Source organism: Glycine max, chromosome 4 (assembly GCF_000004515.6).
Source record: "Glycine max cultivar Williams 82 chromosome 4, Glycine_max_v4.0, whole genome shotgun sequence".
Classification (NCBI taxonomy): Eukaryota; Viridiplantae; Streptophyta; class Magnoliopsida; order Fabales; family Fabaceae; genus Glycine; species Glycine max.
The window spans coordinates 43,656,176-43,728,264 of NC_016091.4; the positions used below are offsets into that span (position 1 = coordinate 43,656,176).

The 72,089-nt window shown below is 30.0% G+C and overlaps 2 protein-coding genes and 1 pseudogene across 2 annotated transcripts; 2 read left to right on the forward strand and 1 right to left on the reverse strand.

Moving 5' to 3' along the window:
- Positions 1–12,537: 12,537 nt before the first annotated feature.
- On the forward strand, positions 12,538–15,026 carry LOC100787394 (polygalacturonase-1 non-catalytic subunit beta). The gene is made up of 2 exons (XM_006578561.4): positions 12,538–12,839; positions 12,979–15,026. The coding sequence occupies exons 1-2, from the start codon at positions 12,792–12,794 to the stop codon at positions 14,824–14,826; spliced, it is 1,896 nt and encodes a 631-aa protein (XP_006578624.1). The 5' UTR covers positions 12,538–12,791; the 3' UTR covers positions 14,827–15,026.
- A 7,938-nt stretch (positions 15,027–22,964) lies between these two features.
- Positions 22,965–30,933, reverse strand: LOC113001490 (ATP-dependent DNA helicase PIF1-like; annotated as a pseudogene).
- A 9,231-nt stretch (positions 30,934–40,164) lies between these two features.
- LOC100790403 (transcription factor bHLH162) lies at positions 40,165–42,088 on the forward strand. Its single transcript, XM_003523028.4, has 3 exons — positions 40,165–40,471; positions 41,036–41,365; positions 41,767–42,088. Exons 1-3 carry the CDS (start codon positions 40,325–40,327, stop codon positions 41,860–41,862), a joined length of 573 nt encoding a protein of 190 aa, XP_003523076.1. The 5' UTR covers positions 40,165–40,324; the 3' UTR covers positions 41,863–42,088.
- Positions 42,089–72,089: the final 30,001 nt, after the last annotated feature.

The following is a 72,089-nucleotide window of genomic DNA, read 5'->3' on the forward strand; positions in this document are numbered from 1 at the left end:
ATTGTCGTTGTTCTGCCTTAATGGCACAATGTGGAAAAATATGGATCTTTGTGTTGCATTCGCTACCTATTTTTATCTTTTTTGTGTTCCATGTTCGGGTTCCTTTCTTTACCGTGTTCATCTATGTATTACTTGCAAAAAATAACGTTTATTACTATGATTAACTTTGAGGTTCACGAGTGATCTTCAATCTTCTCCAATTTTGTTCTTATCATGGTAACGTATCAACGCGTACAAAATCTCTGTTGTAGATATTATTGACATTTGTGCTTATACAGGTTAAAAATAAAAACAATTTACTTTTAATGCTCCTACGTTTTGTTTCCTTCAATTTCGCACTATTTTATGTCTTCCACGTTTTTGCTGCTTCAATGTCAATCAACATTTATTATTTTTGTCAATGTCAATCAGCATTTATTATTTCCAATGAATTAATATTTCCAAAAAAAAAAGCGCCGTTGTAGTTACTTTTGAACATTCAATCTCATTTTGAATTCAAATGTGTGACTGTTAGAGTGAAAGCCTTACATCTAATAACAATAATAAAAACAATTTTTTTTAATTAATAATAATAATTTATAATAATATATTATTATAATAATAAAAATAATTAGACTAATATTGTCAATTCATGATTGGAGACAAAAACAAAGCCTTCTAGACCGTGGTTCAACATTTATAATTAATGATAATAATTTATAATAACAATCATATATAATAATTTATTATTGTAATAATAAAAATGGGTTATATTATTTTAGATACAATTGTAGATTAATACAATTTTATAACCATTCGATATTAATACGGTTATATTATCTCACTTACGAGTACTTGATATGTTTCCAGATTTATTGAAATTAATTTGAATGAAAAGTTATACTAAAATAAAGTTAATTTAAATATATTGCAGTGTTTGATGTACGTAGATTTTAGTGGTTATGAAAATAGTGATAAATTTACATCTAAAGATGAAATGCAATCATGCATCCATCTTTTTTTTTAAAACAAATCTGTTTGAGTCAGTTAATTTAAATAAGTTTATAATGTTTGCAGTAAGCGAATTTTAATAATTATAAAAATACAGATAAATTTCCATGTAAAGATGAAGTGTAATCATATATCCTACAAATTCTATTTTTTTTCTTTCTAAATTATATGTATCTTTTATAGAAGAGAAAACTTTCCTTTTAAATATTAAATGTTACATATTTTATTGACGTTTAATTAATAAGCATATTTTATTCGTATTTTTGTTAATTTTCATTTCGAATTAATAGGTACTTAACAATCAATTTTAAATATTACAGTATCAATTTTAATATATTATTAAAACAGCTTCAATTTTGTATTTTTTTTTTGCCGTAATCATTGTTAATTTATTGATGTTTAATTAATAAGCATATTTTATTCTTATTTTTGTTAATTTTCATTTCAAATTAATAGATACTTAACAATCAATTTTAAATATTATGTTAGGATATAGAAATAATCATAATTTTCAAATTAATAACCATATTCTGTTAGGATATGAAAATAATCACAATTTAGTTGATGATTTATTCCTAATTAGTAGGTACTTAATAGTTAATTTTAAATATTACAGTATCAATTTTAACATATTATTAAAACAACTTCAATTTTTTATTTGTTTTTGCCTAATCATTGTCAATTTATTAACGTTTAATTAATAAGTATATTTTATTCATATTTTTATTAATTTTGATTTCAAATTAATAGATACTTAACAATCAAGCATATTTTTTTTTTTTTGAGAAAATTAGAGTGATGATGATCCCATTTTGATTGATGGAGAAATTTTTATGTTACTTTGTTTTAACAATTTAAAGTTGTAATTTAATAATTATGATTTCTAGGCAATGCATTTTATTGTTTACAATTTGCTAAAAAACATAAATTGAAAACACGTTTTTAAATATATACATCAATAAATAATTAATAAATATAATTTAATGTCAATCATCATTAAAATAAATCAAATTCATCAATGTCAATCAACATTTATTGCCAATAATGAGTATGTCTCTTTTTGATTCTCCATGACCATTCAAATTAATTGGAACGATTTCATTTGAAATACAATTAACAAGTCTACACTTTGACGCATGTTTCAAATTCATATTTTATTTAATGTATTTTTTCTGTCAATACTTAAACATTATTATTATCCAAATAAACTAAATTTTCAGTCATTCCATAATGAATTTTAACATTATTGATGAATATACAACAATATTTTCATAATAAAAGTCTAGCACGGGAAGTGAAAAAAATTATCATTGTGATACAGTGATCAGCAATAAATATGGATTATGCACAGTAAAAGTCTAGCGCTTAATATACTAAGTACATTATTAACTATTCATTATAGTTGTTCACCTCCCCAACTATTGAACAATATTTGAGGAATTTTAAGTTTTTCTACTCGGGTGTTGTACTATTTTGACATGCTTTCATTTTTGTTCATTATATATGTTTATGAAACTTCTCCATCATTGTATTTGTTCATGAATATGCTGAGATCTCCATTATTTTTATTTTTATTAATAGTAACTGTAAGTATTTTTAAACATTTTTCTTTGTGTGAAAATATTTATTATTTAATAAAATAAATATACATTACTAAGAATAATTTAATTGTGGTGGTACATATTATAAAGTAATATGTCATTAAGATTTATGATTTTTTCGCTTATGGTATATGTTATTACAAGATTTATTGACTTTCGTATTTTTTATGTTTATCTTTTTAATCTTTCAAATGCTTTTTTACATAGCCTCTAATAAAGAAAATAAATATTAACGATTACTGGAAGTGTAATAGCCTCACAATAAATATACAATCGTATTCATGATATTTCTTCTAGCACGAGAAGTGAAAAAGATTATCATTATACTGATCAGCAATAAATATGGATGACGCACCGAAACGATAAAAGGTTAGCGCTTAATATACTAAGTACATTATTAGAGTATATATATGGATTAATAGACTAAATGTTTGTTGAGGTACAAAAAATTATCATGGGAAGTGAAAAAGATGATCATTATATGACCAACAATAAATATGGATAACGCATGGAATAAACATTACTATTTTTCAGGTTGACGTCATGAGACCTCTCATACATTTTTTTTGTAATTGTTTGTTCGTGAATATATTATATGTCTGTCATAGTACTTTGAATTGTAATTCCATTAACTAGTCTTATCAGACAAAGTTCCATTTTTGTAATCTGAACCATATTACTAGACTATATGGTTATTTGTTATTTACTTAAATATAGAAGTTAATTTTTTTATATATTCTTAAATATTAGTAATATTTAACATTTAAAAAATCTCAAATATTACTATAAACGATTTCTTTATGTTGCAATATCACATAACCAAGACAACTATTAGATGTTTGTTATTATATCACCTCCACTAAAGTATATTGATTTTAAATGTCTACTTTTCAGGTGAATATTGATGTATATATTTATTTATCTCTCTTTATTGTGCAACCTCTCTTTCATTACTAGAACAACACCATCCAACAATCTACAATAGCATTGGGTTTGTTTGTATTCTTACTTTATGTTACTTTTTCTAAACATAGCTTAACATTATGATCATACAAATAAGCATCCTTATTAAACTTTGCTTATGTGTTGGTAATATTTAAATAGGAGTATGAGCTCGGGGGTCGGCACGGACAAAAGACTAGTTTGAAGTTCAAAAAAGATAGAACTTTAAAGCTTGGGAGTTTGCAAATCATACCTAGACTATAGGGGAAGTTATCAGCTACCACCACATGGAAGACCCCACCATGGCTTATCGAGCTAAGCATAATCAGTCAAATTTTGCCCTTCGTTAGCCTAATTTGATTAGCAAATATGGCCTAAAGTCATGTTTATATAGTTACGAGGCGCAAAACATGGCTAAGTTATAATTAAGAACAAATATGCCTTGTACTTAATTTTGAAAAACACAATCAACCAAATTCAAATCCAGATATCTTGCAATTTACCTTTACTAACAACTTTTTATCATAGCTTATTTATATCATTTATCTATTATTTTTTTCATATAATCTAAATTATTTTTCTACTACTACTTTTACATACACGAAGCACTTACTAAAGTAGGTTGGAAACCTATTACTAAGAGACAGATTTCCCCTCTCGGTACCAATTACTTGGCATGATTTTGGATTTGTGTTGGAGCAATTTAGTTGATCCATTCAACTAAGTTAAATTCACACGACAACAGAAGCAAAGCAGGAGACATTGTTGTTGCCTTGTTGGGAACTTGGGTTAATGGAGAGGTGGAAAAATAATTTGGGCTACTTTAAACTCCTTTAATAAAAGAGTGTTGCTAGATGCACCAATCATATTGTTTGTGCACTCAACAATAAATTGGTATTCCAAAAACACTCCTAGGTGTTTTCTTCTTCCTTTTACCTTTTTGTTTAATGTTTTTAACATTCATTCATTCATTGTGTAGGTTTTTTTCTTGATTTTTCATTAAAAAATAATCTATTTTTAATTAGAAAAACAATAACTATTTAAAAACAAAATTGAAAATAATATATTTATAATTAAAAAAATAACTATTTAAAAGCAAAAATCAAAATAATATTTTTATAAATAAAAAAATATATTAACTATTTAAAAACAAAAATCAAATTAATATATTTATAATTAAAAAAAACATTAACTATTTAAAAAAAATCAAATTAATATATTTATAATTAAAAAATAAAAACATTAACTATTTAAAAACATAAATCAAAATAATATATTTATAATTAAATAAAAAACAATAACGATTTAAATGCAAAAATCAAATTAATATATTTATAATTAAAAGAAAATTAAAACATACAGATTAGGTAATCCATATGAGTTATACGGATTAATCAATCCATATAACTCATATGGATTACTCAATCCATATAACTCATACGGATTACTCAATCTGTATGCATTATACGAATTTTAAACGCATACCAAAGACCAATGGCAACGTCAAACACTTGCCTCAATGGCGAAAATGGCATGATTGTGGTGGACACGGCCTAAACGGTGCCAATGGAAGTTGTGGACGGCAACAGCGTGGCGAAGAGCACACCAAGAAGGAAGATGAAGAAGTTAGCAACTTGTAATATCGTGAGGACTGAACTAGGGAGGGAGGCTGGTTTTTAAAATTTAAGTGAAGGACATTTTTGACACTTCACTTAAATTGTTGGGAGCACAAGTAATGGTGTTGGTTGCACCTACCAACACCCTTAATAAAATGTAGAACTTAAATTCTAAATTTTGATCCCAAATCAAATGAAAGTCAATAACCCAATTCAATGAAACATGTGTCATAATTAAACTTAGGTTAATCCAATTGGGTTTGGGTTGTCCAATCCTTTTTAAATTTTGTTCAAAGAGAATGAGACTAAGAGAAGTTTAGGAGACTAAAAATAATCATTAGTTCATTGTTTAAAACTTTCATTTGTTTGACTATATTTTGCATTTGTTTGACTATATTTTGATATAAAGTTATATTACATGGTTCCAAAGTATATTTTGTCTTTTTTTGCTATGTATATTTAAAATGTTAAATTTTTTTAAGAAACAGCTGTATTCAATTAGGATTTTAAAAAATCTTTTTAATGAAAAAAGTCTTATGGTATTTAATCAATTTTTTTTAAGGGATAACAAAATTTAGTGGTACTCAATTAAGATTTTTTATAGTTTTAAAAAATATATGATATTTAAAATCATATCAATTTCGATGAATTATCTTGTGATCGGATTTTGATGAATTTTGAGTTTTATCTCTAAATACCAAATCCGTCAAACAATATAGTCCGACATCCTTGAGACTTTTCATTTTTCATCCCAGACTTTTTTTTGTTCTCATTCTCTCTTTCTTGAAGGTGGTATAACATTGATAGAGTAATTTCTTTATTCCAATTCTACACGTTTTTTTCTTTCTGTTTTTAGCTTATAACAAATATTTCTATTTTTATTTTTCTGGGTTATTGCTGTTAGGTTAACTGTTGATATTATTATATGTGATTTGTTCAATGGCAATAAGTTTCGGATCTCTCTTTTACATGTAATTGGTATTAAATATCATTTCAATCGGAATACCTTGTACACATGAGTAATATATATATATATATATATATATATAATCGCGATTATATATAACTGTTGTTACATGAGTCAAAAATATATATAGTCGCCGTTAACATATAATCGTTGCTTCATGAGAAAAAAAATATAGTTTTGTCACTATAGGTTGTGCACTCTCTAGGTAGCTTATGCAAGGAACGTCAATAATGTATGCTCGGGTAATGAGATTTGAAATATGAACTATGTATAATTCACGGCTTGGGGTGTCATTAGTAGTTGGGATGTACTTAATAACAGGTTGTGCACTGTTACATGGTTGTATTCATGCAACCTCTTTTGGACATCTCTCACGCACCTCCTTGATTGAATGTTTATTTTTTATTTTTTAACAAATAATTGAATGTTTATTAATGATATTTTCTTTGTTTCTAAAAAAATGTTGAGAAAGTTAGTTGTATGTTAGAGAAAGTTAGTTGTGTGCCGTGGTGGCATATTCATAATTTTTTTAATGGAGACAAAATAGTACATGATATTTTTACTGAACAAAAAATATTCAAACTTTTACAAAATTCACAATTTCATAATAAAAAAAATCAAAATATCTAAGTTTTTATAAATTTAAAAGAATAAAATGGATAAAATCAGTACCAATTTGTTTTCTCCTTTGTTTTTTACATTCTTATATTTAAAAAATTATTTTATGGAAATAATATTTATTTTTTATGGGGAAAAATATTCAAGTAAAAAAATTTAGTTAAGGGGAACAATTACCCCATAATTATTAACGTGCATTTGTCCCAGGTTATGTGAATTACCATTTTTTGTTAGTTTTAGTAATTGATTTTCTTATTTTTCTGTTAATTTTCCTATTAGTTTGGTATAATCGCTAGTCAAAAAATAAAATGGAAGATTCATAACAATAAAATAACTAAATAAAAGGCAAAGAGAAAGAAAGCTATGACTCCTGAACCACGGATGATATCAATGAGTTGTTAATGGGTTGGTTAGTAGACAAAATGTAGAAAGAATTATATTTCTTCATCTGAATCCTAAAATTATAAGAGGACAAAAAAAATAATTTATCCACAAAATTCAAATTTAAAATCTTATTTAAAAAAATTAAATTTAATATCATTCAATCTTAATAATTTATTGATAAAATGTTTTAAGATAAATAGTCATTTTTGTCTCTGAATATGTAATTTGCTGACAAATGCGTTCTTGAAAGATAAAAATACAAAATTTAGTCTCCAAAAATATAACAAGTGTGACAAATATATCCGACAGTTAACTTTCATTCGTCACCGTTAATAAAATAGTCTAGGTGACACTAAGAGACAAATTTGTCATTGAAATGATTATTAACGAGGCCATATCGAATTGTCATAGGGACATATTTGTCATATAATTTTTTTTACTTTCCGTCTTCCCAACCTGCTCACAAATGTGTCTCTGACAAATGAAAATACAAAATTTAGTCTCTGACAGTATAAAAAGTGTGACAAATATATCCGGATGGTAATAGTAGATTCTGACTAATTATTATAATTTGAAAAAATTTATATAGATTACGACAAATTTATTTTTAACAAACTCATAAATTAAATTGAGTCTAAAAGAAAAAAGAATATTAGTTTTATGAACTCGTAAATAACTTTTTTATACTCTAATGCTTGATGAAAGGTTTAAGTAAAAAAAAAATTATTGTAAAGCATTATATTTAAATTAGATCCATGAATAATTTTTAGGAAAAATTGCAATGAAACTTTTAATTTGTAAAAAATACTTACCTCCTTGAAATGATTTTTTTAGGTTATGATTTTTTAAATGATCAGTTAATAAAAAATAATTGTGTATGATATAAAAAAATAATTTAAAAATCAACAAACTTTTATTATAATTTGTAATTTGATGTCATTGCATATACTAATAGACATTCATATTTTATTATGAAAAATTTATAAAAAAAACAATTAAATAAATAGTTTTTACTAAACAAAAAAATGATTTTCTTATTTTTTTATAATAATTTTTTTTTTATGTTGATAACATTTATTCAAGAGTTAATAATTAAAAAATTGATTTTTTTTTTGTAGTTAAAGAAAAGTAAGAAGAATTCGTCACAATAATAAAAATTTACTTTCATTGATAATATTTTGTCGTAATCATTATAAATTTTTCAAAATTATTATAATTAGTTACAATCTACTATATCTGTCACATTTTTTATATTTTTGGGGACTAAATTTTGTATTTCAATATTTCAAGGACGTATTTGTCAACGAAGTGAAAGACGAAAAGTCAAAAAATATTATATAACAAATATGTTCACAATGAGAAATGACCACATTGACCATCATTTTAATTACAAATTCATCCATCTATACCACATATGTTATTTTATTATAAGTGATTTGGGACATAATTTTATATTTTTATTTTTTTAGGAATATATTTCTCAACAAATTATATATTTAAAAATAAAAGTAATTATTTATCCAATTTTTCTACTAAATACCGTTGTTATGTGCCCAAAAATGTAATTACTCTGAGGTCAAGAAAAAGTTATCCAGAGTCCAATACCTCCCTTTGACCGAAATTTCTATCTCAAGTCTGGACGGCATTTAAGCATGTGCGATTCGATATGTCAGGTATATATTACTGCAATGCACGCAATACTAGGGGCTATTCCTATTTAATTTGGGGTATGTACGCTTTATCATTATTAATTTCATACCACTTAAATTTTATTTTAAAAATAGTGCAAATTGCAGGAAATTATATTTATATTTTACAATACTACTAACGATTTTGCTGTAGTTTTTTTAATTAGTTTTAATAAATCGTGAACATATGTAAGGCTTGAATCGTGGTTACAGATGACTTACATTAAATACAGCCAGAGCTCCAAGAAATAAAAGAACCGTGGTACTGGTTTATACGTAGTCTCATCCAGAATTAAGATGCAACATGTTTTTTTAATTTTATAGTCATTTTAAAATATTTTATTGAATGAGATGAGACAATAGAAATAAATTTATAATATGATATTGATGTTTTATATTATATGAAAGTGAGTGTTACGAGTTTCTGAATATGAGAGGTAAATACAAAATTCTAGTAAGAGTAGTGAAGATAAAAATGATGAAAAACAATAAACTACGTGCGCTGATATATTTCCTTTTTCCCAAGATCTCGACCATGGCTACCTTTTGTTGAAGATGGCAACATGGCGGCAAAGATCTCGACTATGGAGTCCACTTCGGTGAGATTGGAGATGGCAGCGATCATGTAGCATAGATCGACCTTGGAGGATTTGCAACCATGGACAACGCTAACCAGTGCCTGGGGAAGAGAAAGGTGAGAAAGGGAAGTGGAGGGGAAGAAGAGAGAAAGAGAACTTGGATAGGGGAGGTTCTCTAAGTTTGGGGATTGGGATTGGCAGAAGAGGAAAGAGTGAGATTGGGAACGAGAATGAGAACTAATTGGTTTCTATTTAAAAAAAAAAAAAAACACTTCAATAATAGCATATGACCGTCTGCAATAATGAGTGCCTGCAATTTTATAGTTTGCTACAAAATTTGAATGTTTACCATTGTAGTGTTAGTGTAAAATTAGGCCAATATAACTGTGATTTTTTTCGGCCAATCCTCTGCCCTCCAACTTAGATATCATAAAATTGGGTATTTAAAATCTTATAAATTCACCCGTTGCTCATCATCCTATGTTGCATACCATTTTTCATTCTCTTTCCTTTTTAATTCTCATTAGATGCTCTCAATAATCATGATTCATATTTTCGAATGAGATCTGATGTAACTGGTATAAGGGATTTTTCACCATTGCATAAGTGCACTGTAGCAATTCGTATATTGACATACAAATTACCTATTGATAATATCGATGAATACGTTAGAATTGTTGAATGCATCGCAGTTCAATGTTTAGAAGTTTTTATAAAGAATGTAAATGAAATATTTAGGAATGAGTACCTAACAAGGCCAAACAACAACGATATCAATCACCTACTACAAATTGGAGAGACACGTGAATTTTTAGGTATAAAAACTTCGTACCCCATTGCCCAGAGGCTCTTCGCTATGCGAAGGTATGGGGGAGGGATGTTGTACGCAGCCTTACCCTTGCATATGCAAAGAGGCTGTTTCCGGATTCGAACCCATGACCAACCCGTGAATTTTTAGGTATGTTGAGTTTTATTGATTGCATGCATTGAGAATGAAAAACTTGCCTAGTTACATGGCAAGATCAATTTTGTAGAGTTGATCATTGCAAACTCACAATAATATTTGAAGTCATCACATCACAAAACTTGTGAATTTGACATGCATATTATGAAGTTACAGATTCAAATACTAACATTAATATGTTAAATCAATCACTTTTGTTTAATGACGTTTTGCAAGGTCGAGCTCCTCTACTACAATTTATAATAATGGAATCTCATATAATATGTGATACTATCTTGCAGATGACATTTATCCTGATTGGACCACTTTCGTGAAGATCATCCTCTTGCCACAAGGAGAGAAAATAAAGTTATTTTAAAGATGTCAAGAATTGGCAAGAAAATATTTGGAAAGAACATCTAATGTACGAAAATCTCGGTTTGCAATTGTATGTGGTCCATCACATAACTGATACATTGATATGATGAAAAATATTATATTAACATGTATTATATTACAAAACATTATTATTAAAGACGAACCAAATACATATAATGATAATGTTAATGTTAATTATGATTAGATAGAGTGAGAAATTTCAAAAGTTGACTTATCTTGTGGTGTGTCTCGTCTCGTAACTTTATTACATACCTACAAACAAGACGTTATATGTATATAAGAAAAATGCATTAACAATTTTAAGGAGACTGAGTATTTAGTAGAGCATACTTGAACACATTTTGGTGACAACAATGATGAAATTTAACTTTTCTTATTGAGTGTCAATATTTTGTATTTTATTGCTTATGAATGTAATATATTTTTCGTCAATTTAATTTTAAGTCATAAATAAGAAATTTAATTATCTATTTTTTTCTATCTTTGATATTAGTTATTTCATAATTATAATGTTTATAATTAATTATTTAAATTTAATTAAAAATAAAACATAAAATATATTTAACTAAAATTCATTGTAAGACTAAAAAAAATATCACAAGATTTAAAATTGGGATCTATCATTAAAATAAAAAATAAAAAAATATCTTAATATATATGTTACACTCTAAGACACATGAAAAAGTACTCTAAAATTTGAAAATAAAATTTAATATTAAAGATGCTCTTATACCTCTGAGCTTAACTGATTTTAAGAAGATATTCATGTTATCTCCATCCACACATTTGCCTGTAATCTCACACAGCAGAACCAGCCACTGAACCAGTAAAAAGCGGACTTAGAAAACCTTTTCATAAGCATGTACCACCCAGCTTGAACTGGAACTAACTAAACATGTCCCAACTCATCACATTGTTAATTGTATCAAAAAATTGTGGGGGTTGTGTTTATTTTGTAGAAATAAGTATTTATTTTTATTAATTTTTCACTAGATTTTAAAAACAAATAATCACTTTCTCAAAGTTAATATATCCTTACTAATCATGCGCTAACTCGATCATTCTCTGTGATCAGCACAACTGTAGGATTTCTGATAGTACTTGTCTACATTCACGGTTTTTTCTTATATTAAAAATACTGTAATAAACTCATCAAATTATCAATGATAAGATAAACACGTAGTTAGAGAAAAGGAAGGCCCCACTACTTAGTTAATGGATAGCTAAAGTAAAAAAGGAAGCATCTACTATCTACAGAACCCGAGTTCAGGGTTCAACGTACAATTTCCCTTTGGAATTGCCTAGTTTATCTATTTTTTAATCACACCTAATCCATTAAATACTGTTCAAAACTCTGATCTAATTCTCATCATCCACTTGATCATTATTATCATTATATTAATAATAATATAAACTCGATGCAGTTCTTCACTCTGTTTGAACCATTTGCGGTCCACTAACTATCTCGAACCTATCCAACGCCACATAGCACCTTCCTCCACCTGCATTCATAACGAGACCTTGCCATATTCAACTGTCTGAGGAGTAATAGTTATAGCAAATAAGACAAGCAAATAAAAAGACCACTTAACTCTTAAAGCTGTATTATTTCATATAAATATAGAAAAAGTATAAACATACCCATACATATCTTCAAGGCTGCCATAAAATAAAAGAAAGTGAAAAAAGAAAAAGAAAAGCAAGGTACTTTTTTTCCCCTAGATTAAAGACGAGTCTCTCAACTCATTACATTAAAAATTAATCTTACTTCTAATATGTGTGATTAAACAATAGGAATTAAACATGAACTCTTAATCTCTCAGTCTCCTATACTTGAGCACAATGAAATCTTACACCCCTAACACTACTTTATAAATTATATGGTACCTAGCAATGATACAATGTTCGCGCAGAGAAAAGCAAACAATGTCTGGGGAGACCACATATTTACTGTCCCCTGGCTCCAAGTGATCAATGGTCCCTCTATATTTTTTCTTCTTCTATATTAATATCACTATCTAGTTTCTCCCCACCCCCCACACAACACGCTCACAACAACTTCAAAATGAGCATTCACTTCTTCTTCTGCTTCTTGTCGCTCTCATCTTTCCATGTAAGAACCAAACACAACCCCCACAATTTTCTCTCTATAAATTAATTGCATAATAGTTATACTAATAATCTTGATTACCACATTGCATTGCTTGTTTGAGTTGTTTCTTTCATTCTAATGATATGTTCTATAAATGCAGGTTTCTCTAGCAATTAAGGGAATGCCTGTGTCTCAGTCTCAGTCTCAACCTCAAACAACACTTGAACTCATAAACCCATTCAGCCCCAAAGCCTCACTCATTCGCTATTGGAACACTCGCGTTTCCAATAACCTTCCAATCCCTCACCTTCTTCTCTCAAAAGCTTCAACTCTCACACCACACCATTACGCTATTCTCAGCAAACTTCTGAACCAAAAACCTAAACCTAATGAAAACCTTCACCACTCTCTCTGCTCCTCACCGAACTTACTTTGTTCCTTCGACGACACACCGTTCGCTCAAACACACAAAAACGACGACGGGAACTTCGCCGTTTACAGCAACAAGCGCTTCGCCAACTACGGATCCTCCCGAGTCGGCGGAGTCGACTCGTTCAAGAACTACTCCAACGGCCTAAACGCGAACAACGACGCGTTCCGGCGGTACAGCGCCGCCTCCACACGCCGCGGCGAGCAGTTCAAGAACTACGCCGACAACGGCAACGTCGCCAACACGAACTTCTCCAGCTACGGCTCCACCGCGAATCAAGCCTCCGCCGAGTTCAGCAACTACGACAAAACGGTGAACGTTCCGAATCTCGGATTCACCACCTACGACTCCGGCGCAAGTAATCACAAACTCTCATTCTCTAGCTACGGGAACGAAACGAACTCTGGATCGCAAACTTTCACGAGCTACGGAAAACGCGTTCGCGGCGGAACGAGCGAGTTCGCGAACTACGCCGACGACGCGAACATTCTGCAGTCGGAGTTCAGCAGCTACGGAGACTTGACCACCGGAGCGAGCAACGACTCCTTCAAGTTCTACAGCTTCAACGGCAACAATCCGCGACACGTTTTCAAAAGCTACGGCGACGGATCCGCCGCCGGAGTTGACAGTTTCATCAGCTACCGGAATCGCGCCAACGTCGGCGACGACTCGTTCCAGAGCTACGCGGTGAGGTCGAAGTCCGGCGCCGCCACGTTCGCGAACTACGGCATGTCGTTTAACGTCGGAAACGACAGTTTCACTGAGTACGGAAAGGGAGCAATGGGGAAAACGTCTTTCGGTTTTAAATCATATGGGTTAGGCCGCGCGTTTAAGGTTTACAACAAAGACGGCGCGTCGTTTTCGGAGTATCGAAATTTCAGCGCAGCCAGGGGCAAAGTTGTAAATAAGTGGGTGGAGCCGGGTAAGTTTTTTAGAGAATCTATGGTAAAAGAAGGAAACGTGATTCCAATGCCTGATATTAAAGATAAAATGCCTGCAAGGTCGTTTTTACCCCTGGCGATCGCGTCGAAATTACCGTTCTCGTCTTCAAGGATTAATGAAATGAGGGAAGTGTTCCACACGCGGGAGGGGTCTTCTACAGAGCGCGTGATGGTAAAAGCGCTGAAAGAGTGCGAGAGGGCGCCGAGTAAAGGCGAGACAAAACGGTGCGTTTCATCCGCGGAAGAAATGATAGGGTTTGCGGTTTCGGTTCTGGGTCCCAATGTTGCGGTTCGGAGCACCGAGAATTTGAACGGGTCTGGATCGAGTGTGATGATTGGGAAGGTTCACTCAATCGACGGTGGAAAAGTGACCAAGTCAGTGTCGTGTCATCAGAGCTTGTACCCTTACTTACTGTATTATTGCCACAGTGTACCCAAAGTGAGAGTTTACGAAGCTGAAATTCTTGACGTGGACACTCTGGAGAAGATCAATCATGGGGTTGCCATCTGTCACCTTGACACGTCAGCATGGGGCCCACAACATGGGGCGTTCTTGGCGTTGGGGTTTGGCCCTGGGAAAATTGAAGTGTGCCATTGGATATTCGAGAACGACTTGACGTGGACCACTGCCAGTTGAGGAGAGAATGAGAATCTCTTCTTTGGCTTTTCTTTCAGTTAGTTACTACTACTTACTACTATATCAAAATCAAAATTCAAAACAATTTGGATAATTTAATATTGTCATATTTTGGAATTCTATTTATAATTTTCAGCTTGTGTCATTTTGTAGAGGTTTTGAGAAATTCAAATGCTTGTGTGGTTGTTAATTGCTATTAATTATATTCTGTTCATTTTAGTCTATTTTAAATATGGAAAGACGAGAAGGCTGAAGGTGTGCATTCAGGTGGCAGAATGGGGAGGACAAGGGAATATAAGTTACACGAATGTTAAGAAATGTTTGTTTGCCGAATTGAGCCATTGTGGGATGACACATTTGAGAAGTATATATTCTGGTGTAGTAGTGATGGGATGGAGGCATGGTTGTGTTTTGATTGGTTGTTGTGCACAGTTGCACACCGTGTCTTGGCTAGGGAGCCTATTAATGCCATTATACTACTTCCTTCAATATGACTCATTTTGCTGTGTCAGTGAAATCACTGTAGGGTGAACGTGAAGAGGAGCATAAGGAGGAATATGGTGAATGAATGAAGTGCGCGCATGTTGAGAGGTGGAGTCATTGTGCGGTCTAAAGTGAGAGCAAAAAACAGCATGCAAAATATTGCAGCTTTAAGTGCAAGCAAAGAAAAGAAATATGGACCATGATCAATGGCTCAAAAGCACGATTACAAAGCAATAGCATAGCTTATGATAGGTTAGTGGGTGGTGCATGACATAGGCAGGGGACACTATCAGACAATGAGGACCCACCATCATCACTTCTTGCATTGCCCTTTAACCCTTTTACACTTCTGGAATGGTCTAATATCATACTATATCATGTCCGAGAGAAAGTGAGAAACCATGTCACGGCTTGATCATCATCTACTTCAATTAACTCCTTACTATATATGGCTGCAATTTAAACGTGAAAGCTCGATGAGAATGATTCATGTAATTGGTAAGCATTATTCTAATTGGCTAAGACTACTTGGTGTTTATTTATTAAAGCATAGTTTTTTTTTAGTTTTCTATTAGAGCTTTATTCACGAATTAAATTAATATTGCGTGGACTTACATTGCGTGGACAGTGGACTGTTTCACGTCTTTACACAATTGCACTAACTTATATATATACTATTTATTTAATATCAAATTTCAAGAGTAATATGGATGTATAAAAAAAATTCAAGAGTAATATTTTATATATAGATCATTATAATTCTTTCATAAAATTGTACTATTTTTATCATTAAAGATTTCACCCTCAATCTTAAGTCATTTGTATAAATATAAAATTTTATTTTTATTATGATTTTAATTTTCATTTTGACATGAAAGTATTTATTTGTTTGTAATAAAACTATCCCTCAAGCATATTTATCTATTTGTCATGATTATGATGCATGCAATTTTTTTCATTTAAATGTGTAGTATGCTGAATTGGCTTCCGAGGTTTGTGATGGACATGGTAAAATTTCAGTGGCAGATTACAAAGTGTCTGAGGTTTATCTATTTCTCAAGCTCTCTTGTTTGTTCATGGACATGTGCCCTGGATCCATTTCCCCTTTCTTTTATGAGATGTGTGTTGTAAGCTATATTTCTAATTTTTTTTATTGCCTGTGGAAGATTGGTTTTCATATATATACACTCCCTTATGATAGTTTGAGATGTCATTTTTCGATCATATGGGTTCAAATGCAAAATTGCCTCTTTTGCATATGTAAATTATTACATTTTTTCACATTTTCTTTTCGTAGAGATGTTTATGGTAAAATTTATCCCAAAACATGACCATATTTTCCTTAATTTAATTTGTTTCTAAAAAACAACAAAAATTTACTAAATAAAGAAAAATAATTGTAAAGGAATAGGTACTACAAGAATACCAGAAGTTTGTCTGTTAGGGGAGTGGGGTATTGAATATATACAAAAAAAAATACTTTTTTTTTTAAATGACATTTTAAGATGGCTTTTAGGTTAAAATTATCTTAAAATCTTTAATTTAATATTTAATATTTTTTTAAAAGACATATAAGATGGTTCTTTAAAAAACTATTTTAGAATGTGTTTTCTAAGACGGTTTTTGAGACAATCGTTTTAGAATTTTCAAATTTTTAAGTTTTTTATTATTTAAAAAAAATATTATAAGATTGTTATCTAAAAAATTATTTTAAAAAGTCTATCCTTTTAAGACGATTTTTAGTTAAGAATCATTTTAGAAAGATACTTTTTTTAATGGATTTTTATTAAACCGTCCTTAAAAGTAAAAATTTCCTACAATATTAATTACAACGACGATTAATAACCGACACAGAATTATTTTTTTAACCAACTTAAAATGACCTTTTTGGGGTGTGTCATTCTTCTGGTCCTTAGAACCCACATGTCCACCACCTCAGCCCTCCTTATGCTTTATTGTAAGAGTATCTTTTGTTTATGTTTTATGGGAGGAGTGTTCATTTTTTTTAAGTAGTGTGATATTTATCATGATTTTATAGTTAAGTTAATTATTTTTTATTTAAATATTAATAAATATGAAATATGTAGTTAAGTTACTTTAATAAATTATCATATTTTATATATTTTATTTTATAATGATAATCTCATGAAAAATTGATAATCAATATGTTTAATTTTAAAAAATACATATACTTATAAATTTCATTTACAATGAATTATTTATAATAAATTATAAATTGATATTAATTTTTTTAAAAAAAATTATAATACACAAGTTCAATGAATTTTAATTTAAATAATTATAAATTTACATATATTGTTTTTTTATTGAATTTATACATTTTATATAAATATTGCATCAATATTATTACTTAGAGAAAAAATAACTTATTTAAATCTTGATAGACTTATATATGTTTGAAGAAAATATCTATTCAATTAAAAATATAATCAATTTTTTAATTAATTTTAATATAATTATATTTAATGTGATACTATTGGTTCATAAATCTCTAATGGAATCATGACATCTACCCACACCACTAACCGATATGGAGAGAAAATGAAGAGGAAAAAAATATTAAAAATGACAATTTTATTTATTTTTATATATAATTTTTAAATAATACTACATACTAAGTACAAATTTAAAATTTTATAATTTAATGAAATATGGGCATCAAGTGGATATAAAATGTAGTTGCTTATGTGTGACTTGCTTAGTTATTGTTAGACTAAAAAAATTCAATAACATTATTGTACTTTACTGTTTTTATTAATTTAAGAAATTCCAAGACATGTCACATAATTCACTGTCTTATTAAATTTAATGGAGACACTTAATATTTTATCTTCCGAATGCGTGTACAACTTTTCAACTTGTGTATATAATAACAATACTGTATACCATTCGCTTCTCTTATTTTCCCTGAATATGTACCATTTTTTTAACATAGGGTTCATCTAATTTCCTATGATGATAAATAAGTTAGGTACGCGAGTATAATGTCAAGCAAATAATAGTATTAATGTATCGTTACCCCTCAAGAATGTCCAAAATTTTAATTTTGTCAAAATTATTGATTTATTTCTTCTTTTTTTGTAAAGGTCAACACTATTGTTTACTTGTTCTTTATACTAAATTTTTATGTTTTTATAATTTAAGAATAGAGTTACTTGAAATTAATGATATGTTTAGTCTTTGTTTTGGAACAATAAGATATATTTAGTGAAAATAACTTATATGCTTGTTAGAGGTTGAAAAACAAACCAAAAGTTAAAATAAATTTTAACTAGAAGTTATTGAGATAGTTTATTAAATTAGAAAATTTCTTATTAAATTAATTGTCAGAAATTTTGTAATATTATAAATAAAAAAGTTATATAAAAGGATATACAAAATATTATCATTTTTAGGTAAAAACATTGTTGCTTACTAAATGGAAAAGTGTTTCATTACACAAAAAAATGGAAAAATATTTGAATTATCTTTAGTAACATAGTTTTTGTCTAACAAAAATTATTAGTATAAACTTTGAAGGGTCCTTACTAATAACATGGTGGTGTGTATATGTGTGAGTGAATATTAGTATAGACTTTTGAAGGTGGATACTAAGAATATGGTGTGTGTGTGCTCTGACATAATTTCTATGGTAACATCCTATGTTTTTGTTAATATTATTAAAGAAAAGGCTTAGAGTGTGTTTAGATGAAGAAATTTAAAATGTTAGAGAAATTTAAAATTTTAAGAATTTCAAATACTTCAATTGAAATTCTTTTATTTTCAAAATTTTGTGTTTGGATAAAAAAATTAAAATTATGAGGATGAAAAAAAAAAGAAAAGATATGATTGATGTGCTAGTTATACGTGTTCTCTATGCTCACACCGGATCGGTATTTTAGGAGCTCAGACGGTGTTTCTTGAAGAAGACTATAAGAAGAGAATTTCAATTTCTTATCTTTTAGAAGGAAATTGAAATTTTAGATTTTTAGTTGTTTAAAATTATGTTTTAAAATTCCAAAATTTTAAATTCTTCATAAAAAGCATCCAAACAATAAATTCTAAATTACAGAAATTCAAATTCTCTGACAAATTACTTTCCTCAGTTAAAATTCTCTATCCAAATGCACTCTTAGTGTAATTTTGATTTCTTTATTTTGTTCAATATGTAATTTTTGTCCTTTTATTTTAAAATAAAGATACTTGATCCTTCTGTTTAACAAAAAAATCCATGATTTTAGTTCACATATTTAAAAATAGAAATATTTAATTCTTTTAATTTAGAAAATTCACAATTTTAATTCCTATGTTTTTAAAAAATATTCAATTTTGGTTCAATCTCATTTTATCTACATTTTATTTCTTTTATTTCTTATATTATAATGAATTAAATCATGTTTGTACGATACCTTAAATGAATATGTTAATTCTAATATTCAACTGCATCAAAATAAAAGAAATAAAACGTAGGTAAATTGAGAATTTGATTAAAATTATAAATTTTATAAAATAAGAAGATCAAATATCTCTATTTTGAGATAAAATACTAAAATCATTGATTTTTTTTAATCAAGGGACTAAATATTTGTATTATAAAATGCGTGAACCAAAATTACGGATTGAGCAAAATATGAGGACCAAAATTTCATTTAAGCCTAATGAAAATTAATCTAATATGGTAAAACATTGATAAATGGAAATTGTGTTTAGTTACATGTTTATATGATTTTTTAATATAAAATCAAATTTTCTTTTATAGAAAAGTGCATTTTTTAATAATTTTTGTTTCAAGTTTTCTTAATTAATTTTTAACTCTTCTTATTTTATGTTCAAAGATAAAAAACAATAAAGTATTTCTGGTTTTCACAACAAAACATAAAATGTGCAATAACAAAAACATGAAAGTATTTTCCTAATGATATATAACGACCATCATTTTACCATTTAATAATCATCATTTCACGAATTTTATTAGTTAAGTTTTTTGTGCACATTTTATCAACATCTTTTTCAATTTTGTTAGGTCTAAAAGACCACTTTTTATATCTACCTTGAATTCTAATAATTAACAATAAGTATAAATTATTGATTTTTAATGAGTTTATAACAAGTGGACATGATCGATGTTATTAAAGAATTTAAATATAATCTACATGTATCCTCCACATTCAAAGAGGATAGTGTTCCATTAAATATTAACTAGCATCCAACGCGCTAAAATCAAGAGTGTCCATTCATGATAAAAACTAGAGTTATACATTGTATATTGTTACCACAAACGTCCAATCAATATGAGACTTGTACACTCGTTTAATATGATCAATGCAATTTGAAAAGGCCATGATAACCTTAAAGGAAAGTGCATATATTCTCTCTCTCTCATTTTGTCTCTCTTTATTTGAATTATTAACATTTGAATTTAAGAAAATGACAAAATAGAAAGAAAAAAAAATAGAAGGTCTTCATAGAATATTTGTCATGAGTTGATTTCAACGAGGACAAAGAGCACATGGTGTTGTCTGTACTTCTACACATATTCTCACAAATAAGCAAATGCCACATAGCTTCATCTTCCATTATGAAACAACGATCTTTTCAAGGTATCAACACTGATTCCATAACGGATCTTTCATGGAAGTCTATTAAAAAAGTCTTTACCGATAAAGAAGTAGATGAAAACATTACGAGAAAATGAGAATATCTCAAAAGCAAAACTCGACTAAAATCACTGGACCGACTGATTTAAAGCTTTCATTTGTTTATCATTTGTTAAGCAAAATTATCTTGTATTTAAGTTTTATTGTTTATTCACTCCTTGATTAATATTGAATACTTGTATTCATTCAAACTATTGTTTGTGAAAACTAGAAGTGATTTAGCCTTAAATAATACTTGGGTTTTCTAGATTTAGGGAGAATATAAAACAGTGCTAGAAGTGGTATCAAGAATACTTGTATAGCTAGAAGTGACAAGTTATAATACTTGTTTTGTAATCAAGTTTTGATTAATGAAACTCTTTACTATTGTGTAAAGGAGAATTAAACATAACTAAGGTTGAGTGAATTAATATAAATTAAGTGTTTCTATTTTTCTCCTTAATGGTTAATTAAACATTCTCTTAACACTATTTGTCATTCTTTTCATACCAAGTATTTACTTGAAAAATTATCTTAAGAACTCTATCTTGTTTGGCCACTGGACGATCATGCTTGACTTTACTAAAACTTGTTTTCTTTTCAATGGATGACATACCATACATATACATGTCTGTCTATATCTGTGTTAAAAACAGAAAAAAGTTATTATCTTTGATTAACATATTATTCAACCCCTTTTAATGTGATGGTTATTATTTCAGTTGACATTAGAGTTTAGCCTTAAAGATTGAGTATCAAACAATATTAAGGAAAAGATCAATATGTGTAATTTCGCTTGAATGATTTGTAAGGGAATTTTATCTTCTCTGATCCATTCAACACACATAATTTCTTTTTCGTGGATATGCCATGTAATTTGCAAGAGAGATAAAATCACTAATTTACAATACCTAATGACTCAATTTGTAGAATTGGAACCTAAGAACTAAAATGGCATAATAGCTTATAGATAAAAAATATAATTGAAAGTAGTTTTTTTAGTCTTTATATTTTATATTTTAATTTTCTTTTAGTCCCTATAGTTTAAAGTGTTCTTTTCAGTTCTTATAATTTGTATTTTAATTATATTTTAATTCTTACTACAAAAAAATATACAAAAATAATTTGCTACAAATTAATTATAAATCATTAACTATTTTTTATTACAAATTATCTTACTATAAATTAATTACGAATTACTTGCTAATATTTTTATAATTAATTGTAATTGATTTATATTTTGATAATAACAACTAAAAAGAAATTAAAATATAAACTATAAGGACTAAAAATATTAATTTCAAATTATAAGAACTAAAAGAAAATTAAAATACAAATTATAAGAATTAAAAAAATCAATTTCAAAATTACAAGGATCAAGAGAATTAAAATATAAATTATATAAACTAAAAAAATTACTTTTAAATTATAACGATTAAAAAGATAAGAATAATGAAAGCATAAAAACTAAATGACTAATTTAAAGTAACAATTAGTCTTTTGCCCATGCCGACGCTTGGGCTCATACTCCTATTTCAATATTACCAACACATGTGCAAAGTTCAATGTATGATAATAATGTTGACCTATGTTTAGAAAAAAGCAACAAAAAGTAAGAACACAAACAAACATAATACTATTGTACATTGTTGGATGGTGTTGTTGTAGCAATGAAAGAGAGGCTACACAATAAAGAGAGATAAATGAGTTGATTAGATTTTTGGATACAATTATTGATCATTTAATAATCAGAAGTATGACGATAGTATTGTATCCAACAATATACACCTGATAAGTAGACATTTAAAATCAATTTACTTTAGTGAAGGTGATATAATAAGAAACATTCAATAGTTGCCTTGGTCATCTGATGTTGCAATGCAACATAAAGAAATAAATGTAATATATATTGAAATTTTGTAAATTAAATATTGACTTGTTGGAAATGATATCTAAGGAAAATGTATTAGGTTGAGAATGTAGGACTTGTAAGTGTAACAATTTGGTAAGCATACCTGTTTATAAGTTTGCAAATACTTCTTTGTATACCACATTAATGGTAGTATTTTTTGCAATGCCTTGTTTATCATGAATAAGAATACATAGTCCTTTTTTACTTTGCACTCGTGAAAGTGCAACATATAGTTGGCCATGACAAAATATCGGGTTTCGCAAATATAATCCAACATGTGCCAAGGACTGTCCTTGAGACTTGTTTATAGTCATTGCAAATGAAATGATGAATGGAAACTGTCTTCTAATTAATTTGAATGGCCATGGAGAATCAGAAGGACACATATTCATTCTTGGTATGTATGTCCTATGACCTACATTCGGTCCAGTTATTACCTCTGCTTCAACTACATTGGTTCCAAGTTTGGTGACAATTAGCCGAGTTCCATTACATAAACCATCTTCCTGGTCCAAATTTCGGAGTAGTATGATGGGAGTACCAATCTTGATTCTTAGCTTGTGATTAGGTATCCCTGATGTTTTCAAGGTCTTAAGAAACTCAGGTGTTAGTACTCCAAAAGTATGATTGAGTAGTTCATCAGATTTGTCAACACTATCAGCACTACAATACTCTTTCTCGTCACCGGGAAACAAAGACAGGACATAATCATTTATTTTGTCTACAACATCTTTTGTAGAGGCTAGGATAACTCTCTTTTGCAAGAAATCTGTGTTGTTGTAGTTTTGTAATAAATCTGGATATGTTGCATCAACAATTGCTTGGATAAGATCCTTAAAATCCATTATAAGAAACTCATCTGGGATGGTGATTTCGCAATGTCCATCGTTAGGTTGGCCAAGTTTGCCATCACCTATGTCTAGTAACCAATCAGAAAACTGTTTGAGTTCATCAGTGCTGCTATGGTTAGAAGGATTGGATTGTAAGCACATATTTTTTTTGTCAATTTTAGAATTTGACAATGATCCCAAATGTATGATGCATTTAGAGATGCATGGACAATATCAGAGCGATTACCTCTTGGAACAACAGGTAGTATTTGTCGAAAATCACCACCAAAAACAATAACCTTTCCCCCAAAAGGTCTGTTGTTGTGCATGATGTCTTTTAAGCTTTTGTCAACTGCCTCAAAACTAAATTTTTGACACATTGGAGCTTCGTCCCAAATTATTAATTTTTTCCTCTGCAACAATTCAGCCAAGTCACTCCCCTGATGAATATTGCATGTTGAATTTTGTGTTGTAGACATAGGTATGGCAAACTTAAAATGTGTTGTTCTACCTCCGGGTAGTAATAATGAAGCAATCCCACTGGAAGCAACAGTTAAAACAATGCCTCCATTGGACCGCACAACAGATGATAAAGTTTTCCACATAAATGTCTTGCCGGTCCCACCATATCCATAGAGAAAATAAACTCCCCCTAATTGACTTGCAGCAACCCACATAATATTATCAAAAATAGAAGCCTGCTCATCTGAAATTAGTAATGTATAAATCATAATTAATAGTAAGGATTGCTGGGAATGAATATTTTCTAAGTTAAAACTCAAATGGGGTGTACGTACCTGTCATTGAGTGATATCATCTGTTAAATTCAGCAACCAAAACTTCCTTGTCATAAGCCATTTCATTGTAGATGAGCTTATTTTGGTGTGGGTTGGCAGCATAGCCTATTGGGTATGACATTGAAGGGAAATCTCGTAGACTTTTCCTATTGGCTTGTAGCATGTTTTCAATTTTAGTCAAACAAAGATGCATTGTTTCTTTGTTAGTGAGTTGAATGCCTATGAATAGTCAAATAATCACATTGTTAGCAAGTACGTTGTTTACTATGAATGGTATATAGTTATTTAGGATTTACAAAATTACCTTGACTTCTATGATTAAATATAATATCATCTGTCATTCATTGCCAAGTTTGTTCCCACACATATTCTGGTCTCTCCATTGTATTTATAAATAACAGGTTGACAAATAACTTTCGAAGGAAGTGTGGAGTTCCCCAAGTGTTAGCCTCTCGTAAAACACCAAAAAAATCTTGATCACTTCCTAGGAAATCTTTTGCAAAGCATGCTTCTCTAAAAATATGGTAGATGACATTGTCTACTATTCTGATATCTTTGTAAGATTGTGAGCCTTTAGCGGAGGAAAGCATCATCCTCATGTAAAACAACTCTCCAGTTGAAGGGGGTACCTATATCAGCCTCTCTATTGTATTTCCTTGTTTTCTTGGTTGCCAGCATCTCTTGTGTGCAACATAAATGAATTTGGACACATATTCAGCATAAGTAAAATCCCTTCCATCATGGTATATTTTATTTTAATGCATCCAAGTTGTAAACATTGATTCTTTGATGGTACTCTTAGATAGTACTGTCCCAATTTGTTGGATGTCTGTCCTGTAAACTGGCTGTTGATTTTCAAGGTGGAAATAGAGACGCTCAACTGCTAGTGCACGTCCATGCATAGGGAATGAAAAAATCTTCCAACATGTTTTAGGGGGCGAGACTTACCTAGGGGATGATTAGTAAAACATAAACACATAAGAAGTAGGTCAATTAATGTAATAATAAGGGGTGTGTTGTGTATAGGTGAATGTTATGCATTTAATGAACATATGGTTGATATTATAATTTATACCGAGTAATGTTGAAGTTGAAAGATGAAGACAAAAATGTCCTGAATTAAATATAATAATTTATACCCTTTCAGAGAACACCATAATATATGAGATAAAGACAAAAACACAAAAATGTGGAAATTGAACATATAAAAAGAAAAAGAAGACTATCCAGACAATGAAAAACATAAACGAAGGGTGTGTTGTGTGTAGATGAATGTTATGCATTTAAGGAAGACATGTTTGACACATACCAACAATCAAGATACTGTTTAATTTTATCGTCAACTTGATGTTGTCTGCCGTTTTAGTTCTACATTTAGTTCTGCACATTAACAATAGATGTTGTAATTCGATCAGAACCTTTGTTGATGTACTTAAACATGTATTTGATGGATGTGCTCTAATTGCACCATTCGACATTCAGGTGTGTCCTGTATTTGAGTAGCAATTGTGGACTATATGGTATAACAAAGCGATTATCGAGTTCAATACCATGCTTTTGATCTGTACGCCCGTTATTTGTTCTCCTGTATACTGGAAATCCATCTTGGTCTACAATTATGGCTTTGTTGAATTTCTTATGGAAAAATCTAATACACTTCCCATCGACCATACATGGTGTACTTCTATTTGGGAGTCCACATGGACCGTGAATCATATGTTTGGAGACAATTTCATACAATTTTGGATCTGTGTACTTATTTGGTATCTCTGTAGAAATTATTTTATCAATGTCTTCTGGATTTGGATACTTGTTTGCAGGTTGCAAAAATATTAAAATATGAGCATGAGGCAATCCTCTTTTTTGCCACTCAATAGTGTAAATAACTGCAGTGAACGTAAAATATTAGTAGCCACATTAATAATGAATAATTGTAATTATAGTTTAACATCGCAATTGTAAGAACACATTGATTGAAATGGTAATTACTTACATCCCAGAATGGGACCAAAGAGATGTCCATGTTTGAGATCATTCATCAATTGATTTAACTTCATTTTAAATATCTGGAGACAACATCAGGGCAGTCATGAGGTGTGAGATTGGATTTCCTAACCTTTCTTTGTATTTCAGGCCATGCTAGATTACACGTTAATGTCAAAAATAGGCATGGAAATCCGATATGGCCACAAATTGTCATGCCATCAAAATACAATTGTTCCATATACCTCTGACTACCAACAAAGGAGCTGGGTAGTATAACTCGCTTACCTTTTTCGTTGCCAAGTGTTTCAGGGGCATTATTACAGGCATTCAAATTGATGTATTTGTCAACTCTGAGTTGTTGTTGATGTTGCCTAACATAATTTAGTTTTTGTGACTCAATCATACAATAATCATCAACAATCCATTGCTGAAACAATATCATTGCATGCAGTATTGTTTGAGCTTCGTTGTTCCTTGATTGCAGTCCATAACAAAAATATTCACGCATGATAACCTTTTTTCTCTTTGCTGCATGGATATTTGGATGATCCTTATGAGGAATATCTGGCCTATAGCCATCTTCCCCTCTAGGGTACAACAGGGGATATTGCAAAGGCAAATATGCATGATGAAGTTCATTGATTCTTTTCAACAATCATGTTTGCATTTCTATTATGATATCCATGTGGTTACTTGTGTGCTCGTCACCAACAATCAAAGCAGCAACTTCAGCAGTATTTGGCAAATTGTATAATCTTCCATCTGACTGCCTATCATAAATGAGTTTAAGCTTTAGGTTAGAGACTATTGAAGATTGTAGTTTATCACTCGCCATTCTAAACTTCTGCGCATAATGGTTGTTGTTCTTTAGCATATTCTTGATGGCAATGATAATGTCTTCATTAAGAACATGTTTGTTGTTGTACATTGATGAAGGAGAAAAAACAAGTGGTGATGGTATACATTGTTAAAAGATAATTTAAAAATATGTAATGTAACATTTATTGGTTGGATTGTAACTGTCGCAACCTATCCTTTTGCGGGCGAGCGAGGGGAGTCTCATGGGTGCGTCTTCCAAAGGAGGAAAATGCGCGGAGTCGCCACCAAAGTTTATTTGTGGAAAACGTCGGAAAAACCGAAGGAAACCGGTCATGAAGAATATTCCAGATTCGGGAGTTGTATTTACGTTTGAGGAAGGTATTAGCACCTCTCACGTTTTTCCCAAAGGACAACAGCCTTAATTTTAGAATTGTGTAATTGTGTACCTAAACTTTTATTTTTTTTTATTTTTGAGGTCGACAAAAGCGGAGCTCTTGCTCCTACGTACCCTCCATCGAAGAGGAAATCAGACCTATGTAGTTCTTTCTAAATGGCGAATCAAATGATTCTTTTTACTTGGAAGGTGGTCCTTTTAAGGCGTTGGACCTTAAAATGATCCATTTTTACTTGGTGAAAAAAACTGAGGTATCGAACATTAAAATCCTTTTTAGTGATTTTTTGCGGACGAACTTGACTTTGCCAGTTGATTTTAGCCATAGTTTCACTTTAGTTATTAGTCAATTCAATTAAGAAAGAGAAATTACAAAGAGAAACGTCCGATTGATTTTTTTGGTTTATTTTACTAAAAGATATTTTTTGATTATTATATTATTTTTTTACCTCTTTTGAGTTTCCAACGTGGTTACGGCATGACCGAACGGTCGGATTTCATTTTAACAGAAATTAACGGATATTACAAATCAAATGATCGGTGAAAATTTATTTTACTTTTTGATTAGACGAGAAAATGACTTAAGTAAATGACTAAAGCACGTCAAAAGGGGGTACGGAAAGTAAATGAAACGAGAATAAAAGTACGCGAAACAAATGGGGACCACCAAGGATACATAGAATGAATTGAAAAGTTCGATTTCGGGAACTTACTGAATGAAGATCGAAGAACGACGAAGAACGAACGATGAACGACGAAGAACGGTTGAAAATCTTCGCGAAATCACCCATGGAAACGTTACGGAAGCGCCTCGGCTTGGATTTTCTTCACAGAAACAATTTTCCTCACTAATTTTAAGTGATTACGAAGTACCAGAAGGGCTGCACCCCTTTCTCCTCCACTCCTCCCCCTATTTATAGGAAAATAGGGGAGGAGCTTGCCACCCAGCTTGCCCAGGCGAGCCAGGTTGCTTCCTCCAGAAGCAACCGCCTTCTGGAGGAACATCCTGGAAGGCCCAAGTGGGCCTGGTTGCTATTTGCACCCCTTTTTTTACTAACTACACCCCTTTGCTTTTTTTGGTGATTCTTTTTCCGTAACGTTACGAAAATTTACGAATTTTGTAATGATACTTGTTTTCTTTCCGTAAGGTTACAGAACCTTACGGGTCATGTAATTCCTCCTTTTTTAGCTTTCAGAATGTTACGGAAACTCACGGATTGCATAACAATGCTTCCTTTTGATTTACGGCATGCTACGGAATTTCACGGATTGCGTAACAATGCTTCCTTTTGATTTTCGGCATGTCTCAGAACTTCACGTATTGTGCAACAAAAGGCGCCAAGTACCTCGAAGCGGTCAACCAAAGGTTGCATGCCATCAAACAATAGTCCCCGGACGAAATTAGGGTATGACAGTAACACTTACGGGTTTTGTGAAAGCTTGTCGTTAACTTCGTTGTCTATATCATAAATATATAGTAGTGCAAACTTTGGTGACTTATTTGCCAAAAGTAGGAGGCTTCCAATAAGATGATGACCTTGACCATGTAGGCGGAATGTAAGAGGCCCTCTTCCTGTATTATACCTTGTGTCAAGTTGGAGACTGGGTGATGTGAATGCAAACATTACATCATATGATCGAATGTTTTGCTGGAAGTTCTTAGCTTGAGAGTCGTTAGTATCAAAGAGTAGTTGCCTCAACGGTTGTGGAGCATCTTGTAACACAGGCAGTTGTATTTTTCCATCACCACAACATAATGCAAACTTTGGGTTTTTGGTTTGTTTGTCTTTGTTAATCCTCTCATCATACCACATCATAGCTTTACAGTGTCTGCATTGCCAAACTGGATCTCCAACATCTTTGTAACCTATACGTGTACATTAATGTGTAAGTTTACATTCAACCATCAATCAAAAGGAATTAGAGAAAACACCATCAAAGTGGAAAGTTGATGCCTAAACCTGTATTTTGATTTTCATATGGTGTGTCCACATTCCCATTTTGATCAATTTCTGCATCATCCTCAATTGGTGGGTCGTCAAATGAGTAATCTATATGACACCAAAATTGTTTTTTTAATCTAAAATAAATTGTGTCTGCCTAAAAAAGTAAGTCAAATACGTTGTAAGTTAAATATAACGATTGGGAAGTTGACATAATTTAAACACAACAACAACCCTCAAGTAAAGTTTCTTTGATTAAACACAACAACAACATTTGACTTGTATTAATGCCCCCATTTGTTTTGTTGATTTCTTCATCAATGTCATATGAGATGTGCTTTATTAGTATGGATTTGTGTATTGTATATCTTCCTGAATGTATATGCTGAGTTGTTGAGAGAGAATGAATGAGATCAGCATCTGAGATTGTATGTATTGAACAATTTGCATGATGATTCAACATCAATGGAATTAAATTTTCTTTCCCAAACTTTAACATCAAATTCGTCTGGATAATTGAAGCATCTATGGTACGTTGGTAGAATGAATGCCTCGCCCGAATAGCAGATTCACTTGTATGATTGCACTCACATTGATTTGTAGACAACATGATGTTTGATAATGGTGTACACTGCGTATCTACTATGGGACTATGCCCTTTAAATTGTGTGTCACATGGTGATGTACGTTTTTGCTTTTCTGCAATAACAGTCGTTATATTCGTGTTAGCATTTATAAAACATAAGCATAAATGAAATGTGCTTTGATATACATTTTTACTGTTAGGTACATAATTATTTTGACTGTCATCACTTTGTCTTGTCTCTCGTAATATGTTTTTTCTATGTTTCCTCCTTTCGGCAGAATTTTCCATTTCAAACTCCTCTTGTAAATAAAGTCTACATTATTGTATAAGTCTTTGCAAATAACAATTTAAGATAAACATATCAAAATTGCAATATGTAAAATTGATACTGCATGTAGTATTGTACAATGAGTTAAAGCTTATTTTTCACCAACAAAAAAATAATCAAAGAAACTTTACTTGAGGGTTAGTTGTCTCTTGCCAATGCTGTGTTGTTGTCTCAATCTAGCTTCCCAGCTTGCATTTTGGTTCAGCGTTTAAGTTGATCTGTGTGTTATTTGCTGTTGAATTTGATTCAATGGTGATGATGATAGAAAAGCAACATTATCAAATTGATTTCCATTAAGAGAACCTAATAAAAGTGAAGAAGAAGCCCTTCTCATGCATTGACTTGTGTTTTCTTTCGGCCCAAGTTGTTGGTTGGACACTGGGTGACACTTTCCATTGCTTCACTTTTGGCTACAGTACTTGCAAGTACACATTATTAATTGCGTTCATTAAATGTGTTGGCAGCTTTTTATAACCCCGTGTGGTCTTTGAAAGAATAAGCTCCATATTTCTGAAGTTACATTCACAAAAGCCAAAATGTTTAAACTACTGATTATATATATTTATTGTATTTCTATTGTTATTAAATAGGTGGAAAATGATTTAGAATTTTAGTATTCTAAATAGTTACGCTTCACTTTTATTGAATTGTGTACACCAATATATTTTAGAGTAGTGAATTTAGAAAATGGGTTGTGTAAAAATCCAAATTTTGGTTAACACCCTTGACATTTGATCATTTTATGTTTTGTTTTACATTTAAGTAAGTTTCAAAGTAATTTTAAAGATCCTACGAACATGTAAAGTCATACGCTCCATTGTGGTTCTAAATGTTGAGCAATTAATACTTTAAAACTATATAAAAATTTGGGTATATATATATATATATATATATATATTATTTTTTTAAAAACCATGTAATAACTTGACTAATAATATCAAGAAAAGATATACTACGGTAACATGGATGAAAATAAAACACTTCCAAATTATATATTGTCTAATACCCGAAGGTAATTAAATATTGTTTAATCACCCATGGTGATTTAGTTACACTATTCGGGTTCATCAAAACTTACAAAATAAAATAAGTTTAACAAAAAAGGGTCAAATAAATTATATTGGGCTGTGGACTGGGTTCTTCAATCGGACTGGCCTTCATCATCCCATATGAGTTGCTTTCTCAAGATAAGTTCCCATACATGTTGGTTGGGCCGGAAATAGAAGGCGACCTCATCTCCAGCCATTAGGTTATTGTCCATTAAGAACTGGTACCAAGGTCCAGCCAGACATCGAACGCCATTATGCATAGACATCGTCCATATTAAACGGTGCCCACTACTATGTTGAATATTCATATATAGTGATGATGGCCCAACCAAATTGAGAGTCTCGGGGGACAACAACTACATTTAAAGCAAAGCAGTCACTAATGATTGTAAGGTCATTATTAATTAATAAACAAAACAAACATTTATGATTTATGATATTAATAAACAAAGCAAACATTTATCATATCAATAAAGTCGTACCAATGGTGTAGCATGTGAGATCATAGGTTGGGTAATGTCTATGGTGAACACATAATTTCTAGTGGATCTGCGAGGCCTTCCACATGTCTGTCTTTCCAGTGGTGGAGTGAAATGGAGATGAAAAGTTGTATTATTGTTGGGTTTCATAAAGTGAACCATGACACCTTCATATATATCCAACTGTCTTCTAAATTGTTTAAGCCTATAAGCAAAATAGTATCTGTTATTATCTTTTCTAATCTTAATAATGTGTTTGTCTCCGTTGTAATCAAAGAGCACATTAGGTGGGTAATTAGGAGCCCATTGCTGATGATATTTTGAGGGTACCTTAATGTAGTTCTGCAATTAAAGATTCAACAATATCACAATAGCAATATAAATTACAGGAATGATAAAATAATTATGTGGGGAAACACTTACTCTATTAACATGGAATGCAGCCTGAAATTGATATATGACTGTGCATCCCAAGAATTTAGGTAGGGCTGAATGACAAAATTTCCCCAAATAAATATTATAAATTATACCCTTTTCATAGAATTATTAATGAGATAAAGGCAAAAACACAAAAATGTCGAAAGTATTCCAAACATTTACATTTGCAAGTTCCCAATAGTGTAAACTTTGGAAAAATATAACAGACTTAGATGTTGGAAAAATGATGAAAGTACGATCAATATCATACCCAAGAGCATGACAATCACCAAGATGAATGATCAAACTACATTCAACATTAACATATAAAGAACAAAAGAATAACAAAGCGAAAGTAGACAGACTTACAACACAAAAATGAGATAAAGACAAAAACACAAAAATGTCGTCGTAGATACAATTTCCAAATATGAAGTTCAACGTTGAAAGTATTCCAAACATATAGATTGCAAGTTCCCAATAGTGTAAACTTTGGAAAAATATAACATTATTACATGTTGCAAATATTATGAAAGTAGCATCAATATGATACCCGAGAGCATGACAATCACCAAGATGAATGATCAAACTACATTCAACATTAACATATAAAAAACAAAATAAGAAGAAAGCGAAAGTAGACAAACTTACAACACAAAAATGAGATAAAGACAAAAACACAAAAATGTCATCCCAGATTGTTATGACAAATATGAAGTTCAATGTTGAAAGCATTCCAAACATATACATTGCAAGTTTCCAATAGTGAAAACTTTGGAAAAGTATAACATTATGACATGTTGGTAATATGTAGCATCAACATCATACCCGAGAGCATGACAATCACCAACATGAATGATCAAACTACATTCAACATTCACATATAAAAAGCAAAAGAAGAAGAAAGCGAAAGTAGACAGACTTACAACATTGGAGCCCGTAGATGTCTGTGTACTCATGTTGAGAGGAGAAAGAGAAGGAGAGACAAATGAAGATTTTGTAATTACCACATACAAATTGTATATTGCAATTGATAATGATTCAATTATTTTTACAAAATCAGATAATGAGTAGTTAATGTAACTGTCGTAACAGTTACTTGGTATTGGAAACCACACATAACATATACTCGAACACTGTGTAACCATTGATTGCAAAGTGTGGCAACAAGTATAATTTTTTGAAATTGTAATTAACATTCATTAAAGTTTATAAGTTTCCATGTTAATAATTGAATCCTTTCTCCTTCCCATATCATGTCTACATGTGTTTATTAATTACTAATAATGGTGTATATTAATTAACACCCTTTTAATATTCCCATAACCCTGTATTAATTGCATTAATTATCAATTACCCAAAAAATAATATTTTTGCCAAAGTCTCCATGCAAATGACAATTCCATTAAGTATATAACATATAATAATTGCTATTCTTTCTCCCTTCCCAAATATGTGTTTGTTAATTACTAATAATATTGTATATTAATGGACACTCTTTTACTCTTCCCGTAACCTTAATTAAATACATTAATTATTAATTATTCATATATTAACATTTTGGTGAAATCCTTCACTTCTAATAGAATTTAATCATACATTACTTTCCTCCTTTCAATCACATTAATTTTTTCAATGTACTGGGTATTGGGAACGCACTTTACATTATAACCTAATACCTAATATGTTCTGCTATTGTATGCAAAACGTACTTTACATTATAACCTAACACTAAATAATTTAAGTAATTGGCACAGAGACATTAACTTTTTCCCATGTACTAGGTATTGAGGTCAGGTCACGTCTAATACCTAATATGTACTTCTATTATATGTGAAAGGTACTCCATAGAATAACCGAACACTAATATAGCAAATAATATACTATAAAGTATTAGGTTAAATAGTACCTGCTTTGGCACAAATTCCAACAATTTATATGGCAGTGATTTTGTATAAGTGTATACATTACCGTAATAAGGGCGTCATAAGTCCAGAAGCTTATAGTGGCTTGTCAACCTGCAAAAAAATCATAAAATGTTATCATTATATTACAAAATACAACTCTTCTACTTTTTACTAATACAAAAGAAATTAATTGCATTAAGCAAATTAACCCCACTAATTTGGCACGTGTATAAAATAATAATTACAATGTACGTTATGGAAACATGCATAAAATGGGTTAAAGAATTCATAAAACCTTGGTTTTCTTTCAATTGATAATTACAAATTCAAAGACGTAATTACAAATTCAAATGATAATTACAATGTACCGTAATAAAGCCGTCGTAAGTCCAGAAGCTGATCCTGGCTTGTCAACCTGCAGGAAATCGTACTAAATGTTATCATCAATTACAACATACAACTCTTTTACTTTTTCACAAATACAAATGACATTATTTGAATTTAACAAATTAACCCCACTAATTAGGCACATGTACAGAACAACAATTACAATGTACCTTATGTAAACATGCATAATATGGTTTAAAGAATTGATAAAAACTTTGTTTTCTTTCAATTGATAATTTCAAATTCAAAGACATAAATATTTGTCCATTGGTGACAAAATTTAGCCGTATGTTATTTGTCTGGATTTCAATTCGAAGACACCATTTTAATCATTAACAATATAGTTCCCATCACGATCTTAACTAGACAACGATTACTGATATCAAATTTAACCATACGAAATAATGTGGATAGAATTCATTGTCCATACATGACTAATTAAGTGGGTACAACATCACCAAAAAATAGCCCAACAAACGTATATCAAATTTAAGCATACAATATATAATTAAAATGTCAACTAATTACTCAGCTTTAATATGTTTGTTTGTGGATAGCTTATACGCAGTAGTATCCTCAGAATCAAATTCATTTGTGGCTTGTTGACCACTCAATCTTTTGGCAGGGGTGATGAAGGTAGTGTTCCCAGGGTCATAGTCAGCTAACTGGGACAAGGAAGGCTGAAAACAAATATAAAGTATTATTAGCACTCCCCAATAACGTATTTAGTCCAAATTTGTGCTTAATTACTTAATGAAAGGTGTACCAAATTTACGTACCGTCGGATGGTAATCCCCTGATGAAGTCTCAGCACACGATGCAGGTGACTTCCCTATAGTTCGTTCATCCTGCATATACCACATTCAGAGACAACATCAAATGTTTTTAAATTTCCACATACACCCTTACGATAAGTTAATTATTACCTGTAAACCAATTTTCAAAGTCAATGTGTGAATATGATGTTCCTCTTGGCTAACATCCATCACAAATGACTGGCGCATGTTTACACGATACTTGAACCTGAGCGCCAATGTCTTACCAACCAAATCATCCACACACTTAGGAAACACTTTGATCTCGTCACCACCTTAACAATTATGAATAAATTTAAACAAATAAATTTAATCGCAATATAGTAAATTCATATTGAATTGTGATTTCATCCATGAGGGTATGTTACAATACATACCGCAATCAATTCCTGTCTACATTCCTCGGCTGTCTTACCGAACATTTTGATACATGTTGCATCCCAAAAATGAAAGTTAGATTTCTCCCCATTGTGTTCCATTTTCACAAATAATTTATACCTAACAATACAATATACATGTGAGTAAAGACTCGAATGTTAAGTACATTATAACTCATTTGGGAATAAATACATTTTACCTAGGAACCGTATGACTAACTTGGTTCTGGCACGAACGACATGCACCCACTGTTTTTAATGGATCAAACGTTGTAGTGCAATTTGGACAACTATCATAACTTCATGGTGTATCAATTAGGACTTCATCCACCGTAGCAACGGTCAAACAGAAACAATCCTAATTGAATTAAAATATATAACAAATGAAAGTGGACAGATCAAACCAAAAAAATTAAACGAGTTACATTTTATCAATCAGGCCAGCCATGTGTATATAACATCCAATAAGTGATAAATAATGACAAAAATTGTAAAACGACAACAACACGAATTTAAAAGGACTCATACACAGATGAGGAAGAAATAAAAAAAATACATAATCATACACAATATACAAAATAAGTGAAAAAACTTAGGTGACAAATGTTAACAAAAGCACAAAGAAATATATATTAAATATTACATGCAAGGTAGAAATAAGTGAGAAATAACGGAAAAATTGTAACAAAACAACAACACAAATTTAAAAGGCCTCATACACATATAAGGTAGAAATAGGCAAAAAAACATAATGATACAAAGTTAAGGTAGGAAAAAAAAATCATACACACAACAACAACAACAATACTTTCACCATAAACGGCCGACAACCACACGAAATCCAATTCGGGAACCACACCATATCCAATCCAAATGGTGTTTCATTTAAAATTTGTTGTTCTTACCTCTCTCAATCTGCTTATGTCACCTAAGCTCACCATCTGAGCATTATGCAATAACTTATCCCGATCGCTTCTTTGTGAATTAATGGTATACTGGGATTGCGAACCACTCCCCTCTTCTGTTAGTCAACCAACATAAAATAGAACACATAAACTGCAAGGAGGAAGTCATAACATTAGAGTGTTATTATAAACAAAATATATAAACAAAATATAAGTTTAGAGTATTATTATAAACAAAATATATAACTTAATTTGTTTGCAGTTATCATACCTATAACGGAATTTCCTTATCTCGGCAATATCATCGGAGTTCACATACAACTTGGAACCATTTTTTATATTTTGGACACTCAGGGGATACTTGTCTGCAAAAAAACATTATAGGTACATGTAATAATATGCAGTGACACATAAGATTGATTCACAAACGTAGGAAGTAATAAAAAAATACATTATATTCACCTTTGGCATCTTTGATCTTAGCCAATGTTAACATAAGCACCAACGGCTCCCTAACAAAATGGGTTTTTTCAATAGCATCATCTAGCTGAAGAGCATAATCCTCCCAAAGTGTCATGAGGATCTCAGCATCACTAACAGGACATAACACATACATACTAATTTTTGATTTAACATATTTTATTATGTTTTTTTAAAATATTTAAAAATATAATCAAAATAACCTATTATCTCTCAACTTCACCGTAACCCTGTATGCAGGATTCACTGTTTTTCGTTCAATAACTTCAGCAACAACACCCACAACATCTATTTTCAAATCAACATAAATGAATAGAATTAACTTGTGTTGAACATAGGTTGAATATATAAACTAAAATGTAATGGAAAACATTATAATATACTTACCAACTAAAGTATGCCGTGGTGCAATGCCATAAATAATATCAGCAATTTCAGTTATCACGTGTACATTAGCAGGAATTTCAGGTCTTTCAACCTCCTTCACAGATGTTGTTTTCACAAAGTAAAGCAAATATGGAATTGGACTTACTTTCTATTCAGATTGATTCTCCACAACTTTGATGTTTTGGATCAAATAGGAACAACCTAAAGCTAACTTCGATTGAAATTCAGGGAACAACTCTTGCCATAGCGTTGCCCCAATCTTTGCACCCTGAAACAGTTGCAGCTGAAAGTTATAAACAATCCATAACTACAAATACCCTCTTCACTAACTACATAGTAGAATGAAAGCAAATAACATAACAATTACCGTTTGGTCTATTAAGACCATGTCAATCGCTTGTCTCCCATTGTGCTTCTTAACATCCCACATATCGGTTATACGCACTGCTATCTTCCATGTCCCTTTCCTTGGATGCAATTCATATATAAGATTTTCTTTTCGAGACATCGCTACAATGTCACAAAGACACCACATGAACAAGGTATCAAACAAAGCATTAAAGTTTTTTTAAAAAATGGTATAAAAGAGACCAATAAACTCACGGAAGCAAAAAAGAATACACACACAAATAAGAAAAACCAAATGATTCAATCAAAAAACAAATGATTTACACTTATAAGGAAAAACCAAAAACAAAACACCGAAACATAGACATGCATAAACTAAATGTTTCACAGGTAAAGTATAGACATGCATAAGAGCATAAATTAAACACGAGGAGGAGGAGAAAGGCAAATTCATCATCAATGTGATTAAATAAGCACACTATGAAAATGATAGACAAGTAAGGAAGAAAACAAAGAACCAAAACAACCAAAACCAAAAGACGAAATAATCTAGCACATGCACCTTCAAAAAAGGATAACAAAAGAACCAAGAAGAAGCAAAAACAAAACACGGAATCAAACACATGCACCAACAAAATTTTTTTTTCTCAGGTAAAATAGAAGAAAAAGGAAATGAATACGTGTTAATCTAACACATGAAAAGTAGAAAAAAAAAACACACTTTTTTTCTTCAAATGAATCTTTCTTCTTCAAATGCACCTGTGTAAAATAAAAAAAAAAACCAAAGAATCAAGAAGAAGCAAAAACAAAACACAAAATCATACACAAGTACCAACAAAATCTTTTTTTCTCAGGTAAAATAGAAGAAAAAGAAAAAAAAGAAAAAGAAAACGAATAAGTGTTAATGATAAATGATAATAATATAAATTAACTTTGACAGCGGTCGGTGAAAGCGCGGGTTTCACAATAGTGGTCGGAATCAAAATGGTCAAGTCAAATAAAGTACAGTCAGTCGTTAGGCTTTCTTATTCAGTGATAATAATGTTAGTCTACCCGTCAACAACTGAACACAACGTTACTATATATCGTTGCCTATCGTCAAATAATTCAATCAAGTATTGTCGGGAACAACGCGGTGTTTTAGTTTTGCCATTATTACCTCCAATCTCCTCCCGTAGCTAGATACTCTATCCTCAACTATGACGTAAGGCTTTACGTAAAAAAAAATATTTGATATACATATCAAATGGTATCTAATACTTAAAATGAAAAAGAAAGAAAAATATAAATAAAATGATAAATTTATAATATGATATAAAAAATGATAATAGAATATTTGAGACAAAAAAATAACTCATATATCATTACTTAAAAATTTAATTATTCTAAATTCTCCTCTACACTTGAAAATTAAATGCATCTTAACTTTCTTGATAATGCTAGAAAATTCATAGAGAGATTTCTTCTAAAATATAATATTATTAAAATACTTTTAAATCTTTCTAGTGGACCTTCCCAATAATACTCTTGCTCACTTTATATAATCAGTGTTGACTATTTCTATGTTTTCAAGATATTAAATTGATTTGCCTTTTTGATTAAATACTAGTAGTTTTTTTTTATACTAAATATTAAAAAATATAGTGGAAGAAGTTAACTGTGCGCCATACTTTTCTCTGATTCTAATATTTGTTAAAATAATGACTAAATCTCCTTTAATTCATATAGCTATGAATGATGAAATATTGAACAGTAAAGATTAAATATCATAATTAATAATGTAAACAGTTTTTTTTTTATTTTTGGGAAAAACTGGAGCTTTAGTTTGGTAGTTAAAGTTAAAATAATCCCGTACCAATTATAAAATTATACGCGTAGGATGTAAGTATAAACGCTTACATGTAATTCAGAACATTTATATTTTATACCAAAAACAATAAAATTATAAAAGGATTTAGACATTATTCCTCCAATCAATAACAATATCGGGGGTGTCCCACAGCCCGCCACAACCATATCTTATTCTGAAGACTAAGACTGCCACATAGCACAAGGTTTGTCTATATAAACACCTGAACTTCTTGAATTAGTACTCCAATTGATAAAATTTGCTTCTCTCGTCTCATTATTGCTCCAACATAGCCCAGGCTAAAATTTAAGTAGCACTAGCTAGTTAGGTTTAATTTCTGTCTTGTAATTGAGACAATTTATGAAATAACCGCACAATTGATTCGAGATGAAGAAGAGAGTAGCAAGCACCAGCACTGAGTCCTCTAAACTTGATCGCAAAACCATTGAAAAGAACCGCAGAATTCACATGAAATCCCTCTGCCATCAGCTTTCTTCTCTTATTCCTCCCAACCTCAAGCCTGCCAAATCCAAGGTACATACATAACAACAGTCAACTCTACGCCCATATGTTACCAACTGAGGGTGCGTTTGAGAACCCCTTTTGCAACAATGCAAACAGAAGTTTACTCTTTGCAAAGCACAAAAATTTGTTGCTTTTCCGTTGAACAGAAGTTTGAAGGTTTGCAATTGTAAACTAAACACACATTTCCCCTTCCTTTATCACCAACCGAATCTTATACCCTTAAACCAATCACATATTTTTTTATTGATAAATATTAATTTATTAGTTTTTATTAAAAATATTAGTTAGGAAATTGAATTGCAATCTGGCTAGCTTCTCTCTCATTTCTCTTTATTCTTTTTTAATCACTTAACATATCTTATATCTCCAAATCAAACATATATTTAATGTATGTTTAGATGTCAGTTGATAAAATTCAAAACATTTTTACTGGCAAAACAATCAATTCTTCTTTATTTTGTCTTTGAATTGGAAAATGGACATTGAAATTCCCAAAAGCACATTCCTAACTGTTTGATGAACTTTTATCCAAACATAAATGAAAAAACTAACTAACTAATTGAATGCTTTCAGTTGATGCTAGGGCAGCGGGACCAGCTGGATCTTGCAGCAAGGTATATAAAACACATGAATGAGAGAATAGAGAAACTGAAGAGGCAAAAGGAGCAAGTGATGTCAAACAATGATGATAGAAAAATGTTCAACAATAATGTTGAGTCCAAATTGCCAATAGTTGAGCTGAGAGACTTGGGTTCCAGCATTGAAGTGATGTTGGTGAGTGGGTTGAACAAAGCATTCATGTTGTACGAAGTAATTAGTGTACTCGAGGAAGAAGGTGCTGAAGTTGTCACTGCTAGCTTCTCAACTGTTGGCGACAAGATATTTTACGTTGTTCATGCCCAGGTACAAGTATACATCTTTTTCTTACATTATTAATTTTATTCAACACTTTCCTCTTCTTTGTTTTGTTTTTCATTGTCTTACAAATTTTTATTTCTTTTTCTTTTCTTATGGATAAGGGTATTTATCGGACCAATAAACCTCATATACAAATTAAATCAGTCTAATTAAATGAGTTCAGATTAGTTTGAGTTAATTATTTTAGTTTATTTCAAAATCAAAGCCAGACCAATTATATTCTAGATTCTAGTATTTAAATATTTCCTCTATGTTTCTCATTTTTCTATTTATTTTAACTTTCTTATTTAATATGATTAAGTTTATCCCATTAGTTCTTATTTGAGTGAGGCTGAAGATTGATGTTAGAATTTTACTTAATTTTAATGACCTTTTTCTTCTCTCAGGTTAAAATATCAAGAGTGGGAGTAGAGACGACGAGGGCATATAATAGACTTCAAGAGTTCATTGCCCCACCAGAAATCTGGCCGGAAGATGTGTGAAGGCTTGAGTTACCCTGTCTATCACGGGCTAGCTAGCTATATATGTATTGTGGCCTGGTCACAAATTGATAGTTTGAGAGCTATATAGTAGCCTTTTGCTTCTGTGAGAGCGTGTTATATATTAGCTATGTAAGAAAAAATAATAATAGCTTTTTCTTTAAAAAAACAGAAAAGAGAAATATATCTGTTTGTTTCTTTTAATCGAATTAACATTAAAAAATAATGCTACAGTTGGGTTTTTAGCTAATTAAGCGGTCAAGAAAAAGACATCTTCAAGTGAATAATTAGCCAATACTAATCTTTAAAGAAATCACACGGTTAATTAAAATAACTAATGCAATATTATATGCTTGAATTTACGAAAGGATAATCCTATATATATATATATATATATATATATTACCAAACAATATATTCGACAAAAAATTTGGTGCATTAATATAAGATTCTATTATCTTCACATGTGAAAAATAATTTATGTTGTGAGAAAATATGTTTAATTCATACCTTGTTAATTTTATTTTTTTAGAGGGAAATTCACCTTTATATACTATGTTAGTTATCTCTTTCACATCGATCCCGTAATTTCCGTCTCTTCCTTCTTTTATACAAGCCAAATACATTGTATGTTTTCGTTTCATACTGAATAGCAAAACCCTTTCTGCCAATCTGTATAATTTTTTGTTTTTAAATTCATTAGCTTATCCAATAAAAAATAAACAAATAATATTTGTATGATTTCTTACTAAATATTTCCATACCAATTAGCAATGGATTTTAGGAAAAGAACTATCTAAGGATGAGCCTAATATAAGGATTAGGCTTGTCCTTAAAATTTGTCGTAATTAAATTCTTGCAAAACAAAAGGAATCACAAATGCTAATTTGCTTTCAAATTAACGACCACAGATTACGACGCCAGTAATCGTTTTCAAGAAGAAAATATCTAACGACATGTTCACACGTGCTTAAAGAAAATGTTCTTGCTAAAAATGGAAATTAGAACACTATGATTTGTGTCCATTTCCTGAAAACCATCACCATTTGCGTACATTTGAATTTGTTGCGCCGGCGGAGATTTACAGCACAAGTGTGTGAGCTGAACCTACAAAAAAGCGACTTAATTCCATGTATATATGTGTGAACAAGGGCATGCATGCATGTAAGACAAAAGCCGGCACATAAAAGAAGAAGGTTCATAATAGGAAAGCTAAATTTAATGGCTTGAATTTACCAAGACCAAGTTCATGTATGTGTGTGTAAGCTAGATAAGGGGCCATGAACATGAAAAATTGAGGTCCAAAATGGCGTCTTCAAGTCACGCTGTCATCATAAGAAGCTATCGCTATCGCATTGCGTGTATATAGGTTTGGAAGATTTTTCGGACAAACTAGCTCACACCACGCATGGAAAGTTTACAGTACACCTATAAGTCATTATCAACAAATATTTGATTTTGACTTGATTTTACGTTTAATCTCTGTAATTTATATTGCATGTGATTTTGTTTTCTCAAGTTATTCTTAACTTTTTTTTTAATCAGCAAAATAAGTTGTTCTTAACTAAAAGTTTTTTTTTCTATTTTTAAATTAAATGAACTAGGGCACATTAATTTTCCTTCATTAAAATTCTCAATTTATTTTTTATCCAAATATTTTAGGATTTATGATAAAATTAAGATATGGGATCATTTTTAAAAAATAGAAATAAGAAATTGAGTGGAAACTTGAAAAAATAATTATTAAAAAGGATTTTATAAGAAACAAGATCAGGGTTTGAAGAGAAAAAATTGTATTTTTTATTTTAAATGAAATTTGATGTTTTGATCGATAAATTTTTATCATATCAATTTAATTTATTCAATTATAAAGATTTTTAGCATGAAATGAACATTTAAGGGCTTTTAAGCAAAACAAAATCAATAGAGAAAATTTACAAAATTCTGAAAAAAAAATAATTTATATGTTGGGAGGAAAAAATTGCACAGTCTAAATTAGGGAGACAAAAATATAATTACCTTATAACTTTTTTTCATATAAAGCCATGTATAATGTTTTAAATTGTGGTAGGAGAGACTTCGAAAATCTTGATACCGTGTTCATATTTTATTTAAAGGAAAATGTTGAATATTATTGATGAGAAACAAAGGAGATACATCAAAAAGATATTGTGTTGATATTTAAATCAAGGTCTTCGGGTGATCAAAAAAATCATAAGGTCTTCGGTCTTCACTACAAAAAAAAGAGAAAGTATATAATTGCAAACACTTAGCATCTATCAATTTGATGCTAAGCAAACATTAAATTGATATATTTTTTCCAACATGTATCGATCATTAATAATTTTAAAAAATATTTTCTAATAAGTGTTGGTTAGGTCAAAGTTAATTATTCATTTGAGCACACAATCTAAAATCAACTCTTTTCTTTTTGTAACTCAACCTTATTTTTTCAAAATCCCAACCCTCACTCATTCTTGTCTTCATGATCCTCTTACCCCAACCCTAACCCTTAGAATCTCAATCTCCCCAACGCACAAAGGATGGCGTTCATGTTAGGAGGAAGTCCTTGACAAACTCAATGGCGGTTGGTGAATCGATCTAGTTTGACCTTGACGTTGGTGGATGCGGCAAGGAGGATGGTGGCTTCAAGGGCGGAACTACAAACATCTCAAAAGGGGCATCCGTCCCTCCTAAAAAATCACAATTCATTAGTAACTGCACCTAAAATAGAAAATTTTGTCCCCCTCAGCTTTTAACATGTTAAGTTTAATATTACAACTTTCTTCTTCATGTCTCCTTTACATAATCATGTGTTAATTTTTTCGTCTCCCTTAACTTTTTTCTCTAGTTCCGCCCCTGGGTGGCTTGGATGCTTTGATGGTTGATAGAGTTAATTGGTTGGTGTTGGAGCCAATGTAGGGAGTAGTTTTTGAAGAAAAAAAGATTTTTTGGAATTTTAGTTTAGGAGATGCGTTTTGCATAGAATTTATCATAGGGATTTCGTGACAAAGAGGTTAGAAAAAAATAGAGATGAGCATAATGTGGTGAAGCTTTAGTAGAGATGTGAGTCTCTAATTGATGGCAAGGTTTACGAGATTGCAAGTTTATGGTGCTGCTTCTGCGAATGACTTCAGAACCTTGATGGTTGTTTAAGGAAGGTGGGTTAGAGCAATATTTGCGGATGGTGGAGGAGGACGGGTTTCATGTGGCTTGGTGATAAGCAATTAGAAGATGAATTTGATGATGCATTGCAATGGTCACTAACATGGAGCTTTTCTCGTATTAATGGTGGTGTTTCAAGGGGTATTTAAAAGCACCAAAAGAATGTTAGACAAAGGACATGGAAGTCCAAGAGGGGGTCAATTGAATTGTAAAAAAAATTTCTTTTAAAAAGCAATTCAATCAGTTCAAAAAAATTTCAATAATTTAATTGATATTGTTTGTTTAAGATGTATAAAGATGGTCATATATGTAGTGCTTAACATGAATCTAAGCGTTCAACGTTAATATTCAAGAAAATATATAATATTAAAAGTATAGGAAAAGAGAAATTATACATATAAGATCGATTCAACCATTGTCACTATGACCTATATTTAATTAGTCCTTAGTACACTTGTACGTAACACCCTGTTAACAATACTTTTCCTTACATTATGTTGTTTTAGTTTAAAAAATACTAATAATTTGTTTGCGTTTAATCGAAACATTTGTAATGCAAACTTAAAAATGTTGAAAGAATATGTCTATCCCTAACTATACATAAAAAAGGAAGTCCTAAGAGCATTCAGGATCAAGACTAACATCACTGGAGTATGTGGCAAATTGATCTAATGGGATTAGTTTTACAATTTAATTTTCAAAGTGGGTCTCTTTTGAAAGAAATTTTAGAGGGGTTTTTTTTTTTAAACGCATTCCGTCAAGGAGGTTGGCGAAATATGCATGGAACGCGACACGTGGCGGCGATTTCGCCATTGCCACTTGCGAAATGGCATCACTTATTTTGCCAGTCAAACTGACGATACAGGCCAGGTCAGGATAGTACAACTAGGTCCACAGCTACGTCTACCGGCACGCAGAGTAGCAGTGCATATTTCGCTAGCATGGTTGGCGAAACATGTGTCATACATATTTTGCCATTACCATTTGCGAAATAGGTGTGGAGTGCAGCGAAACATAGATCCTTTAAATAGCGACTTCATTGATGACTTCTGCTTTTAAAATTTTTAAGCCTTCAAGTTTTTAAAGTTTCTGAATAATTTCTCCCGCATCATTTTTATTTGAAGTAATTAATTTTTTTTAGAATGAAGTTTTAATCTGAAGTTTCACTGTAGTATTTTTTGTAATTAGATTTTTTTATTTTAAAGTTATTATTGTTAAGATTAATTATTTATAATAACAACTTTAAATAGCATGCAACTTCGTTGATGCTTTGTTCTGCCTTTAAAATTTCTACCTTCAAGTTTTTAAAGTTTATGAATCATTTCTCTGGCATCATTTTTATTTGAAGTAATTATACTTTTGTTAGAATAAAGTTTTAATCTGAAGTTTCAGGGTCTTATTTTTGTAATTAGATTTTTTTATTTTGAAGATATTATTGTTATGATTAATTATTTATAATAGCAACTTTAAATAGCAACTTCGTTGATGCTTTGTTCGGCCTTTAAAATTTCTACCTTCATTTTTGGAACTTTTTCTACGTTGAAAGCCTTCAAGTTTTTTTTAAGTTTCTAAATAATTTGTCTGACATCATTTGCAAATTATTTATTTGAAGTAATTATTTTTTTTTGCTAGAATAAAGTTTTAATCTGAAGTTTCAGTGTAGTATTTTTTGTAATTAGATTTTTTTTATTTTGAAGTTATTATTGTTATGATTAATTATTTATAATATTGTTTTTGTAGGTATATGATAAATCGGTTATAACAGTCTTGTATTTCAATGGAAGGGTATATGAAGAGAACGATGGTATAATATTTGAAGGCAGTAAAAAAGCGGTTCAAATTAAACGTGGAATTAATTTCAATGCTTTGAAAAAAAAATGGAGATAAGGTAAAGTTAGAAAATAATGAAATTATTTCTTCTATAAGTTGTAGATTTTTAGTTTGAGAAAAATATGTTGCGTTGCAAATTTGTGATGATGAAGATGTTGAAACTAGATCGAAAGTTTTCAACAATAAGAACAAATGTCAGTTCTAGAATTGTACATAGAAAAGGATGTTGGTGGTAGTTCTATGTTTCATTCTGCAAATTCTGTTACATGTGGAAATAATTTATCTAATGAGTTGGAACTGCCAAGAAATGTAAGCAATTTACATTATGATGATGATGATTATTATCTTGTGTCTAACTCATATGTTAAAGAGTCTTTAGACGAAGATGATAATGTTGATGATATATCTGATATAGACGATGAAGTCATCGACATGATTCAACCAATAACAATTGTTCACCCAACAGAAGGTATATTTTATTAAATAAAAAAATAGGTAAATACATTTATCATTTTATGACAATTGTATTTAATGATAAATAAGTACGATTGTGATATTGACCTGAATTTTATTTTTTTAACTATTAGGTGTAGAAGAAATTCAAAATCCATTTTGGAATGATGTTTTGCATTATAACAATATCAATTGGAGTCATCCTGATGAAGAGGACATTTGCAGTTTGGAGATGCCATCGAGTTTTAATGTTGGACAAGAATTATATGTTGGCATGGATTTTGATAGTAAAGATGTGGTAAAAAATGCACTGAAACAATATGTTATGAAGGTGCATCAAAGTTTTAAAGTTGTTGAAACCAAATTGCACAAATATATCGTTTGTTCCTCGAATAAAAGCGTAGAGTGTCCTTGCCCTTTTTATATGAGGGCAATTTTATCTAAAAAAACTTATTCATGGAAAGTGATACAATGGGGTGGACCACACACATATCTGAATATGAGTATGACACAAGATCATGAGAAGCTTGATTCAAATTTAATTGTCAGTTGTGTAGTAGGTACGTTTTTTATGTTCATATTATCCTACTTTTGCATTATTTATTATTTAAATTTTTTTATTTTATTAACAGACTGTTAGACTTAATGTCTCATGTGAGAGACATGTGACTTATGTAAGGACTAATAAATAAATAATTAACGATTAAGGGATAAATTGTAATTGGGTTTAATAGGAGAAGTTTCTAGAGCTAACTGCTACTTGATGGGAGTAGTGGTTATAAATGAGGCTTAATACCCACTAACGCGAAATAAGGTCCCATTCCTGACCAAAAAAGTGTTCTCTCTCACCCATAGCCATCACGAACGGAGAGAGGCAGAAAAGAAAGGCCTAAGGAAGTGAAATCTTATTTCTCTCCTCTTTCAAGAAAATCAAAGTGCACCGGAGAGAAGTTCCTATGGAGAAAGGTACACAACATTATCTATTGTTTATTGATTGTTTGTGAGAATCATAGGTTTCAAGATCCTGTTGTTTCCTATAATTAATAGTCTAGGAAACCCCTTAATATTTTACATGTGGTATCAGAGCATGTGTTATGAAATTTATGATTCTTCAAGAATGATTTAATTTCTCCCAATTATGCATGAACCCTAATTATGAAATTTAGGGATAATTTAATTTCTCCAAATTATGCATCAAACCTAATTATGAAATTTAGGGATTTTAATTTATGTTACATGTATTTTCAATTAATGTTTTGATAACGTGCCTTTCGCGTTAATTATATTTTCCGCTGTAAAGTATGAAATTATGCATATCATGAGAAAGCTTCTGCCGCCGCCATTAATGGACGTTAAGCATTTGACTAGAATGAGAGTAGAGAAAGCCATTAATTTATTTCTAATGGAGAAAGGCTAATTCAAATGTTTTGAAAAGCTGTGTGACCCTAAAGTAGGTTACCTTTAATTCCAAATCATGGAAAAGGCTGCGCTGCACGACGTTCGTGGCAAGGGAAGAAGAAAGGAAATATTTTGGAAATTGCTATTTGCAAACCCCTTTTTGCTATTTCCAATCCCACTTGTGATATTTTTTTAAAATGATTATTAAACGTGATTGAAAGTTTATATTCTTTAATTAAATTAACATGAATGTTTTGCAATTATTGGTAACAGTAAATATATGTATATGCCACATATTTGCTTAAACGTGTTTGAATGCAAAAACACAAATAAATGCAAATATTATTTTATGGCCTGGAATGAAATTAATAGAATGACTATGAATTGTTAATAACAATAAGTATGTGCAGACCATATATATTTGGTTAGAATTAAATATATGTTGAATTTGTTAGTCACCAAAGTGGTCAAATTTGTAAGGTTATTTAATTCCAAATTAATTATTATTTCAATTATACTTTGTTGGAATTAAATGTATGTTGAATTTGTTAGTCACCAAAGTGACCAAATTTGTAAGGTTATTTAATTCCAAATTAATGATTATTTTGATTACTCATAGAATAATGGATGCTAAATTATATGGTTATTGGTTTATGGGTAATTGAAATTCATTGTTATAAGGCATTTATGGATCGCCCAAAGGTTGATTAGTTGTTCTTATAATTAATGAATATAATTGTAGGCGATTTGTGTGTATCATTAGTTTTATTTATATGCCCAAAGGAAATAGATACTACTAATTGGTGCATATTTAATTGCCAAATAATGTTAAAATTTTATTAGCATCATTATGTTTGTATGTTGTGTGTTGGTGTATCACCCAAAGGAGAACATCAATATACATTGACCGTTATCTAAATGAATCATATGTATGACATGTATTTTATGTCTCAAAACACTTATGAGAATTTTATTATGTAATACATGTTTTGAATTCATTGGATTCTTATGTATTATTTGTGCCAATTTTAATAGGCTTAACTTCTCTAACTGAAATGAGCAAGTCCAATTTCACCTCGGTGTTTTGGATCATGATCTTGCTATGTTGGAAGAGAAGTTTGTTACTATTATTGATGCTAGTAGCAATGAAGAGAAAGTTCATTATAAAACTTGGGAAAGATCTAACAGATTCAACCTAATGTTGATGAGAATGACTGTTGCAGACAGTATTAAGACAACTCTCCCTAAAATCGAAAGTGCTAAAAAGTTTATGAGATTAGTGGGAGAGTGCTCTCAAACAGCTGATAATTCTTTTGCTGCGACATTGATGAGTACATTGACCACCATGAAGTTTGATGATTCACGTACTATGTACGAACATGTCATTGAGATGACAAATATTGCAGCAAGACTTAAGACCTTGGGAATGGATGTGAATGAGAACTTTCTTGTTTAGTTTATTTTAAACTCATTATCATCTGAGTATGGCCCGTTTCAAATGAACTATAATACTATGAAGGATAAATGAAATGTGCATGAATTGCACAGTACGTTAGTTCAGGAAGAAACGAGGCTTAAAAATCAAGGAAGTCACTCAGTTCATTATGTAAGCCACCAAGGGAATCAAGGAGCTTGAAAAGAAATTTATGAAGAAGCATGATAAAGGCGAAGGGTCATTAAAGAACAATGACGAGTCTTTGCAAATCCAAAGGAAGCTATCAAAGGGAAATAATTGTCAATTTTGTAGGAAATTCGAACATTTCCAGAAGGATTACCTAAAGTGCAAGTCTTGGTTCGAAAAGAAAAGTGAGCTTAATGCTCATGTATATTTTGAATCAAACTTAACTGAAGTTTCCCATGATACATGATGGATTAATTTTGGATGTATGACTCATGTTTCTAACATTATGCAGAGATTCCTTACAATCCAAACCATAAGCCCAAATGAGAAGTTCATTTTCATGAGGAATAGAGTGAAAGTTCCAGTGGAAATAGTTGAGACTTATTGTTTAAAACTCGACACTGGACATCATTTAGATTTACTGGAAACTCCTTATGTACCTAGTTTATCTAGGAATTTAGTTTCATTATCTAAACTTGATGTTACTGGGTACTCTTTTAATTTTGGTAATGGATATTTCAATTTATTTAAGCATAATCATATCATTGGTACTAATATTCTTGTGATGGTTTATATAAATTAAAAATAGACAGTTTGTATGCTGAAACTGTTTTAACTTTGCATCATAATATTGGCACTAAACGTAATTTAGTGAACGAACGATCTGTTTTCTTGTGGCATAAACGTTTAGGTCACATTTCTAGAGAAAGGATGGAAAGATTAATAAAGAATGAAATTCTTCCTTATCTAGATTTTATAGATTTAAATATTTGTGTGGGTTGTATTAAGGGAAAACAAGCAAAACATACAAAGAAAGGAGTTACAAGAAGCACTCAGCTTCTTTAAATTGTGCATACTAATATTTGTGGACCTTTTGATGTTAGTTCTTTTGGAAAGGAATGATATTTTATCACCATTATTGATGATCATTCATGTTACGATTATGTCTAATTACTGCCCGAGATTTCTTAGGCAATGGATGCCTTAGAAATTTACTACAATGAAGTAAAAAGGCAATTAGACATAAATGTGAAAATTATTAGATATGATAGAGGTGGTGAGTATTACAGAAGATATGATGAAACTGGGCAACACCCAGGTCCATTTGTTAAGCTTCTTCAGAAACGTGGCATTTGTGCGTAATACACAATGCCTAGTACACCACAACAAAATGGTGTATCAGAAAGGCGTAATAGAACTTTAATGGATATAATTAGGAGTATGTTAATCAATTTGACTTTACCCTATCTTTGTGGATGTATGCCTTGAAAACTGTCATGTATTTGTTGAATAGGGTTCCTAGTAAGGCAGTTCCAAAGACACCTTTGAACTGTGGACAAATAGGACACCTAGTATAAGGCACCTGCATGTTTGGGGTTGCTAAGCAGAAATAAGGATTTATAATCCGCAAGAAAGAAAATTGGATGCAAAAACAATCAGTGGTTATTTAATTGGTTATCCAGAAAAATCAAAGGGGTATGTGTTTTATTGTCCTAATCATAGTATGAGAATTGTCGAAACTGGAAATGCAAGGTTCATTGAAAATTGTGAAATCAGTGAGAGTACAGTTCCACGAGAAGTGGAAATTAAAGAAGTTAGAGTGCAAGTCCTTTTAGCTTGGGCCTCTAGTAGTAAGGCGATTGCTCTTTTTAGTTGTTGTTACAAAATTAATGAAGAGGAGCAACACAATAATGAACCCATGATGCATAATGAATCTATTATGGAAGAACCACAAGAAGTAGCATTAAAGAGGTCTCAAAGAGAAAGGAGACTAGCTATTTCGAATGATTATGTGATATACCTACATGAAACATAAACAAACTTAAGCATTAATGATAATGACCCAGTTTCGTTTTCACAAGCTATAAGTTGTGATAATTCTGAGAAGTGGTTAAATGTCATGAAAGAAGAGATAAATTCCACGGAACATAATGGAGTTTGGGACCTTGTAGAATTACCAAAGGGTTGTAAGAGAGTTGGTTGTAAGTGAGTCTTCAAGACTAAACATGACTCTCATGGCAACCTTGAACGTTACAAGGCTAGACTTGTTGCTAAGGGATTTACTTAGAAAGATGGCATTGATTATAAAGAGACATTTTCACCAATCTCACGAAAGGATTCTTTCAGGATTATCATGGCATTAGTAGCCCATTATGACTTGGAGCTACATCAGATGAATGTGAAAACTGCCTTTCTAAATGGAGATTTAGAAGAGAATGTTTATATGGACCAACCAATGGGGTTCTCAGTTGAAGGAAAGGAACACATGGTGTGCAAACTAAAGAAATCAATATACAATCTTAAAGCAAACTTCCCGCCAATGGTATTTGAGGTTTAATGATACCATTGTTTCCTTTAGATTTAAGGCAAATACTATTTATCGGTGTATGTATCTGAAGGTCAGTGGGAGTAAGGTTATTTTTCTAATTTTGTATATTGATGATATCTTGCTTGCAGCTAACGATCTTGGTCTTCTTCATGAGACTAAGAAATTTCTCTCTAGAAACTTTGAAGTGAAAGATATGGGTGAGGTAAGCTATGTGATAGGGATAGAAATATTCCATAATAGATCATAAGGATTGTTAGACTTATCTTAGAAAGTATATATCGATAAAGTACTAGAGAGATTCAAGATGGAAAGGTGTTTCACATCGCCTATTCTAATTTAGAAATGAGACAAAGTTAGTCTCGCACAATGTCCTAGAAATGATATGGAACGAAAACAAATGAAAGTAATTTTGTATGCATCAGTTGTTGTTGCATCTGAGAGCTGAATTTGTAGTATGTTTTGAGGCTACAATTAAGGCTAATTGGTTGTTCAGGGTTTGGAATTGTCGATAGTATTGTTAGGCCGCTGAAAATGTATTGTGATAACTTCGCAGCAGTATTTTGTTAGAACAACAAGTACTCTAAGGGTGTTAAACATATGGAATTGAAGTACTTTGTCGTGAAGGAAGAAGTTTAGAAACAAAGAGTATCAATAAAATAAATCAGCACAAATCTTATGATAGTTGACCCTTTGAATAAGGAATTATCGCCCAAGACATTATAGAACATGTTGAAAGTATGGGCATTATTGTTATTGATGATCATTAAGTGTAATTTATCTTATGCATTTTAGTGACACTCTGAGCTCAATTATGATATGTTTCTGATTACCTGTTCTTTATGTTTGCATGCATGTTTGTGTTAGAGTAATGTTAACAGGTTTTGTCTTGAATGAAGACATTATGTTGGACCAATTATGTACTCCTAACTAATGGTCATATTAAGGAGAAGACTAATTTGTAGTACATGGAAGGGACTATGTCGGTTAGATGATATACAACCGCCATGACTCGAATTGTTCATATTCTTAATCATGAAATTATGATGTACCCAATGTATAGAACAATTTAGTCAATTTTAATGCGCATTATGTTAGTTAATCTATTTATTTATTTAGTCCATAATGTTTATTAATGTCACATGAGCCAAGTGGGAGAATGTTAGAATTAATGTCTCATGTGAGAGACATGTGACTTATGTAAGGACTAATAAATAAATAATTAACGATTAAGGGCTAAATTGTAATTGGGTTTAATAGGAGAAGTTTCTAGAGCTAACTGCTACTTGATAGGAGTAGTGGTTATAAAAGGGGTTTAATACCCACTAACGTGAAATAAGGTTCCCTTCCTGACCAGAAAAGTGTTCTCTCTCACCCATAACCATCACGAACGGAGAGAGGCAGAAAAGAAAGGCCTAAGGAAGTTAAATCTTATTTCTCTCCTCTTTCAAGGAAATCAAAGTGCACCGGAGAGAAGTTCCTATGGAGAAAGGTACAAGTCTTCCTGTGGAGAAAGGTACACAACATTATCTATTGTTTATTGATTGTTTGTGAGAATCATAGGTTTCAAGATCCTGTTGTTTCCTATAATTGATAGTCTAGGAAACCCCTTAATATTTTACACAAACATGATTAGAGAAGATCCATCAATAAAAGTTTTTTTGATTCAAGAAAGGATAAACAGTGAATTTGCCTATAAGGTTTCGTATAAAAAATCATGGATGACGAAACAAAAAATAATTGCAATTGAATATGACGATTGGGACGAGTCATATGTGAAACTTTTGTCCCGATTTTAACACAAATAATTAACCTAAGCTATTTGACACAAATAATTAACACAATATTAACCTAAAACAAATAATTTAAATATCAACAATAGAATAAACAGAACACAAAAAATATTAACTAAGGTACCAGAATTTGACACAACCAAATCACAGGACTGGAATGACCACCACAACGTAACAACACAAGCTATTTGCCACCACACAGCACAAGCTTTTCGCCACCACCACAAGCGTAACAGCACCAGGAAAGCAGAAGATGAATGTGTTCATTCATTCGGGAGAGCATTTTACATAACGGAACCATGCACCACGTGAAAACGTGAAAAGCTTATTTTGCCACTACCAATTATGCACAATTCTTTACTAAATATCTAACACTTTCTCTCTATATATACATTATCAACAGTTAACACAGTTCATTGTTTCATGTAGATATACAAATTGCATGAAAGCCTTTTCATCATTTCATTACTACCAATTTCAATATTTACAGTGCACTTCTCTTTATTATTTTGCCATGGCTAATATCAAGAGTATTCAACTATCATACATAATAATAATACAAAATAAATATATGATACATGTCTATAATAAAGAAAAATTAAATAACAACAACGCAAAAAATACCTGCCCTAGAAGTGTTTACCCACCACCAGCCACCACCTGAAGGATTTCACTATCATTTTTAGCGAAACAAGGAAGGTAGAAAAATATTTTGAGCATGCAGCACCACCAACGACGCGTTAAATAGCGAAATCCAGCATGGCCTATTTCACCAGTGGGAATGGCGAAACCAACATGGCCTGTTTAGCTAGCCATGCTTGCGAAACCTGCTGCACCCTGTGCGCCTACCACCTGCACCCTGCGTGCCTAGCCCTACATGCCTACCTGAGCTGTATCGCCAGGTTGACTGGCGGAACCACTGTTTCGCAAGTGGCATTGACGAATCCGCCACGTATCGCGTCCCGATCATGTTTCGCCAGTCTCCTCAGCGGAATACGTTTAAATAAAGACCCCTTTTGAAATTTCTTTCAAAAGAGACTCACTTTGAAAATTAGTTTGTAAAACTAATCACATTAGGTCAATTTGCCGGAGTATGTCTCTAGCTTAAATTTATTTTCCGTGTTAGTTTTGAACCTTGTGAGTTCATTTTATCACCACTAGGGTATGTCACCTTGCGATTTCCTGACTCCAAGAACAATTTATTTATGATTTTTGATTAACATCTATTTCAAAAGGAGGTGGATTGAGGTGAATAAATGAAAAAAAATATGAAGAAAAGAGAAAAAGTAAAAAGAAAAAGTAACACATGTGATAAATGATGCGATAGAAAAAGTCAAAGAAATAGAAAAAAAATGGAATTAAAATGGAAGAGTAAATTGTATTGTAAATTTTCTTTAATCATTCACATATCCTCGGATAAAATTAAACACTTATGTGTCAGCAATTCAACATTATGTACAATTTAGCTGTGCAACTGAATTCAAACTTTTGAACACGAAATCTGAACTGTGAAGTGAAGAAGAACTAGCATTCAATTGGATTCTTAAAGTTTCAAAGTTTTGTTTTAGATTAAAAAAATGATAATTAGTGTCTTAAAAATATTGGTTAAAAAACTTAAATAGAAATATTTTATTGAAAGAAAAAAAAATTATATTATTCATAATTTTTTTAACATTCTTTAATAATTTATATAATAAATATTTTTTTAGTTTCTTAATTAATATCTTAATTACACTAATTAATAAGACCTTTACGTCAATGAGATATTAAAGCTCAAATCAATTTGGTGTGTACTTTGTTTTTTTTTTTGTCCAGTGACCAATAGGAACTAGTAATATTTTGGTGGGCATGCCAGCCTACGGTTTTTAAATATTGTACCCTAGTTCATGATTTCGGCTTTTATAATTTTCTGATCAACAACCCATAAACATTGACTCCTACAAAACATGTCGTTGGACTATTTTTTGGGAACATGGCGTGTTGTTTGTCTTTAATTTCCGGGGCACGAGGCACACCGGAATCAAGATCAAAACAATTATGGCAAACGTCATCAGGATAATATCAGTTCATACTTTACATTTACAATAACATGATAATTAAAAATATATTTAGCATATAATGTTAAGTTAATAAACATAAAAAGTTATGTTTCTTTATATGATTTTTTTTATTTGTATTTTTAAAATCATATATATTTATTTGTATCTATGTATATTTTTTTCCAACAAGAATAGCCTATTTATAGGTACAAAAGATAATTGGAGAGGTTCCAAAGGATTAATACAAATAAGGAAAAGTTATAAAAGATAATGAAAGATATGAACAACAACAAAAATATTATTCATAACATTTTTTCTTAAATATTTATTTTCTAAGAATGTGTCTTGTTAAAACCATTTACGAGAAAAAATTCTATGGGATAAAAACCTAGTGAAGGAATAAAAGTACACCATTCTTCAACAGAAAAACTAATGAGACAAAAACATGGTGAAGGGAAAAATAGTGCAAAATGTATTATTTCTCTCCCTTATTCATACAATCATATTTAAGAAGATCAGATTCAATCTTGTGAGTCACTTGTTCAAAAGTTTTTCTTAGTAATGACTTTGTAAATAAATATTTTAGATTCTCACATGACTGAATTTGTTGATTATTTATTTCTTTTGGAGATCATGAGTGAAAAAAAAACTTTGTTAAAATATGTTTTGTTCTATCTCTTTTGATGTATCATTCTTTCAACCAAACAATACATGCACCATTGTCTTCATATGTGATTGTCGATGTGATTTTTTCACATATTGAGCTAAAACTTCTGTAAGATTAGCTTATGTGCTTATTTTGGCTTATTTCACATATATTCATGGAATTTTTTTATCACCTCATGTAAACTTATATTATATCATTATGAGGATCTAATAGATAACCTCTAAAATAGTGAAGTATATGCTTAAGTGTCTTCGTATTGGTGAAGAGTTATATTTTGTTAGTGAATTAGTAGAGAATGATATATCAGATAGTGTATGCACAATAAGATACATTAGTGTTTCAATAACACTAAGACATGGTACTTCATGACCTAGTACTTCTTCATCCTTTTCTCAAGATCTAGAAAGATCTTAGATCACATGTAGATACCTTCAATGATTGGAATGTACAATGAATGTGATTTCTCATATAAAACCTTTTAAGCACCTTTACTTTATAAGTTTCTTGGTGCACAAATTCTATTATTTAAAATTTCAATTTCCCAAATAGAACATTGTGTTTCCTAGGTCCTTTATCTCAAATTATTTTTTTAATCAATTTATAGCTTTTGGAAGTTCTTCAAGAGTTCCAATAATATTTAATCATATACATAAATAACAATTATAAAAAATATATTTTCCAATTTTTGTGAAAATACATAGTAAGTACTCACTAAGTATATTATACCTCATGTGACTTGATTGCTTTAGTCTAGAAAGTATTCTTCAAGAGAATATGCATTATTAGGCAAATTATATCCTTTAGGGAGTTTCATGCAAATGTCATTATCAAGAGAGTCATATAACTAATATAAGTAAGTTGTACCAATATCCATCAAATGTAAATTAAGCCCTTCATTTACTACTAGAGTGATTAAGTATCAAAAGTACTCACATTCACTACAGGTGAATATGTGTCTTCAAAATTAATGTTTGATTATGTTTTCTATTCTCAATTTCACATCCTCATTTTGTTTTTGCACAAAAAATTATTTGAATCCAAAAACATCTTCATGTGCATAACCAACAGTCCAAAAATGTAATAGATTTTAAATCTTCAAGTATATAGATTACATGACCAAAAACCTAACTATTTTTACATTTTCAAGTATATGGATTACATGTACAAAATTTTCATTTTCAGGTTAATGGACTACATGTCCAAAAACATAACCTTGTTTTACAACTTCATGTGTATAAACTACAGGTCCAACAATCATTTGCTTTAGGAACCAAGTCTAATTTTTCCTTAATATATTGAGTCTTTCTATTTTGGTCAATCATTTCTTTGTCTACAATCATTTCTAGACTTACTCTTGATTCCCATTATCATTTTTATATTAAGTGCTACATTATATGCAAATACATTACCAACGTTGGCATTATTTCAGTTCCACCATATTTCATTCATGACATGATATGAGATTTCTTTATTTTCATTAATTTCAGGTACTTAAGTTCTTCTAGAACTAAAACATATAATTATGTTAGATAAATCTTTCAACATTTTCATAACCTAAATTCGGTTGTCTTACTTTTAGCTTTTTTTTTATTAATTAAAGATTTTTATCTTTGGAACCAATGTGTCTAGCACACTCCATTCGTTTCTAAGACCCATTTTGCAATATTCTCCAATAGGAACATCAAATTTTATTGGAGCATTAACAGTTTATACATTTGATTTAGCCACTTTTTTTACTAACCTTTGTAAATGAATTATCTTTTAAGCTTTCAGTTCAAATTGATTTGTACGACAATCAAGATAATGATAATTCATTTCAACTAATCTTTTTTTTCCAATTACTTACTATTTCCCCCTCATGTTCTGAAAACTAATTCAAAATAACAAATGAAAAACTAAGTCGTAAATAAATTTATTATTAATGGTTCAACATATGAAGATTCACACCTAACATATATTAACAACCTCCTTTAAGGACTCATTTTAGTGTGTTGTAATCTAACAATTGGACTCATATTTATAACATAAAACACATACAGATAAAACAAAATATTAAATTGGAAATACATGGTTGCTAATTGAAAATCAATATCAAGAGAGGAGACCTAACTATAACAAGTTGGCATGATGCGAATCAATATTGTAATATGCAAGATTGTATGTTCCAAAGAAAACGTTAAAAGTTTTGATATCATGAGTATATGAACATGTTTTTCATGATTTTCAACATAAATTCCAATAGTCATACAATACCCATTAAAGCATGACATGTAGCCTCTTCTCCATTATCAAGATAAATTCTCTTAATTGGATAATTTGAAAATTAGTTCTAACTCAGATTAATTGAGCCAATAATATCACAAACGTGGTTGTGAGTTGACAACAAGGAAACATATGATCATGTAGTTGATACATCAATTAAAATCATGAAATATCTAAATGATTCACATGTTGAGTGTATTGGTCCACAAATATCATCCTATATCCATTCTAAAAATGAAATGAACTCATTTCCATTTTTTGTTGGTGATTGTTTAATGGTTAACTTCCTCTAGGAATATATAGTACATAAAAATTTATTGGACTGGAGAATCTTTTGGTTCTTCAATGGGTATCCACATGAAATTTCAAATATTTTTCTCATTATAACAAACACGGGTTGACCCTACCAGTCATGCCAAGCGTCAAACTCATTTTTGTTTCGTTAACTTTTGGGTTACAACAATGTTTTTCAATTATACTAATAAACATGTAAGACAAATTTAACATTAATTTTTTATCATATGTGAGTCATTATACTGTTAACGAGATATATAATAAAACTCTAACTATTTCTTAAATTATTTTTCTTGATATTGTTCACCATAAAAGACACATCACATATATTGTATACATGTTTATAAACCAATAAAATCATTCAAGGACAAGTATTGTGACCTTGATACATGTAAAAGCTATTATATTTAGCTATATGAAATCAATCATGGACAATAGATAACTTTAAAGCAATTTCATAGTCCTTTTAATATATAATTAGGTATGTCCATGATAAACAAAAAGAACTGATAACTCACTGAATGTACTTATAAATATAAAGATGACAACACACACACGCACACACACACATGAAGCTCATAGTAATTTGAATTTTGGTCACTATCAAAAGTACCACATTTCATATATTGGTCTATAGATTAATTTAATAAAACATTTCACAAATATGCATATGAAATCCATATATAAATATATACGTTATTGGTTCCTTGAATTTACAAATCTTTCAAGCCAAATAATATGTTTTCAAACAAAAATATGAGTAAAATGATAATGTGAGAATAAGTGTGATTACAAAATAATCCAAAAATTATTCATATAAAACATTTAAATCATAACTAATCAATGTTAATTATATCTATAACAATAATGGATAAATGTTATATAATAAAAATAAACTATTCAAATAATTATATGACAAAATTACATATGTGCAACATTCACTTCAGGGAACGAAGCAATGTCAATCAAATGAATCATATGGTTTTTCATATAAATTTCATGCTTTGTTTTTTCTACAAACATACAAGAAAAAACTTTAAATATTTCTTAAGTTATTATTCTTTGGTATTGCTACTACAAGAGCACATTAAATGCATGAAAATAGATAAAATTTTCTTTTTAACATACTATTATTGATAATTTTTTCCATACAATATCAATCAACTAGCAATCATGAATATTGCATATTTATACTCATAATATAACATACACATAATATAATTTTCTTTTGCATACATACACATAATATATAACATGTAAATATATTCACCTACAATGGTAAGACTAATCAATATAAATATCTTAAACAATTATCACAGAATTACAAATATTTTTGCTTCCTATTTTAAAATTATTAATTAATATGTGTATAATTATTTAGATTGCATATACTCAAGAATCATACATAATATTTTAATAATATTTAACAATTGTAATTACCTGAATCAGAACATATATTAGCAAATAAAATATTAATGTAACATATTACTTTATATATTATGTGATTTTGATGCACATATAGAAATATTATGAGCAAGACTAATCATGATATGATATCACGTAAAAATTAAGATAAATTAATAGATACAAATTGAGATTTTAATAAAGAGTAAAATTTCTCATTCTTTAGTAATGAAAATTATTTTTTTGTATTATTTTTTTACTTTCGGTGAGAAAGAATCAAATTTTTCTATACTCTTTCTTCAAGAATGAATTTTTTTTTTCTTTTTTTACACTATTTTCTCACTTATGATGAGAAAAAATCGATCTTTTTTATTCTCATTCTTCAAGAATAAAAAATTCTTCATTTTTCACTTTTAGTATGATTTTTCCACTTTTGGTGATGCAAAAAAAAAATCAAATTTCTTTCTTTGTTTCCTTTTGTATGGTCTTCAAGACTTTTTACAAAAATATTTTTAGGATTTCTTCATTTGAAAGTATCTTTAAGACACATTATGCCTTTATAAAATTCATATTTATGTGAACAATATAACTATTTACATTATAGTTATGAATACTATAATTAGGGAGACATGAAGAACTTTGAAATGTGAACTCAAAAGAATATGACTTAATTTCTTTTGCACAAAATTAAATTATAATAAAATTCATAAGTCTCAACCATTAAGGCATAATTTTCTCACTTCGAGTGAGAAAAATTATTCTTTTATTTTCACTTTTGCATTTCTCACTTCATGTGAGAAAAATATTCCAAAATGTTCCTTCTATGATAGAGTCTTCAAGATTCTCAGATGATCAAATTCACATAGTATGAATAATAAATTTTGAGAGAGAAAAAATCTAACCTTGAAATATGAATTTAAAAGAATAATTTTCTTTAATTGATTTCTTTACATGACTTTTCCTTGCAAGTTGTAATACCAATTGCTAATGACCGTGGAAGAAAGACAATTATATTGATAACTTGTTAAATAAAATATAACTTGAAAGATGTAGAAAAGTAGAGAGAAAAGTAAAGAAAAAGAGAATACAAGAGTTTAAAGAGAATGAGAAATATGCATATTTTTCCAATAGAAGTAGCTTATTTATAGGTATAAAAGATAATTGGAAAAGTTACAAAAAAATAAATATAAATTAGGAAATATTATAAAAGATAATGAAAAATAGACAATAACAAATAAATTATTCATGACATCATTTTTTTCATTCTCTATGATAAAAATCTTCTTTCGCACTAATTATCTAACTTATATACCAACAAGGTCCAACAAAATTGATAAATGATTAAGTTCCCTAAGTATGTCGATAGAGATTTGATTCTCTAACCATGCATATGATGAAGACTTTATTGAGAAAGATAAAATTCACTTCAATGATTTCTACTTCTTAAGAATTAAGAATTAGTATTATGACTTCTAACTATAAGATACCTTACTTTGATTTTAAAAAAAAAATCTAACTTATATAACACATTTATGTATAGATTACACTTTATACATATTTTTATGAGAAAAAAAAAGTTATTTTCTTTTTGTCGACAACTTAATTCACAATGTTTATTTTAATAACTAAATTTTTTCTTTCTTATAAATGAATGAGACCAAACACTAAATGTTCCTTTCTTTTAATAAATACTAACTATATCTTCAGTTTTTTTTTTTTGGAATCCAACTAGATATTCATATAACTTGATAATTGCTACATTTATACATTTTTAAAAATAAAAAATATCACTTTATTATTTTAAATTAATTACTACAATATTTAATTTTCTTATAAATTATATACCAACGTCATGCGTACATAGTTAATTAATGTCATTAAGTATAATATGATTTTTAAATTATCTAATGTTAATGCATTGATTGAATAAAATTAATTTTAATTATCTGATACATATAGATACATCTTGATTAAAAATAATAGTGTAGATGCATGTTATCTTTAGATAAGTAACTAAGCACAATAGATTTAGAAAACTAAAATTTGGAGAATAAAGAAATCTCTACTTTGAGTTTTATATGTCTACATTTATTTAATCATGTTTCACAATATCATTGGCCTTTTTCGAAAATTAAAAAAATTATAATTTTTATTAAATGAAGATGATGATAATAATTAAAAAATATTTCTTTACTCTATTATTTATTTATTTAATCTTGCATATGTTTCACTTTTCTTTAAATCTAAAATTATAGTGTTTTTTTAATCATGCATATGAAAATATACATTAATAAATTTCCTTAAAATACAAATATATTGTAAACTATATCGTATAAAAAAAAAAATTATAGATTATATTTTCACTTCACCTCTTAACCTTACATGCATGTTGTAATAATAAGATTTGAACATGTCCACATCAAACATCTTAGTTGGCAGAATTGTGAGACATGCAATGAACATGTGAGGAGTGTCCAAGCTGCTTTTCTGCGGTTCGTATGTCATTCTCATCGTTCTTGTATAGATTTCTCATAAGTTCATTTCCATAAGTTAAATGCTTATAAAAATTAGACCTTATTATGTCCGGCCTTTGCTACCTAGGGTTATAGCAAATTTTAAGGGTTAGGCTGTAATGCCCATGGTGAGGCCATTCGATGTTTGTGTGTGTGAGAGTGACAGACATTAGAGCATTGAGAAGACATTTCTTTACGAGAGCATAAAATAGAGCACACCCTTTTTTTCTTAGATTGTTTTCTTCTTTCAAAAGAAATCTTATTTGAAATACAATTATATCACTGAAAATACTCTTCAACAATAGTAGAACCTTAATTTCTTATATATAAACATCTTAAATTCTCTTCCACTAAATCAAATCCCATTAATTAATTTTTGTAAAAAAAAAAATCCTATCAATTTAAGTATGTCAAGTACTGCACTTACATTAATGATTAGATAACTAGATGCAAAGCATATTATTGAATTGATATAGGTATAAGTAGTTCAAAGTTATTGATTTCACCATAAGCAAATCGTGGTTGAACAAGTGATGTATATACGTGTGCAATATTTAGAATACACTAATTTTATTATTAATAAGAAAAGATGAGTTGGAGACTTAAGAGAGAGCATTGTCCATCATGCTTGCAGCATTAGTTTCATTTACGATTTACAAATATTTTAACATAACAATATAAAATAAAATAATATTAAATTTAAAAAATAGGAAGTGTCATGAGCTGATGAGTTTAAGTGACATGAGGGCCGAGGGGTATCATTTAAAGCACAGTGGAAAAGAAATAATGGATGATGTATGTATATTCTATTGGAAACTTTGGATTTTTTTTTTACACTATGTACGATTGGGCTTAGGCTATTTATTTATTTTAATCAAGTTTGAGCAAGTTAACTGTACATTATTTGTAGTATGACTTTCCCATGAGATTTTTTTTTTTTAACATGGAGCAAGTCACACTTTAGAAGTACGACATTGCTCTTTTTAAATTTCTTTTAAAACCCTACATAAGTCAAACTTACACCACTCAATTACAGGAGCAATAATTTTCATGCACTTCATATATACACTTTCTTATTTGCATTATTTTTGTTGAGGTCTCTCAATACAATTTTTGTTGTTGTTTTGGCTAATAAAGTTGGTTAGAAGGAAGTTATTACTTTTGATTGATAACACTCTTGTGGACATTCTTTCTTATCAGAAATCTGGATCCTCTCCTGCATACTCTAGCTTCTCTCCGGCAACTGTGTTGACCCTCAGATATGTTTCATGGTCATGGTTAAGAAAAAGAATAGTACTTCTCTTCTCTCTCTCAAGCTTATCTCAAAGGACACTGACCTGACCTTTTGTAGTGTTCTATGTGATATTCTAATTGCTCTTGTAAATTGATATCTTCATACCTGCAAATTAATATCCACTTATAATAGAGCAATGATGGATATATAATGAGGTACTCATACATGTAGGTAACTGTAATTTGAAATTATTTAAACGTTCTTTATCATATATAAAGTAATTCTAATTTATTTTTTGTATAAATATATATTTCAATTTTTATTTTATGTTTTACTTCTTAAAAAAAAATATTTTAATAAATATCTACGTACATTTGTGAATATACATGAATAGTTGTACTAATACTAGGGAATGACCAAGGATTACTATTTACTACCCATTTATATACACCGTCACATTTTAGTAAAAATATTGTGAATAGTTTTTGACAACATTTAAAAAATATCATCAAATATGAATAATTGTTATTAATATGTTTTTGTAATATATATTTTATCAAATATTGTATATAGTTCATATCACTAAATGCTTTAGCAGGACATGTGATATAGACAATATTTGATAAAATGTCACAATATATTATTAACATTTATTTATATTTGGTGTCATTTTTTAAATATCGTCAAAAGCTTTTAGTAACATTTTTACTATATGTTAAACTAAAAAGTATTGTTAAAGATCACATGTGTAACAGTGATATAACTATCTCATATTGCCATCACTACTATACTATTGCTAGCTTAGATACTGATCTAGTGGAAATAAAAAATTATCTATAATAATATTTGGGATAAGACAAATTAAAATAAGGAATGTTATTGTTAACTAGTGACTTTTCTTAGTGAGTGAAGGGCTTGAAATATTGAGTAGCTTTTGCAATAATTGAGTTGTTAATTGGTATTGATGTATGCTACTTTTTATAACTTATCCAAATACTCAGTGTGTTTGATAAAGAAAAACATAGGTGAAAAATAGAGTGAATGAAAATACAAAAAACTTAGAATAGATGAACAAAAATAGGTGAGAAATATAATAAAAATAAATGTTTTTATTTTAATATAAAAAAGAAAAATATTGATAATCAATTATGAAGAATCATTTTATAATGGATTATCAATGCTTCATAATTAATTATCAAATTTTCATAATAAATTATTAGTTTTTAAACAACTACTTTAACATATAATAGCATTCATAAATGATTATGCCTATTAATAATTGATTTTTATTGTTGGGAAACACAAACAATACAATTTCTGCACATTTTAGGAAGAAAATAAAAAGGTGTGAATCCCACACCTTTTCATTCATACCTATTTAATTTCCCCCATGCATATTTTCATACAACCAAACAAATCCACTTTTTTCCCTCTTATTTTGTATTTCTCCTATTTTCCCACCATTCTCACCTACCAACCAAATTGCCAATTTCAATTAAATTATTTTGCATTATTTTAGTTTTAATTTTTATTCTTATTTTGACAAAAAGTTATAGAAAAATGAATGGAGATAAAAAAAGAAGAAGAAATAAAATAAATAAATAAAATGATATTTGAAAAATATTCTTTTTCTTAATAGACTATGATCCAAACATGTCCCTTTGGACTAAGTTAGGCAACTAGTGTCTTGTTTGGTTTGACACTTTTGGGCCAAAATATAGTTGCTAGCTTAGCTATTAGATATTGATATAGTAAAGGCTCCTTCTATTTACACCTCAGTATTTCCAAAGTAGACCCGATATCCCCCTCCCCTTTTTACTTATACTTTTTTTTAAGAAGTATACCCCTTTTGCTTTATGAAAATGTATTTCCAAAATTATATATACATATTCTAGAAATGTATTTGGAACTATGATTCATAGTTCTAGAGGTATACTTTTGGAATAAGTAAATATTTTTCAATAAAATATCACTTAAGAATTAAGATAATTGACGAGAAATAAAGAAAAAAAAGATGATAAACGCTTATCTTATACTCATGTTTGTTAGTCTTTTTTTTCATCTTATCATTAGTGTTCTTTAAACCCTCTCTAAAATCTTATTTTTTACCTTATCTTTATTATTCTTTTAACCCTAATTTTAAACTATCTTCATCATATATTCATTATATAATACTATATTTTCATCATTAATATACAATATTTTGTGTTTTCCTTCATGTGGCAATGCGTTTCGAGGTTTGTTCATCGCTAACTTCATGTGACATTGAATAGTTGACGTAGACTTGGATGAGAAAATGAATGAATGCACTTAAAGAAAAGAAACCAATGTCAAAAGCTTTTCTTTGTAATTAAGGTGTATAATATATGAAGTTAGTGATGAACGTATCTTAAAACACAGTGTCACATGAAGGGAAACAAAAAATATTGTATAATAATGATAAGAACAAGGTATTATATAATGAATATATGGTGAAGATAGTTTAAAATTATGATTTAAAGAATAATAAAGATAAGATGAAAATAATATTTTAGATAGGATTTTAAAAAAACTAATGATAAGATGAAAATAAGACTAACAAACATAAGTATATGATAAGCGTTTATCATCTTTTTATTTTATTTCTCATCAACTATTTTAATTCTTAAGTCATATTTTATCAAAAAATATATACCTAATCCATAAGTATATCTCTAGAACTATGAATCCTAGTTCTGGAGATACATTTATGAAATATGTATATGTAATTCTAGAAAGCAAAAATGGTGTACTTCTTTAAGAAAAATATGATATAATGGATAATTGAGAGATCAAAGGGGCTATGGGGTGTACTTAGAAAAATTGAGGGTAAAAATAACAAGAGCCTAAATAAATGAATAATCTTCGGGAAAAGGCTAAATAAGGGATGATATTGTTCACGAGTGACTTTCCTTAGGGAGTGAAGGGCTTGAAATATTGAGTAACTTTTACAACAATTGAATTGTTGGTATTGATGTATGCTATTTTTTATAACTTGTCAAAATACTCAGTGTTTGGTAAGGAAAAAATAGGTGAAAAGAGTAGATAAAAATGCAGAAAACATAAATAGATGAAATAAGTGAGCAATATAGTAAAAATAAATGTTTTTAGTTTATAAGAAATAGAAAAAATAAAAGAATAATATTGATAATTTATTATGAAAAATCAATTCATAATCGATTATCAATGCTTCATAATTAATTATGAAATTTTTCATAATAAATTATTAGTGGTAAAACAACTATTCCCTCCATCTCATTATAATTATCGTGTAAGAAACTTCTTTTATCTCAATATAATTGTCATTTTAGTTTTTTAATTAATTGCTTTTTTCACTTATATCCTTTATAAATTAATGATGAACTACAAAATTTAGAAATGAATTAATGATGACGTAAGATTAATTTTTTAAAATTACTATTTTATTTCATCTATTTATTATTTTTTCTTGATCTGTCTAAAACAGCCTAGGATGACTATTATTTTGGAATGAAGGGAGTACTTTAACATGTAATAGCATTCATAATTGATTGTGCCTATTGATAATTGATTTTTTTAATCGATAAATGTAATTTTTTGTTAGCAAGAAGAATCAAATCCATGACTTCTTCCTCCTTGCTTCTCCTTGATAATTGATTATTATAGTTGGAAAATGCAAACAATGCAATTTCTGCACATTTTGGGGAGAAAATAAAAAGGTGTGAATCCCACACCTTTTTATTCATACCTATTTAATTTCCTCCATGCATATTTTCATACAACTAAACAAATCCACTTTTTTCCCTCCAATTTCTTATTTCTCCTATTTTCCCACCATTCTTACTTACCAACCAATCTGTTAATTTCAATTAAATTATTTTGCATTACTCTAGTTTTAATTTTTATTCTTATTTTGAAAAAAGTTATAGAAAATTGAATGAAGAAAAACAAAGAAAGGAGTAATAAAACAAACAAATAAATAAAATGATATTTGAAAAATATTTTTTTTTTCTTAATAGTCTATGATCCAAACTTGTCCCGTTGGACTAAGTTAGCCAACTAGCCTTTTGTAGGCCCGAACACTTTTGGGCCCAAATAGTTGTCTATCGCAAGACTATTCCCTAATTTACCATACCCTAGTTACAAGGGTGGTTACTAGTAATTAAGATTAATGACATTAGTTGAGAAAATTGCATGAGACCTATGCCACCAAACACCTATATATGACAAAGGCAAACTCTGGTGTCAATATGACATCTCCTGCCTTATTTTTACTCTAGACATCAAAGTCTTTATTATAATTTATAAGAGCACCACCATCACCTACCAGAAATTGCACCAGATTTTCAACACCAAAGTAGAACCTTCTACACTTAGTTATTATTAGCATCCCTAAAATCAACACGTTAATCACCCATTTATGTTAGAATTAATATCTCATGTGAGAGACATGTCACTTATGTAAGGACTAATAAATAATTAATTAATAATTAAACACTATATTTTAATTGGGTTAAATAGAATAAGTTTCTAGAGCTAATTGCTACTTGATGAGAGTAGTGGTTATAAAAGAGGTTAATACCCATTAACGTGAAATAATGTTCCCTTCTTGACAAAAAGTATTTTCTCTAATCCCTAGCCATCACAAATGGAGAGAGACATAAAGAATAGTCAAGGAAGCGAAATCTTGTTTCTCTCCTCTTCCAAGGAATCAAAGTGCACTAAAGATAAGTCTCACTATGGAGAAAGATACATACTATTTATCTATTATTTGTGAGAATCATATATTTCAAGATCATATTGGTTTCCTATAATTGTTAATTTAGGGAACCCTTAAGTTTTACATGTAGTATCAGATCATAGGCTATGAAATTTATGATTCTTCAAGAATGATTTATTTTCTCCCAATTATGAATGAACCCTAATTATAAAATTTAGGGATTTTATTTTATTTTTCCGGTGCAAGTATGAAATTTTATGAATGTTAAAATTGTTTTTCCCAAACATTTTGCATAAAGAAAGAAATCACAAATCCTCTCTTCATGTGTGTGCTAACTAAAACGTGTTTTCTTTCTTTTAATTAATTTAATTGTGGAGAAAGTGGGTAGCCGAAGGCAAAAGAAATTCTTTGGAATTGCTATTCTCAACCCATTTTTTGCTATTCTCAATCCCACATGTCTTTTTTTTCAATTTTATTATTAAATGTGATTAAAGGATTGAAAGTTTATGTCCTGTAATTAAATTAACGTGAATGCTTTAAAATTATCAGCAGCATTAAATATGTATATGCTATATATTTGCTTGAATGTGATATAAATTTTTATTATTTTATTGGTTATAATGTGAATGTATGATATTTATTTGGCATGGAATGAAATTAATAAATGGTTATGAATTGTTAATAGTAATATGTATCTATAGGCCATATATTTGATTGGAATTAAGTGTATGATGGATTTATTAGTCACCAAAGTGACCACAAACCTATAAGGTTATTTAATTCTAAATTAATGATTATTTCAATTACTCATAGAATAATGGATGCTAAATTATATGATTATTGGTTTATCGGTAATTGAAATTCATTGTTATAAGGCATTTATGGATCACCCAAAAGTTGATTAGTTGTTCTTATAATTAATGAATATAATTATAGGTGATTTGTGTGTATCATTAGTTTTATTTATATACCCAAAGGAAATAGGTACTATTAATTAGTGCATATTTAATTGTCAAATAATGTTAAGAGTTTTATTAGCATCATCATGTTTGTATGTTGTGTGTTGATGTATCATCCAAAGGAGAACATCAATATATATGGATTGTTATTTGAATGAATTATATGTATGACATGCGCTTTATGTCTCAAAACACTTTTATGAATTTTATTATGCAGTACCCGTTCCCAATTCATTGAACTCTCGTGTATCATCTGTGCCAATTTTTAATGGGCTTAACTTCTCTTATTGGACTGAGCAAGTCCAATTTCATCTCGGTATTTTGGATCTTGATCTTGCTATATTGGAATAAAAGCTTGCTACTATTACTGATGCTAGTAGCAATGAAGAGAAAGCCTATTATAAAGTTTGGGAAAAATCTAACAAACTCAACTTAATGTTCATGAGAATGACTGTTGCAGACAATATTAAGACAACTCTTCCTAAGATCGATAGTGCTAAAGAATTTATGGGATTTGTGGGAGGGCGCTCTCAAACAATTGATAAGTATCTTGCTGGGACATTAATGAGTACACTGACCATCATGTAATTTGATGGTTTACGTACTATGCATGAACATGTCATTGAGATGACAAACATTACAGTAAGACTAAGACATTGGGAATGGCTATGAATGAGAACTTCCTTATTCAATTTATTCATAATTCATTATCGTCTGAGTATGGCTCGTTCCAAATGAGCTATAATACTATGAAAGATAAATGGAAAGTGCAAGAATTGCACTGTATGTTAGTTCAGGAAGAAATGAGGCTTAAGAATCAAGGGAGTCACTTAGTCCATTATGTAAGCCACCAAGGGAATCAAGGAGCTGGAAAGAATTTTGCGAAGAAGCATGATAAAGGCAAAGGGCTATTAAAGATCAATGACGGTCCTGTGCAAATCCAGAACAAGGCAGCAAAGAACAATAATTGTCATTTCTGTGGGAAATCTGGACATTTCTAGAAGGATTGCCCAAAGCGTAAGTCCTGGTTCGGAAAGAAAGATGAGCTTAATGCTCTTGTATGTTTTGAATCAAACTTAACTGAAGTTCCCCATAATACATGGTGGATTGATTTTGGATGTACGACTCATGTTTCTAATACTATGCAGGGATTCCTTACAACCCAAATCATAAGCCCAAATGAGAAGTTTGTCTTCATGGGAAAGCAGTCAGGACTTATCATTTAAAACTCAACATTGGACATAATTTAGATTTACTGGAAACTCTTTATGTCCTTAGTTTATCTAGGAATTTAGTTTCATTATCTAAACTTGATGTCACTGCATACTCTTTCAATTTTGGTAATGGATGTTTCAATTTATTTAAGCATAATCATCTCATTGGTACTTATGTTCTTTGTGGTGGTTTATATAAATTGAAATTAAATGGTTTGTATGCTGAAACCATTTTAACTCTGCATCATAATGTTGGCACTAAACCTAGTTTAGTGAATGAACAATTTGTTTTCTTGTGGCATAAGCGTTTAGGTCACATTTCTAGAGAAAGGATGGAAATA

What these genes read in the sequence shown, in the direction of transcription:
- LOC100787394 (XM_006578561.4), top strand. Translation starts at nt 12,792, where the DNA reads ATGAGCATTCACTTCTTCTTCTGCTTCTTGTCGCTCTCATCTTTCCAT. An exon ending in TGTCGCTCTCATCTTTCCAT is followed by an intron (nt 12,840 to 12,978) that starts GTAAGAACCAAA and finishes CTATAAATGCAG; the next exon opens with GTTTCTCTAGCAATTAAGGG.
- LOC100790403 (XM_003523028.4), top strand. Translation starts at nt 40,325, where the DNA reads ATGAAGAAGAGAGTAGCAAGCACCAGCACTGAGTCCTCTAAACTTGAT. An exon ending in TCAAGCCTGCCAAATCCAAG is followed by an intron (nt 40,472 to 41,035) that starts GTACATACATAA and finishes GAATGCTTTCAG; the next exon opens with TTGATGCTAGGGCAGCGGGA. An exon ending in TTTACGTTGTTCATGCCCAG is followed by an intron (nt 41,366 to 41,766) that starts GTACAAGTATAC and finishes TTCTTCTCTCAG; the next exon opens with GTTAAAATATCAAGAGTGGG.